We start from the raw sequence: 72089 nt of genomic DNA on the forward strand, positions 1-72089 counted from the left end.
ATGTTCACAAACAATATTCGCACTCTAGGTACATAGTCGCACTGACGATACAATTGCATTGATTCCTTGGCTCAAAACCTTTGGGTTTATCATAGCCTCATCTAATAATATCGCGAGAGGCGTTTACGCAAGGGAAGATAAAGAAAACGAAGTATAAAAGTAAAACTCATGGAGCGTTAGACAAATGTAAAGCGCTGAAATGTAAATAAGACTGGGATTTACGTGGTTCAGCACTAAGGCCTACATCCACGGGGTTGTTGTTTCACTATGTACTTGATGATTACAGAGATAGTCGAGTGACTTTGGAGTTTACATAGGTCTGTGTATTGTAAAGGAAAAACATACACTCACGATCCTTCTCTCTCTCCTTCTCTCCCTGGTTTTTCCGATCCCCCCACTCTTGGTGGAGAGGGGGTATTTATAGGGTTAGAGTGTGGGACCCATTTCTGAGGGCCGTTGGAACCTTATCTTCTTGTGTTTTGTGTCCATCACGCGGAGATCTTCGCTCATTACTTGATCACGTAGAGTCATCCTCGTTCGTTCCACGGGTTGATCGACATGTATACTGCTCATAGTGTTTAATGCGGGTAGTTGAGACGCATGCTCGTGTCAGACAAGTGTCTTCTGCCCCCTGTCACATCCATGTCAGTTAACCTTCTCTTCACCGTTGATCTTAGCTTCTTTTGGGGATGAGATAAAGTAACTCTTCGGGAGTTATTTTGTGCTCCACGGTACATCGTGTTTTCGATACATCTTTTAACTTCTGCCCTTAGATTTGTTCGGGCAAAGATCCGACATCGATGGGATGGGATTCTTGGTTGTTGGCGTGTGTCATCATGTTTTGATGAATTTGTCCGCATGCTCTCCACGTATCTTCATGTATACACGTGTTGGATGATGAAATATGTACACACAATTTGCCCCCTTTCTTCGGGCTTGAGTGTTTAGTGGGAGCATTGAAGAAAACAGACGTTACATATTCTTCCTCTCTCCTAATAACTTCTCCTAGATACTTGGGCATGTTTCTTACTTGTGCATTAACTTCTCATTTAATGGGCACGTTTCCCATTCCTCCTTTAACTTCCTTCTCTTTCTTTCGAGTATATTAAGGAGAGGAGAAAAATTAATTTCATTCAACGTTCCACAAAATTAATTTTATTCTCCCTGTTAGTCTTCATTCTTTGTTCTTCAACCATTAAATTCTTTCTTCCCTAGCATTAATCACGCTCGTTTCTTCTTTGTTTCTGGTTTGTTGTCTTCTTTCGGGATTTTGTTTGTGGTGGTAAGGTTTCTTTTCTTCGTTTCTGTTGTTTTAAGTTTTGTGTTGATTGTAAATTTTCTGCTGCTGTCGTCCCTTGTTTGTGATGAAGAACATCTTTTGATACATGTATGCTAGTTTGCCCCTGTTCTTCTTCTCAAGTCGAGGAGGGCATTGTTTTGTTTTGATTGGATTTTTAAGTTTAGGGTTTTAGGGTTTTGGGGAATTCAAGCATGTATGCTAGTTTTAGGGTTTCTGGGATATATTGAGATGAACTGCTAATTTTGTGGTTTTTTTGATCTTTGGTGATGTCCTCGTGTTTGGTTCTAACTTGTTTATGTTGTACACCTTCGCAACCATGTCTGATCGTCCGCGACTTCCTTATCCAACTCCGGCATCCAGTCTACCGAGATCCCCTCCTCGTAGAGAGTCTGATACATATCCACCTGGGGGAGATCTCTCTAGATTATCTCAAATGGATCCCCGCGGTAGTAAAGTTTCGTCTTCTTCTGGGACGAAGGCCTCTCCTCCTAAGAAAGGGGATCCATCGAAGAGTCCTTCCGGGTCTCGATATGCTACCGGTCGTGTTGCTTCTCGTCCTCGTGATGACTCTAGGTGTACGCAGACACCTCCTCGTGGTGGCTCCTTCGATATTCCTCCTCTTCGTTCTGTAGCGCCCGTGCAGCACCCTCTGCCGCCGCCTCCAGTACTTTCTTTCAAAGGGAAGAACTCCAAAGGTGGTGTGCCGAGAACTTAATCGTCTAAGAATCCTCCTTTGAAAAGAAGAGCTTCCGAAGCTTTTGTTGGTTCGTACGATCCCTCGGAAGAGGATGATGCTGCCCCGGTGATACGCAGCGTTTCGGTCAGCAAGAAGAAAGTCACGTTCAAGCACATTGACCTTGAAGTTTTCAAGGAAAAGCATGAGCTTCAATCCTTCGAGGTTCATTTCTATGCCCCTGAGGATGATATTACTTACGAGTTCATCTCGAAGTATCAGTTTGATGAGTTTCACCTGTTGACTATGGTTGGAGCCTTCGAGGCGGGTCTTATGCTGCCGTTGTACAAGTCTGGTGATTCCTTTTATTACGATGTGCTGGCTGGTCGTGAAGGATCTTCCACCAATACTCACAGTCGTTCCGTGTCGCAATTATCGGGGAATTATCTTCGTGCACTGAGGGAATGTTATCTACGGAGTAAGGGGGAGACGACGATGACATGTTACGTTCCAAATCCCGCTGAGAGGGAATGGTATACTCCTGAAAACTTCAACAACTCCTTTGGAGATTATGTAAATAGTAGGAACCGTAAACCGTGGAGTGTTATCCTTCGGAACCTCGCTGCTCCTCGGGGCGAAATTCGTCTGTTAAGCGAGGTGAGCGATGCCAAAATGAAATATGTTCCAGGCATCGGGGGGTCGAGTCAGCGGAAACTTTTTCCCGCGCGCGAAAGAATCAAGCGTGACCATGATTATGAGTGGCACGCCACTGTTATTGAAATTGTTGGTCCTTGGGTGTATGGTTGGATTCCCGGTCCGAGCGGTTGGCGTCCTTCTGAGAGCAGCAGGCCTCGTGAATCTCCTCTTGCTCGTTATGGAGATTTCTGTCCTTGGCGTTTAAATTTCGAAGGCATGAACTTTCCTTATGCTCTCGACGTCGTTGAAGGAGACGAGGAGGAAGGTTCTGGTGCTATACTTCCATCGAAGAGTGCCACTACTGCCAAGGTATGGTTATTGTAGATTCTGGCCGCGTCCCTCCTTTTTTGAAAATCAAACTTTGTATGAAGAAATAACTCTTTTTGTGGAACGTGTGTTGGTTTGCAGGTGTCGAAGAAGAAAAAGATTGGGCCGAAGCAGTCTTCTACCATTGTGACGGGTGAGGCTGAGGTTCATGAAGAAGTTACCAGTCCGGTGAACGAAGAGTTTGTCGTGGATGAGAAAATGTCTGATGGGGAAGAACGCACTGATACTTCCCCTCCTAATGTCGAGGAAAATATTGGTGCGGATTTTGATGGTGTTGAAGGGATAAATAATACCGCGGTGGCTGACGGCAGTGTTATCGCGGACATGTCCGCTCCTGCTGGTGAGGCTGCGGAAACTCTCCCCACCATTTCTCAAGAGTTCTCCTTTGACAGAATTTATTCCGCAGGGGAACTCTTTGACGATACCCTCGATTTTCCCGAAGACTTTTCTTTGCTTTCCCCCAATGATGATTGGGATGTGCTCGGGGGTTCTGTTAAGGAAGACGCTACTGTTCAGAATGAGGGCGCAGATGATCACAATGCGCATGTTGATGCCGATACTTGTGACGATGGGGCAATATCAGCAAAGGGGAAGTCTGTGGTTGACTCTCCTTCCGAGGATTTACCTCATTCGCTGACGTTTGAGGGTGAGGATGCCATAATGGATTGGCTCAAGAAAAAGAGTCTGTTGTTTGTCCCCCATCCTGCCCCGGTGGTTGATGGTGAGAAAGATTCCGATGCTTATACTCGTCGGATGATGGAACTATCTTCCGAGGCACGTGTTGCTGAGATGTGGGGGAAAAGCTTGAGTGTTCCCGAAGCTACCCTCGTATCGGAGCCTCCCACTTCTGTTGCTGATATGATGGCCATAGCCGATGGGTACCAATATGGTTTTCCCCAGCAGCGTGTCTTGGAGGTAAGTCTTCGTACATATCTCTTCGTGACAATTGAATCCTTCGGTTTAATAATGTTTGTCGTTTTGATGTGTAGATGATGAGGAGTGAGCATTGTAACCATGTGCTGTATCAATTCTTTAAGGCAAAATCTTTGAAGCTGGAGGCTAAGCTCCGTCACAGAGAAAAGGCATTATCTGCGGCTGAGGTGGAAATAGAAGAACTGAAGAAAATCCTTAAAGAGAAAGAAAGGCTGGGTGAGGCGGAGGCTGGTCTTCGTTCAGAGCTTGCCGTCGTTCCCGCTGAGTTAGAGCAAACTCGCGGACAAGTTTCAGCTTTCACAGGTTTGGTTCTTTTTCATTTTTTACCCTCGTAATTCCTTGTAATTCTTCTATACTACTTAGTTGTTCCGTATGATTCTCCCCACCCTATCTCTAGTGGGTGGCGTCCCCGAGCTGATATGGCTTCGAAACGAAAGGGCACGGCAAAAATCTCGTATCAAAGAGTTGGTCGAGAAAATTAAGAGCGAAGCCAAAAAGTGGGACGCTCGATCCGAGGGATGGCGCGCAAGGCATGTTCAAATGGTTGATATGCAGAATCTGTATAACCATGACCGTACTTTGTTTAATGGTACGCTGCTGTGGACACGTGAGAATCTGCGGGAATCCCGTGAGCGTACCTCGTTGTTGGAGTCTAGAATATGTCTTCTGGAAGAGGAATTACAAAAGGCTCGCTCCCTTCCATTTCCGGGAATTAAGGAGAGTATGCTATGTCTTACTAGAGAAAGGGACGATGCCAGAGCCGAAGTTGGGGCTCTTAGCAAAGCCCTTGCTGCGTCTCGCGCTGAAATAGCCCGCCAGGCTGAGTCTGAGAGGAATCTCGAAGTATGTCTGTACAGACTTAGCAAAGGGGTAACAGAGATAAACAACGAAGTCAACCACTTTCGTCACATGGATTCGATGAAGCAGGTAGAATTAGATGCCAGTCAATTTACTCTCACCAACCTTCAACTAGATTATAAGAAACTATCCGAGGAATATGACTATCTTGATGAAGCGAGAGATGCGGTTGTTAACGAGTATGAAGAGGCTTCGGCTTGTGTCGAAGGTATAACCTTATTTCGTCGAGTGTGATTGTGTCTTTTCTGTGCTAACTCCCTTGTGTTGTCTTTTTCAGAGCTCGAGGGACAACTCCGCGCTGCAAATGAAAATTTTGAAAAGGCTCAATCTTCCTTAGCGCAGCAGGAAGAACAGACTAATCATTTAAGCGTTTGGAGGCATCCCGTGAGGAGGCCGTTGGTGCTGCTTCTAAAGAAGTGAATCGTCTATCGTCGTTGTTATCTCAAGCCCACCAGCGGACGACAGTTATTATGCATAAGGCTCGGTGTCAATTGGCTGAGGAGACAAACAAGATGCTGGAGAAGATTGATCTTGGTCTCAAGACCAAGCATGGCCTCGTCAAGAGCTATCAGCGTCGTTCTGTACCTGCCTCCTTGCCTGGATCCTCGGGACCCTCATCTGGTAGGAGCGTCCCTTCAACTCTTCGGAACAACCCTGCTGATGGGGCGGCATCATCTAAGTAGAGACCGCGGCATTAGCCTTCCGTTAGATTTTGCTAGTATTTTGTAAAAAGAATATTTTTGATGTGTTTTCCTTGAATTGGCCTTGCCGCTTTTTGTAAACAACCTTTATGAAATGGATCATTCTTTTGATATACCTGGAATATCAGTTTGTTGTTTATTTTAAGCATTGTGAGGAAAGACACTAAAAACAAAAGAAGAGTGTTTTAAGTGTTTGGGCGCCATACCGAAGGGAGGTACCTTCGTGATCGTCTTGAGACCTGTCACCCCGCTGGCGAACCCTTGGCCAGAGGATTCCCAGACGGTGGGGGACGAGGAAACGTTCTAGGATATGGGGTTAAAATATTTACATACACCCATTACGTCGACCCGTTGCCTTAAGATTGGTTGGGTATCTCTTTCTGCTGGGTGCCTTCCCCCCGGTCTTACACTTATGGACACTGATGGGGGATCCCTGAGAGATTGTAAATTAACTACTTTCCCCAATATTGTTGATAACTTCTGTTTACTTGAATTTCAGAAAGCTTATTTGATTGATAGGTTGAGGCCTGCTACTCCTCGTCCAGAGATAGAAACATGTAGAGCGGTTACGCTGCCTTCTTCTTCTGGTAGTCTTCACGCAGATGCAAAGTTGCGTTGCTCCTATGGGTAGTACGGTTTGAGCCACTTAGCATTCCAAGGATGCCGGAGAACCTCGCCTTTCAGATTGCGAAGATAGTAGAAACCGTTTCCCGCAATGTCGTGTATTATAAAAGGTCATCCCCATGTGGGTGCTAGCTTTCCCCATTTCTTCTCTCGTTGATACTGTGGGATTGTTCTTAGCACATATTGCCCCTCTACAAAATTCCGAAGTTTTACCTTTTTGTTATACTCCCTTGCTAGCCTTCGTTGATAATTTTCCATCTTCTGTAATGTTGCTTCCCTTCTTCCTTCCAGGTCGTCCAATCTCTCTAAAATCATGTCCGTTGTGAGATTTTTCTCCCATGCTTCGATCTTTGTGGTTGGCATGAGGATCTCTGTTGGGATGACCGCTTCGGATCCATAAGTGAGGAGAAACGGGGAATCCCCAGTGGCAGATCTTCGTGTAGTCCTGTATGCCCATAGAACATTGTGCAATTGTTCACACCATCGCCCCTTATGTTCGTCTAATTGCTTTTTGAGGATAAGGGCGAGAGTCTTGTTAGTGGCTTCCGCTTGTCCGTTGCTTTGAGGGTATATGGGGGTGGATTTGTTCTTCCTTTTTTTGAAAGTATCAAAGAGCATGTCTATATTTTTCCCTTGTAACTTCTTACCATTATCGGACACGATTTCTGCTGGTATGCCAAATCTGCAAATGATGTTTTGGAATATGAAGGTAAACACATCCACGTCTCTGATCCTGGCTAAGGCTTTAGCTTCCAACCATTTACTGAAGTAGTCCATGGCTACTATCAAAAATCATCTTTTCCCTGATCCTTCGATGAAGGGGCCGACGATATCTATGCCCCATTTTGCAAATGGCCACGGGCTATCTACTGAATTTAACATTGTTGCTGGCGCGTGTATCTTTTTGGCGAAACGCTGACATTCTTCACATCGTCGGGACATTCTTGCGGCATCCTGCATCATTGTGGGCCAGTAATATCCTTGTATTTTTGCTTTGTCGTCTAGTGATCTCATGCCGCTATGATTCCCTGCGTCACCATAATGGATGTCGTTTAGAATTCGATGCCCCTCTTTTCTGGACAAGCAGCGTAGCAACGGTCCGAGGAAGGATTTCTTGTACAGGATTCCATCCCAAAGGTCATATCTTACTACTTTGGAGAGTATTTTCCTGGCTTGTTTATGGTCCGCGGGTAAGGTTCCTTCTTTAAGAAACGCATGGATCACCATTCTCCAATCATCTTCGTTGCTGAAATCTTCGTCTTGATTTGCTCTCGACAGGATATCTTCTTCGTCAAAATCGTTATGGATGTATTCTCCTACCTGGTCTTCGATATTTTCTTCCACTGTATCTTGATTGGTAGCGAAGGAGAATTGTGATGCAATCAAAGGCTCGTATACCCTTGTTATTTTAATAGCTTCGACGCTTTTGTCCTTCAGCATGGAGGATATATATGCTAGGGCATACGCGTGCCTAAGATCCCTTCTGCATAAGTGCCGGAACTTGATGTTCGGAATTTGTGATGCCAATGTTTGGACAAAGGCCATGTAAGCTGAGACTGTGTCGTCGTACACATTGTACTCGATCCCTATTTGTCGTATGACAAGCTGCGAATCACTTGTCAGTCTTACATCGGTTACCCCCATCTCTATTATTAAACGGAGGGCATGTACGACTGCCTCGTATTCGACAATGTTGTTAGTATGCTCTTTGAATTCTAACCTGAGTGCCTGTACGATCCTTTCTCCGGTTGGGGTGGTGATGACGATGCCTATTCCTACTCCTTCCTTATTCTTGGAACCATCGACGAAGACTTCCCATTGTCTTTGACTCGCGGGTTCGAGGATATCCATTGGATCCTTACTTTCTTCCTCGGCTTCTGGCATTCCCATAATCTCTTCGTCGTTGTCCAGGGGGGGTCTGCTAAGAAATCCGCCAAAACTTGGGATTTTCGGGAATGTTGAATTTCATGAATGATGTTGAATTGGTCCATGTGGGTGTTCCAGTTGGCTATTCTGCCCAATTTTCCTGCGCTTTTAAGGACTGCTTCCAGTGGTGCTTTGCATGGGACCCGGATGACGTGAGTTAGGAAGTAGGTTCTCAGCTTTTGAGTAGCCCATACCAATGCTAGGATAAGTTGTTCGATCTTCGTGTAGTTCCTTTCCGCAGAATTTAGGGTCTTACTGACATAATAAATAGGTTGTTCTACCTTCGTATTGGTTTTGACCAACACTGCGCTAACTGCGTCTTCCGTCGCTGCTATGTATAATGCCAAAACCTCAGCAGGATCAGGCTTCTGCAGGATTGGAATTGAAGCCAGGTGTTCTTTGATTTTCTGGAAGGCTTCTTCGCATTCTGCGGTCCATTCAAACTTACTTCCTTTTTTGAGAGTATTGAAAAAATGTTTGCATTTGTCCGAGGATCGGGCAATAAATCTGCCCAAGGCTGCTATGGACCCATTGATCTTCTGCACCTCTTTTAAATTCTTCGGGGATGGCATTTCTACTATAACTTGGATCTTCGCTTGGTCTACCTCAATGCCCCTTTTTGTTACCAGATATCCGAGGAATTTACCTGAAGTGACACCGAAGGTGCATTTCTCTGGGTTTACTTTCATGTGATGCTTCCTCATTGCTTCGAAGATATCTCTCAGATCCTGATGGTGATCTTTGCGCAGCTTACTTTTGACGAGCATGTCATCAACGTAGACTTCTAAGGTACTACCGATCCATGGCCTGAAAATAGCTTCAACCATTCTTTGGTATGTTTCCCCTGCGTTTCGAAGTCCAAAGGGCATTCTGGTGTAGCAATAAAAGCCATGTGGGGTGTAGAATGTTGTGTGCAGTTGATCTTCTTCTGCCAGGGATACTTGGTTGTAACCAGAATATCCATCCATGAAAGATAGCTCTTTGTATCCTTCTAGCGCTTCAACCAGCTGATCTATGCTTGGTAGGGGATAGCTGTCCTTTGGACATGCCTTGTTGAGGTTAGTAAAATCGATGCATATCCTGACCCCTCCATTTTTCTTAGGAACGACGACCATGTTGGAGATCCATGTAGGGTACTTGACTTCTTTGATGAACCCCGCTTCTAGTAGTTTCCGAAGTTCTTGTTCCACTGCCTTGTGGTATTCCGGTGCAACTTTTCTTATTTTCTGCCTGAAAGGTGGCGTGCCTGGTTTGATGCGCAGCTCGTGTTGGATTATTTTCGGGTCAATCCCCGGCATATCTCCTAGCTTCCAGGCGAATACATCCGCGTATTCTTTTAGTAATTTGGTTAAGGAATCCTCTCTTTTTTCGTCCATTATGGTCCCTACTTTGATCATCTTCGGGTTTTCTTCCGTTCCTATGTTGATTTCTTTCACGGGCTCTACTGGTGTGAACACCGGCTTCGGATCCCCGAGGACTGGGACGTTCTTTGATTGCTATTTGGTATGGTTCTGTCCTTCGTTGGCTGCTGAAGTACCTGTTTCTGTGTTTAGGACTTTATCACCCTTTGTCAATGCCCTTCCTGTAGTTTCCTTGAGGAACAGGTCTATGGCCTTTTCTTTCGGGGCTTCTTTATTTTTACTTCTTCGGGTTTTTCGCTGCTCTTCTTGTTCGTTGTTGATACGATCCTGAGTGGCTTGGCACTCTCTTGCAGAGACTCGGTCTCCCTTGATTTCCATCACTCCCTCAGGTGTAGGGAATCTGAGATATTGGTAGTAAGTTGCCGTCACTCCTTTGAGTTTATGTAACCACTTTCGTCCAATAATGGCGTTGTAGGGGGATGGGGCGTCAACTACGCTGAATCGTGTTTCTACTTTCATGGGTCCGGCGTTAACCTGTAACACGATGTCTCCCAATGGCTTCGTGGGTGTTCCATTGAATCCGTAGATGGTGTAATAAGAGGTCATTAGTTGTTCTTCATGGATCTTCATTCGTTTGAATGCGTCGTAGAATAGAACGTTTACTAAGCTTCCCCCGTCTATGAGGATCTTTTTGAGGTTACATCCAGCCACTGGTAGTGTTAGTACCAGGGGGTCGTTATGGTCTTCCATATCTTCTTCGATATCTTCAGCATCGAAGATAATAGGCGAGTCCATCCACTCTTCGTGCTCATCCACCTCTGCACCATCAATCTTATACAATTCGCAGCGGTCCTCGAACTGCTTCCGTAGCCTCTTTCTTATCTGCGCTGTAAGTGAGGGCCCTGCGGCTTAGGAACACGAGATGGTGTTGATTGTGCGGTTCCCCTCTGGAAGTTGGACTGGCTTGGTCCGTTTGGATCTATCTTCTGCGACATCCTTTCGTATGTAATGGTGGAGTTCGCCAGCATCAATCAGTTTTTGGATCATTATTTTGAGGTTTTTATATTTCTCGGTCTGGTGTCCGTTGAAGCAGTGATATTCACAGTAATCTTTAGACTTCTCGGTTCTTGGGGGCTGTTTTCCCTTAGACCATAGCCAATCCAAATTTTCCATTCCTTTGATCTCTCGCAGGATCCGAGCATAGCTAGCATTGAGTTTCGTGTAAACTTGATCTTCGAATTTTCGATCGTCTTTTCGTCGTTCACCCCTTCGTTCCTTCCTATCTTCGTGAGGCCGTTCCACTGAGCTATTCCTTTTGGCCCCATTGGTTTGTTCTGCGGAATTGGTACGGTGAGACCTCTGCGGATACGCCCTCGGGTTTTCACGCTGGATTTCTTCAAGACGAGCGTGCTTTTCAATAATTATTCGAAGATCTCCCTCTGTCTTAGGCACGCTTCCATGAATCTCAACAAATAGTGGACTCATTCGGTCTAATCCCCACTTGTAGCAGTTGATACTTACCACTCGGTCCACACTTCCTATGGCTTGGAAGATCTTGTGCCATCTGTTAGTATATTCCCTCGTGGTTTCCTTGTAGCCAATTGCTAGCGAAAAGAGCTTATCCATTCCGGTGTTAACGCTTTGTTGTACATGTAAGTTCTTAAGAACTTTCCTGCAAGTTGGTCGTAGGAGTGGATGGAGTCCGGCGGCAAATTATCAAACCAAGACAATGATGATCCCTTCAGGCTTGATGGGAAGTATCTACAGAGTACGGCGTCGTTCTGACTCCATCTGGCTAAAACACGGTTATAATACCGGATATGTGCAGAGGGATCACTGGATCCGTCATAGCATTCGAAGGTCGGGACAGGGCACTTCAGCGGAATAGGGGTGTTGGCCAGGCGATGAGTTAGGGGCGTGGGATTAGCCTCTCTCATGACCTCTTCTAATCTTCCCCCGCCTTGTCTACTCTTTAACTGCCTGATCTCGGCCATAATTTCATCACGCAGCTCTTCCATCGCGCGGTGGTGCCCTACGCTCTTCTGATCGTGATAGACTGACTCTCCTTCATTATAATCCGGGTCGGATGCGCTACTTCCCCTAGTCGCGTCTCCATTAGCTGCTACGATGACTCTTCGGTCTCGATTTGGTTCTGGTGCCTTTGAATTTGCTTCATCAAGTTGTTGGCTGGTCTTCGTGCTTAGGGCAATCAGGTCTTTTAAATCTTGGTTTTCTCTGGCCAGCAGAGCTACAACATCTGCGTAAACCTGCTGGCTCTTCTTCAATTCTTCAAGCTCAGCCATCAATCGATGTGATTGGTTTGACCCCTGATTGGGAGTCCCAGCTCGTGCTACTACGGCCATGGTGCCGCCTTCTTCTATGGTTTGCACTAAAGGTGGTGGAGGTTCAGCTTCGATTGTTGGCATTTCCAAATCGGGCGGAGTGCCCATCTACGGTGTTAGAGCCGCCGACACATTTTGATTCTGATCGTTTGTTGATGGCATTCTGAAGGTTTGCGGGTGCGCGGGTTGATGTGTTCTGGATTCATCCACCCTTTCTTTTGGTTGGTGAAATCGATTCGTAGCAAGAGTTTTGCTGGCTTCCGCAGCCTTTGGGGCTGCCGCTGCCGTACTGTACTTTGTCGCCGCTGCTCTGAGAGCCGCGGCTGCAACGGAGTTAGCGTTCATAGGCGAAGTGATTTCCGCAGTATCCTGCCTCTGACTAGTCATTTTGGCTTTGTCTCCTTTCTGCTTGCTCCGGGTGATGACCGGGGTTGTCCTTGGTGCTTCATTCGACGAGGCTTTGGATTTTCCTGGTTCTTGCATATTTTCCATCGTGGGTCCTTTTGTCGTTTTCTTTCAACGCAAGGGAATTTCAAACAGCGAGAAACAGAAATGTCTGTGTGGATCGGGTCAGTTTTGCGAAATACCTTACTCCAAGGCAGGGAAAAACTCATTTGGTTAAAACGTATGAGTGAAAATACATGGGTTAAAGTCTTATTAAAAGTGCGGGTCCAGTGAAAGTACGTGGAAACGCCAAAAGATCCCTTTGAAAATGCACGTGGATCTTTTGAAAATTTCCGAAAACCCACCGGAAAGAAAGGTCCGTACGAGATCTAAAAAAAATACAAATCCATGGACCTAAGCGATAAATCTTTTAACCAGTTTAAATTGCTTCGACAGATACTGCCAGGACTATCGAAGATAACGGGCGCGTTTTTGAATATGGTAAAGTTAACAAGAGGTAAATACTGCTAGAGCTAATGAAGCAGAGCAATCATATGCTAATTTAAGATGAAATCACAGGATAAGATAAATCTTTTACCGGGACGCAGTCCCTGTTTCTAGCGCCAAATTGTGAACACGTAAATCACGAAGGCATCTATATGTTCACAAATAATGTTCGCACTCTAGGTACATAGTCGCACTGATGGTACAATTGCATTGATTCCTTGGCTCAAAACCTTCGGGTTTATCATAGCCTCATCTAATAATATCGCGAGAGGCGTTTACGCAAGGGAAGATAAAGAAAGCGAAGTATAAAAGTAAAACTCATGGAGCGTTAGACGAATATAAAGTGCTGAAATGTAAATAAGACTGGGATTTACGTGGTTCAGCACTAAGGCCTACATCCACGGGGTTGTTATTTCACTATGTACTTGATAATTACAGAGATACTCGAGTGACTTTGGAGTTTACATAGGTCTGTGTATTGTAAAGGACAAACTTACACTCACAATCCTTCTCTCTCTCCTTCTCTCCCTGGTTTTTCCGATCCCCCCACTCTTGGTGGAGAGGGGGTATTTATAGGGTTAGAGTGTGGGACCCATTTCTGAGGGCCGTTGGAACCTTATCTTCTTGTGTTTTGTGTCCATCACGCGGAGATCTTCGCTCATTACTTGATCACGCAGAGTCATCCTCGTTCGTTCCACGGGTTGATCGACACGTATACTGCTCATAGTGTTTAATGCGGGTAGTTGAGACGCATGCTCGTGTCAGACAAGTGTCTTCTGCCCCTGACACATCCATGTCAGTTAACCTTCTCTTCACCGTTGATCTTAGCTTCTTTTGGGGATGAGATAAAGTAACTCTTCGGGAGTTATTTGGTGCTCCGCGGTACATCGTGTTTTCGATACATCTTTTAACTTATGCCCTTAGATTTGTTCGGGCAAAGATCCGACATCGACGGGATGGGCTTCTTGGCTGTGGGCGTGTGTCATCATGTTTTGATGACTTTGTCCGCATGCTCTCCACGTGTCTTCCTGTATACACGTGTTTGATGATGAAATATGTACACAAAAAACTAAAATTAATTAAATTTTTCCGCATCCATTTTAACCTCCCACATCTCCCATTAACACCACTCGCTCTAAATGCTCACTTGAATTGAGCATTCTGGTGTCTAGACCATAAAAGAGTGCTATAACAGAAAAGATAATTGAGAACATAGAAAGATTGGACAGAGTTTTTCTATAGTTGAAGAATACATCTCTCCATAACATGGAGAATGAGCCATACGCATTTCATAGAAAATTACCGTCTATTGTGAAAGAAATCAAACAGAATTGAAAATGAACTTCGGTACTTGCTCGCGTACCACTTTTTAATTCACCAGTCACAAAGACGACAGCCACACGAGTAATTGGAAAACATCAAAATATCATAGTCATGCACCAGTCATCACCATTATGTTAACTCTGTTAAGAAACCATACTTCTATGGTGGCAAAATCTGTCGGCATGAACACCTAAATAAGCATCTGTAGCCTCTGTAGATTATTGAGAAAGATGAACTAAACACCTTGATATAATCCTTTTCTTCCATATATAATCAAATTAAAAAAAGGCCATCAAACACATTCAGAGCGCAAGTATACGACTAATCATTTGGTTTTGCGTTATACATTTTGATGCAAACAAAAATTTCTTTCGACATTCCAATGCAAAAAGTTAAAACAACCAAAACTCAGTAGATTGTTAATTAAGATGCAGGTATATCCGATGTTCTTAGGAATCTACCTTCTCTACTATTGAATACATGTTGTTCGTCATCAATCATTTTCTTATTGCATTACCTGGAGTCATTTTATCAGTTGGTTCCTTGTCTCGGCCTGACATATCGTTTTTTTGTCATCGACATCGCCTTAGCTATGAACAAGTGTTATTGTAGTTTTGAACATTTTGGATTGTTAAAATCAATAATGGGGAAATTTTACTTTTAAATGCACCCAAAGTCAAACAAACTAGACTAAAGTTAGCTTTCCTTTTAGTAAAAGTGGATTTCCTGCTAACAATTATCCTTATTATTGTTTACTTACGTTATTGGTTTACTTAGCTATCTGTTAAACTTAGTTATCCGTTTTACTGAGTTATATCTGTTTACTTAGATATCTTCTTTGTGTATATACCATTGTGCACAGAAGAACCTTTTATCACTTGCATACCAACTATACTGAGGCATCTGTACTACTTAGTATATGATTCTTTTAGCTGTTTACATTACATAGATTACCTGAAAGTTAGTAATCACACTTATGATTTAGGTGATTATCTTCCTTCGATCAGGAACAAAGATATCCAATTAGAACAATACGAGGTTTTGATAGTGTAGGTGTAAATAATCCACAGGGCTAGATGGCGAGATCCCAGGCTAAGTTGCACCAAGAAACGAAGGAAGTGAAGCACTGAATAACTCAAGCGGGCACAAACAAAGAGAAATCACGAGGGCCGAGCGTGACAACCATTTAGATGTAGGATGTGACAAGTCTCCCATCACCTGACAAAGCCGACAGAAGATCAGAAGACACTCGGTCAAACTAAGAAAGAAGGTCAAGACGAAGCGGCGAGAAGGGAGAAGGCAACCTCGGACTAAATAACATTGGAGGATCGGCCTCGGATGCAAAACTGTCGGGAGCCCCTACTGTATCGGCCCAGTCGATAGATCGGAGGAACATCAAGGTAGGCCCGAGGAGGAACACCGAGATAGATGCACCATGATTTACACTGTAACTTCGTCGTATCCCTGCCTTGCCCTATAAATATAAGGGCATCTAGAGAGTGAGGGGAAAGTGGTAAAGGGTAGAAAGTTCATACTTAGAGAGAAAAGAAGTCATTATTGTAAAAGTTCATCACTCGTAACCAAACTTGAAGTAATATTAATCACTTCTTTCACCCGTGGACGTAGGTAATCATGCCGAACCATGTATATCTTTGTGTTCGTGTTCGTTCATGCATCTTCACTTTGGTTTAGTTTAGTAGTTTCACTGTTGGATGTAGTGTGCGATTTTATGCTACTACAGATGGAATCAACTCCTTAATGGTTTTCTACGGTATGAGTCTCTTTTGCAATAAACAGTACTTTGCCGAGGTTTTAATTCCATCCCCTCTCTTGTAATTTTGTACTATGAGTCTCTTTTGCAATAAACAGTTGGATTTCAAACAAGGCATAATGTGTATGCAAGCGCAGTGTAATAGAATGTCAGATGTAACAGTCTCTGCTACCATTGTAATTCTGATTCTCATGAATATGTCAAAGTCAAGGCTCGACTAGTCGTCGTCGTGGTTACCGGTTGCATAGATATAAGCATTTCTATCATAGCTGCAAGATATTACTTTATTTCCTCCTTAAAATCTCCAAATTCCAATACACTATTGTGTCAGGTTATTGAACAAGGGAAGCCCATGGGTAAACTTTTGACACCTATATGCTTGAAGTGTAATTTATTGTTGTCAGATTGAAGGGAAATATACCCCTGACTACTTCAACGATGATGACACCGTAAAAATTTAATAGGCCTCATGACCCTAGTTAGCAATTCGGGATTCGGTAAACGTACGGAACGGCAAATGTACGAGTATTATACGATTTTGTAAAATCCAGATTCGGTCCAAAATCCGGTCAACGGGACGTGATTCGCTAGTAATTCGGAACGGCATACGTACGTGTATAATTCGATTTATAAATGTGAGTTCGGCTCTGAAAATTCGGTATCTATATATAACAAATAATTTGTATTTATAAGGTCATAGACCAATTTTTATGCATATGTGTGAGTTATTTAAAGAAAAAATAAACTTAATATGATGATATTAATAATATATGCAACATTAGTTATCCAAGAGGACGTCGTATGGTGGTTTAGATGCTTGGTTAGTGAGTTTGAGATCTCTCTCACCTTCACCTTCAAATCTCTTCAGTCGTTTTTCTTTCATAAAAATTACAACACGTCTAATATTCGGTCGTGTATGCTCGGAAGGCAGTAAAGCCCAAAAAATGGGGTCTTTGAAAAGTAAAAGCTAAAGAATTTATAGCGAATTAAGCGGACGTATCATTCGGGATACGTAAAATTCGTGAACGATTCGCGAATAATCTGGAAATGCCACATAATACGCGACTTGGGTTCGGAGTTGCAAACGTACGCGAATAAGACGGTAAAATTCGTGATAGAAAAAATTCGCGAATAATTCGCGAATCATTCGCGAACTTACTAACTAGGCTCATGACTCTCATTAGAAAAAAAAAATTTTAAGAATGATAGTTTATTTATGTATTTGCATCATAAATAATTTAACACTTACTAAATAGCTAAGTACCCCGTGTAATCTCTTACTTCAATCACCATTCATTTATGGTTGATCCTGAACATATTTCAGTATCCTAAAATAGGCCAACTAATAAGGAATTCTCAATTAGTCTCGTGCTTTCAATAAGAATATTAACAACTAGTCTCGTGCTTTCACAATCCTATATCCTAAAATAGGCTAACTAACGAGGAAATACACAATTAGTCTTCATATATGCTTTTTTCAATTACCAATTTTAAAGTTGAACACAGTAGTGTTTGTCTGGCTTTGTGAATAGCTTAAACGACAGCACTCATTACAACCTCTCACACCACTGTGGATGGTCTTAGTTCATCAAACTAAAAACTAATAAGGGTAAGAGCTTCTCCAATGGAATGTATGTGAAAGATAAATGTCTAAGTCTACATAGGATAGATATTCAATTTTCCTAAAATTCTTCTCCAACCCCAACTTCTTAAATCAATATGAAGATGATGTGGCTTATTTTTTTTAGACATTGTCAAGGTGAATGTCAAGTTTTAGATCTATCTTACTTACCTAAATTAATTTTAATACATTAAATAACCATTTTTAGCTTTAATAAAATTTAAAATTACTAAAAATAAAATCTACAATTAATTCATAAAGAATCACAAACAACACCTATGGAGATGAACTAATTTTCCTCCCAAAATTTAAGGAAAAATTGGTATGAGGATGTCTTATTTGTGTTGCCACCCAGGAAACACACACAACCACCATTGGAGAAGCTCTAAGTCCTATGGGCTAAATTAAGTTGCAAGATTGGCAGTTAAGTGTTGTAATTCAAAAAAAATTGTGGCCTAAAAGTTAACACTAGTTCTCTCTCCTAGCATGTACTCGCCATTTAACTAGATTGAAACGTTGAATCGTTCGACGCTCAAAAAGTGGCTTTAACGCTGAATTGTTCAGCGCTGCATACATTTTAACTAAATGTTTCTATGGGAGAGAGAACGAGATCGAGAGAGGAAGGAAAAGATGGAAAAGAAAAATTACGTGGAAGAAGAGTTCGATGGAGAGAGGAAGGTGGTGTGATTGGAGAGAGAGGAAAAGATGGAAAGAGAGAGGGAAAAGATGAGTAGAGAAATGGTAATGATTAGTTGTTTGAGAAATAAAATTATGTAGTGATGTTTGGTTCAGCGTTCAATGATGTTCTATTCAACGACTAGTTGCTAGATTAGCAATACCATAGTACTTAGAAGGTTATCCTAGCTGACGTAGACTGCTGGTTGCTAGATTAGAAGGCTATATGACTTAGCCTAACTATACATATTTCCAAAATATCAATTGGATGTAGGATACCCTTAGGCATGCCATTAGATAATGATAATATTGGAACTGAGGGACTGGATTTTCTCATGACTAGTGTCACAGGCTTCCTACTTACAACCTCTAATATTATTGTGTCAGGTTTATTCTCATTGGTAAACTATAACATGAACGGCATTATGTATGATCTTCATACTATGAGTTGAAGGGAAACATGCCCCTGACTACGTCAATGATGCCTGGACATGATGAAAGTTTTCAATAGACCAGACCTTACGAACTGATTTGGTGATGTTGCATTAGGGATGCGGATTCAGCTTCTGAAAAGGGAAATGTGGTTTCCACTGTAATTTGGGTACCATGTTCTTCTAAGTATGGTAAAAAATGATAAAGTACAACACGCCCGTCTAGCTCAGTTGGTAGAGCGCAAGGCTCTTAACCTTGGGGTCTTGGGTTCGAGCCCCACGGTGGGCGTATTTCGGGGACCCTAGTTACAAGTTAATTAATTGTTAATTAGTTTAATTAGATTAAAATCAGATTTAGGGATAAAATTTTGATAAAAGAAAAATTGTGTTTTTGTGTTGTGGAGAAGTTGAGTTTTGGGGGGATTCCAGTAGAGGAATCATACTGCTCAAAATGAAGGAACCAATCCTCAAAATGAAAAACCCGAAGCTCAAAACAATCAGGTAAACTTCCTATACTCTTCAAATTGTATGAATGATGCCCCAAGTGGTCGATTCATGTACACTATGCAACTACTCTGAGTGAGGGTCGTTAAGTCGAGAGGGTAATAAACGAACGACTCTAAGGAGTCGTCAATTACTTGACACAACCTTTGACGACTCAAACCTGCAATTTTTGCAGGTTATGAAAAATCGTCAACCAAGTGTGATATAATTGACGACTCCAGCTAGTTAGGTCATATAGAGTCGTTAATTTAATATGTTTAGAACCCAACGACTCTAAAACTTTTTACTCTCTGAAGATGTTACTCTTAGGGTCGTTAATTAGGCATTCCTATATACTGATGACCCTAGCGAGCCATTTCATAGATCAAGGGTCGGCAAGCAAAATTTATAAAACCAAACGACCCTTCAACATAGTTAACGACTACAACCATTTGACATGACGACCCTTCCTATTTTTTGAACAGGGAACAAATTTTGTATCATATAGAGTCGTTAGCGATTTAGAAATCCCTAGACGACACTATTCTGGGACAGAAAACCAGGTTTAGGGTCGTTATCTACTGCACCCTAATGGTTAAGGATTTTTTATCAATTCAACATGCATATCAAAAATCGTTAAGCAAAAAAAAATCGTGGTTAACGACCCTGTACCTGTAACTGTAACTGCAATTTTGCAGTTGAAAACCTAATTTTTTTTAGTTCACTTACGACGATGAATCGGTGAGAATTTTTTTTTCTCAAAAGTCGTTAATGGAATGGGAAACAGTGGGAGAGAAGGAGCGGAGGAGAAGAGGAATGGAAGGAGAAGAAGTTATTAGAGAAGAGTAAAATAGTTATTTCACCATCATTTTGGAAGCCCCATATATCTTTTGGTGTGGGTATAAAATGTCTCCTGACCCCAATTAATTTCCATGGCCCCCAATTCAGCCTTGATATTTTGTTCTCATTTATTACATGTGATTCCTTGACTGACGCAATGCTTTGGATGTAGATATTTTTATTCTTCATCTCTGTTTTATATTCAATTTCCTAAACCATCTCAAGTTTTCTACCTTCCAAGTCGAATACCAAGAAAATATCAAGATGGTGGCGCTCAAAGTTTTGCAGCTCATTTCAATTTCAAATGCAATCAATGCCAAGCAAACAACTAGCTAATTTATAGAAAACAGATCATGTAACACAAATGTTCACGAACACGCATTTCAGACGGCGTTGAAATCGCGTGACATTCTAATGGAAGAGCTAGATTATTTTTCATTTTTATAGGCGCTAAAATTTACTTGTTGGGTATTTGGAGCTTGGTCAGCTGTTGCTGCTGGGTTATTTGTGGGATCAGAGATGTCACAAGAGCATAAAAATGACTAAGTCATTGTAGAGGGCTAGATGCAGAGTCTGTCTGAGTTTTTGCTCTTCATCCACTTGACAGACTTTAGCACAGCAAGGCACTTTGCGCAACTTTGGGGTAACAATTTTGCAACCTCTGAATTTACCTGGTATCATTCTTATTGGTTTAGCCTCAGACACGCTAAAAGTGGATTTATTAAGAGATATATACATTTATTGTATATAATGTATATATGGTTACATATTTGATTAGTTAGGAAAGAGATTAATCACACATAGATTTGTTTTCTATCTCTCCCTATTTAGTCACAGGAAAACCATTTTGTAATCCAAACTTTTCAATAAGAAAACTTCGATTAATATTCTCAACCTTGTCGTTTCATGGCGTCTGAGCCAGAATCGAAATAAATTTCAATTACTTATATTCTTCGAATCATATGGGTATGATGATTTTCCCAGTGAAATTGATTGGTGATAATTGTCAACAAGATGAAAACGTTGTTGTTAATACCGCGTTTATGAATACTGATGCAAATTCAGTTGGAAGATATCTTTCATCACAAGATCGAGTACCACTCGCTAATACTCTCAATGATGCACAGTGGTAAGCTACTGTGAATATGCTTAATTCTTCTAATAAGAAGGGTTTGAAGGAATACCTTTATAGTAAATGGATACTTGATACAGGGGCTTCAAGGCATATGACAGGAAGTAAAGAATTTTTGTACGAAACATATCAAATAAGTTTTTCTTCCGTAGAACTTCTGAACAGTACATATACAATTGCTCCATGTGAAAGCACTGTGGCGTTTGGAGATAATATGAGATTATATCGTGTTTTATACGTTCCTGATCTTGAATGCAATTTGATTCCCTTAACATGCTTAATTAAAGATCTTAAATGTATTGTCACTTTAACTGATAAGTTGTGTGTGATACAGGACCGCACTACGAGGACGCTGATTGGTGTGGGTGAGGAACGATATGGGGTCTATATCTTCCACAGTGGAGCAAAGATTACTGCAAATCGAGTATCCGTTGGAGAAGATTATTGTTTTTGACATAGACGTTTAGGTCACGCGTCTAATAAGGTTGTTTCTTTACTTCAGGGTATGAATAAAGTTGATTGCCGGAAATTTATTAACTAACCATGTGATATTTGCTTTAAAGCTAAACAAACTCGGACTACTTTTCTGGTCAGTGAGAATAAAGCGGATGACTTCTTAAATTTAGTTCATTGTGATGTATGGGGTCCTTATCGTACTCCATCTTCTTGGGGTGCACATTATTTTCTTACCATTGTAGACGACTACTCTCGTTGTGTTTGGGTTTATTTGATGGCACATAAAACTGAGGTGGTGCAAAATTTTCGAAACTTTTGTGTTACGGAGAAGACACAATTTGATAGACAAGTTAAGAAGGTGCACAGTGATAATGGTACAAAATTTCTTCCATTAATTCCTTTCTTTATTGAACAGCGTATAGAATTTCAAACTTCATGTGTGGAAACACCACATCAAAATGGGAGAGTTGAACGCAAACATCGTCATATATTGAACGTGGCGCGTGCTTTACGATTTCAACCCAAATTACCTCTTCGGTTTTGGGGTGGGTGTATTTTAAGAGCTGCTCATATTATTAATTGCACGCCTACTCCCTTACTCAATGGGAGAACTCCATATGAATTGTTACATAAGAAGCCTCCTATTTATACTTATATTAGAGTATTTGGATGTTTGTGCTATGCTATTTTTGTCCCTCGTGATCGTAATAAGTTTAATTCACGAAGTTGAAGATGTATTTTTGTTGGTTATCCTTGTGAAAAAAAGGGTTGGCGGTTGTTTGATTTGGAAACGAAAAAATTCTTTATATCATGTGATGCGGTTTTTTTTGAAAATAAATTTCTTTATGCTGATGTTTCTTCGGATGATGTTTCTTCGAATGCTAATAATGATGAAGAATGCCGAGTTGAGCTGGAGATCCCTATGAAACAGTCAGATATTGTAGATAGGGGGAGTAACATATTACATACGGATTTGCAGATAGTGTCAGATAGTATTCCTATGCCTGCAGTTAATTTAAAGAAACGGACAGATGGTACTCTTGTAATCAGTACACAGGAAATGTCAAACAGTTTTGTCTCATCAGATGTTAACAGTCAGAGTGTTCCAGGAGAGATAACCATAACTGGTGTTGGACAGGAAGTCAGCAGATGTCCAGTGCAGTGTGTTCCAGACACTGCTGTGCAGATCTTGTCCGGTATTGATAGTAGTACTGCTCCAGGCAGTGATGTAGGTGATTCTAGTAGTGACAGAAGTCAAGTGAGCAATGATGTACAGATTTTGTCCAGTAGTGGCAAGACTACTGCTCCAGGCAGTAATTCACGTGATATGTTTCAGCGATAGAAGTCGAACAGTCCCAGGAAGTGACAGAAGTCGAACAGTCACTGGATCATCTTTAGTTTTAAGAGAAAGTGATGATTTTGTCTCCTGTAGGCTCCAACAGAATACGACATCCGTTAGGGAAAGAATTGGTTATACTTCTGATGCAGCCTTATCACCTGCTAAGGAAAGTGATGCTACCGTTGATAGTTCTGAGAAGGCAGTTCGACGAAGTGTTCAGACTCGGGTACCTAATACTAAGTTAAAAGATTATATATGTAACACTATCAAAGAAATAGACCCCGCCTCCTCCACTCCTCACTCGTCAACGTCCTCAGGTACGCCTTATCTCATAAATAATTATGTGTCTTATGTAAATTTTTCTGCTAATCATACTTATTTTTTGGCGGCGAGTACTATTCTTAAAGAACTTACGAGTTATGCTGAAGTTGTTCGTCTTCCCGTTCGGCGTGTAGCTATGTATAAGGACATTAGTGCTCTTGATAAGAATGGTACGTTATCTATTACGGATCTCCCCCAGGAAAGAAGGCTATTGGTTGTAAATGGGTTTACAAAATTAAATATAATTGATGGTACTGTCAAGCGATATAAAGCTCTCTTGGTTATCCTTGGTAATAGACAAGTGGAAGGTGTGGATTATCATGAAATGTTTGCTCCCGTAGCTAAAATGGTTTCAGTTAGAACATTTTTAACAGTCGCAGTTGCTCGTGATTGGGAGTTACATCAAATGGATGTTCACAATGCTTTTCTACATGGGGGTCTTGAAGAGGAAGTATATATGCAACTTCCTCCAGGATATTCGACTAATTCTCCTGATAAAGTGTGTCGCCTCCATAAATCTCTGTATGGTCTTCGTCAAGCTCCTCGTAATTGGTTTGCTAAGCTTGCAGGTGCTCTTAAGACTTTTGGATTTGTACAATCTTATGCTGATATTCTTTATTTACCCTGCGACGAGGTGAGAATTCTATTAACGTACTTGTCTCTGTGGATGATTTAATTATTGTTGGGAACAATTCCGTTGCTATTACTGCTTTTAAACCATACTTATGTCGTTGCTTTCATATGAAAGATCTGGGTCATCTCAAGTATTTTCTTGGTATTGAAATGTCTCGAGGAACTGATGGTCTGTTTTTATCTCAACAGAAATACACCTTCGGTATTTTGTCTGAGACTGGACTTCTTGGAGCCAAACCAGCTTCTTCACCCATTGATCAACATCATCGTTTAGCTCTAGATGATGGACCTTTGTATTCTGATTCATCCCAGTATCGTCGGCTTATTGGACGTTTGATATATTTGACCATAACTCGTCCTGAATTGTGTTACTCGATGCATGTTTTGGCTCAATTTATGCAGTCTCCTTGGGTGTCTCACTGGGAAGCTGCTATTCGAGTTCTTCGTTACCTAAAGGGTCATCCGGGTCAAGGAATTGTTTTACGCAAGGATAGTGCTCTTCAACTTACTGCTTATTGTGACTCTGATTGGGCCTCATGCCCTCTTACTCGTCGTTCGCTTACTAGTTACTTTATTTTTTTGGGAGGCTCACCTATATCTTGGAAGACAAAGAAACAACATACCGTATCTCGTTCTTCTGCTGAGGCCGAGTACCGTTCCATGGCTCATACTTGTGGTGAACTCACATGGATAAAGGCATTGTTGAAATCTCTAGGTGTGTCTCATTCTCAGCCTATGCGTCTGTATTGTGATAGTCAATCAGCGCTTCATATTGCTGCTAATCCTATTTTTCATGAGCGCACCAAGCATATTGAGATTGGTTGTCATTATGTACGCGATCAAGTTCAGTCCAGCGCTGTTAGTAGTTTTCATGTTCGCTCAACCGCCCAGATTGCAGACATTTTCACCAAAGCTCTTGGAAGTCCTCAGTTTGAGCTACTTCTTCGCAACTTGGGCATTCATGATCTCCATGCTCCAACTTGAGGGGGAGTATTAGGAGATATATACATTTATTGTGTATAATGTATATATGGTTACATATTTGATTAGTTAGGAAAGAGATTAATTACGCATAGATTTGTTTTGTATCTCTCCCTGTTTAGTCACATCAAAACCATTTTGTAATCCAAGCTTTTCAATAAAAAAAACTTCCATTAATATTCTTAACCTTGTCGTTTCAGGACTACATCTACCATGGGGATACCTCATTGACCCAGTCAAGAAAAGGTAAGAACACTTTTTCTAATTAGTATTAATAAAATCTATGCAATTGCCGGTTCTTATACTCTCTGGACTTTTTCATGCATTATTCTAAGTCTCTATTCTATCAAAGACCATTTCTCTTAGATTTTTTAAAAACAGTTCTTGACCATAATTCAAAGCCCACCTCAATTAGTTTCCTCTATATGTTTCTTTCGTTAACAACCATCATCTAGGTCTCTTCTATGCCTACCAAACCAATATCTCCCCTAGTAAGATTGAATATCACTATGGATAGCGAAGAAGAAGGACTCCAATTCTTAGGATTCTTTGGAATCTATAGAGAAGCTTACAATATTATAACTTCACGTAGGAAAATCTTTTCACAGATCACTTTAGCTTTTGTTCTTCCTCTTTCTTTCATTTATTTAGCTCAAACCAAAATTTCCGACTTGTTCTTCCCAAAGATGATGCATAACCAAGAGAAGGAACTGCTTACATTCTTCGCCTATTTTCGTTTATCATCGGAATTCACTGCTTTTTTGATATTCAAGGTCATGTACCTTATCTTCCTTCTTGTTCTTTCGCTTTTCTCTACTTCTGCCATTGTTTATACCGTTGCGTGTGCCTATACTACGAAAGAAATCACTTTTGTCAAAGTTGCGAGTGTTGTTCCCACGGTTTGGAAGAGACTTATGATTACTTTCTTATGGACATCTATCGTCATGTTTCTATACAACTTCTTTACAATGATAATACTATTTTTTCTAGTTGTTCCAGTTAGTCTATCCCATGGTGGCCGTACCCCTGCTGCCATCGATATTCTTTCTAATATAGTGGTCATCATTTGGGCAATCGGGTTCGTTTACGTTAGCGTAATATGGCACTTGGCTAGTGTAGTATCGGTACTCGAAGAGAGCTATGGCTATAAAGCATTTTTAAAGAGCAAAGCTTTGATAAAGGGTAAGATGTGGATTACTTTGGTTATCTTTATTAAGCTAGAATTTTCTTTTATGGTTGCATTATACGCCTTCCATAATTTAGTTGATAATGGAAGAACAGGTCTGATGGGCAAAGTCATTTTGGGACTTTTCTGTTTCTCGTTGCTGTCTATTTTGATTAGCTTTGCTCTTGTGATCCAAACTGTTGTGTACTTCGTATGCAAATCATACCATCATGAGAACATCGATAAATCTTGCTTAGACGAACATTTGGATGCGTATAATCTAGGAGATTATGTTCCATTGATTAAAGACAAGGATATTCAATTAGAACAGTCGTCTGAGGTTTGATTTAATCACCTCCCTAATGGTTTTATACTTGTTGGACAGTGTTCCTACGCCATTCTCTCTTGTAACTTTTACACACATTATTACGAGGCTCTTTTGCAATAAACAGTTGTATTTTGAGTAAGGCATGTGAATGTATGCAGTAAGGCCAATGCAATAGAATTTCATACAGACTTCTTTTACTGTTGCATTTCTGATACTCCTGAATGTGTCAAAGTCAAGCTTGACCAGATGTATTTGAAGATACAATCATCAAAAACAAAAAAAAACAAAAAAGTGTTCTTTGTCTCGTTGCATTTACAATGTAAGTAGTTACGTACTAAATGACTCTGTCAATCTCCTATGCACAAATGAAATGATTTACATTCGTTTACTCTTTCTCCCCTCTTTACTATGAATAAAAAATGAAGTAAAGAAAAGCCAAAAACACTTTTGTTTAAACTAATACTAATTAATTGCTAGTTCTTATACTCTTTGTGGACTTTCGTTTTTCCATAACTCCCCTCCACAAACTATGATGACAATGAAAATAAAACAACCAAATCCCATTACAAAATTTTCATTCTTTGAAGTCTCTATGAAGACCTTTTCTTGACAAGAATTCAAAGTCCCCTCCAGTGATTTTGAATATTTTAGGTTCAAGCACTCAAGAATAAGCTAGTTTCAAGAATTCAAGAATAAGTTTTCCTCCATATATATCTTTCTCTTATAAACAACCATCATCTTGATATCTTCTATCCTTACCAAACCAATATCTCCTCTAGTGATTACGAAAATTCAATCATTATGGATAGAGAACTAGAAAAACTCCAATTCTTAGGATTCTTTGAAATCTATAGAGAAGCTTACCATATTACAACTTCAAGTAAGAAAATCTTTTCACAAATCGCTCTAGCTTTTATTCTTCCTCTTTCTTTCATTTATTTAGCTCAATTCGAAATTTCTGACTTATTGTTCCCAAAGATCATGCATAACCTAAGGAACCTAAAACATGGAGTGCTTGAATTGTTCTGGTATCATTCAATATCGGAATTGGCTAATTTTTTGATATTCAAGGTCATGTACCATATCTCCCTTCTTGTTCTTTCGCTTCTGTCAACTTCGGCCGTCGCTTATACCATTGCTTGTGCTTATACTAACAAAGAAATCAGTTTCAAGAAAGTTACAAGTGTAGTTCCCACTATTTGGAAGAGACTTATGATCACTTTCTTATGGGCATTTCTCATCTTGATTCTATACAACTTCTTTGCAATTCTCTATGAAATTCTAATACTAGTTTTGGTAGGAGTCGCACTCGGTCGACAATCAGATGGTGACGGTTTTCATATTCTTTTCCATATTAATATTGTCATTTACACGTCCGGGCTTGCTTACATCGGCGTAATATGGCACTTGGTTAGTGTAGTATCGGTACTGAAACAGGGCAATTCGTAGCTCTGAGATGCGGAATGTCAGCCGAACCTTTGATGCTGGGGAACAAAACCAATAGCATGAAGGGCCAAGAAGTAAAGAGGATTAGGTTTGAAAGTCGAACCCTTGATACTCATTCATCCAAGCCACCTTCATGACCATTATCCGCATTCTTAACCTAAGAGATTAGTCCAACAGTCAGATAGAGGAGGCCAATTGTAAGGATCATGAGCCGGGGATATACCACCTTAAACCCGAGGAAAGGAAGAAAGAGAGTGACATGGTATGGTATTGTCATTGGTTAAGAACAGATTCTATTAGCGAACATTGGCCTTTCAGAAAGATGTTCCCCATTAAATGCCATTGATTCTGGTGTTCTTGGTTCCTCACATTGGACTGATCTTGCCTTCTCCTCTGGGATCTTTGGCCAAGACTCATACATCATGTTCATCGGGATGGACTTTGGTCTCTCATACGCGGTTAATGAAGCCACTTTCTTCTCTATACCTCTGTGTTTTCTTAGCTTCTTGGTATTCCCGGTCTTATTTTGTTAGTGGCCAAGGTTCATGCTGATGATGTTCACTGTTGTAAGGAGCGGCGTGTTGTGTATGCTTCTTGTAGTTGATTTGTTAGGTGCTCCTTCTAGTGGTCTAACTGAGAGGGATAGTCTACTTCTCCTTTCTCATGCTCTTCTTTGGTTTTCATGCCTTCGTAACTATTGAGTATTGGTATCAAGGCATGTAAGGTTCTTCCCAAGATCTCTCATTCACCGCGGCATGCTGATCTCGCCATCTTAGTTCGGATGTTCCTCTTCCTGAGCCTGGGTCTTCGCCTTCTATCTTCTAATGACATTTTCATATCCTTTCATTCATCCCTATTGTGGTCGAAGCCGTTCCTATTGAGTTCAGAAGGACCACAGCTATTTGAGAAACCAATTCTAGTCATCCGTTTAGGCGAAATATATGTCTATGTAGACCCAAGAGAACCATTTTCCGAAGTAAGGAACCATGGCATATATGTTTGTAACAGATTCCATTTTGAGAGATTTGAAAAAGCACTATCTCGTTGAAGGGTTCTATACATCTGTCATTTCTCAACGCATTTCTTTAGACAGACTCTGTTTTTTCTGATTGTAATCTATTCTTGTCAACGAAGTAAGTAAACTAAACAATTTAGGAAGGAAAGCAAGACAACGAAGACTCGGCTTTCAAGTCGTTCGGCCCGACCTTGAGACTCTATCTTCCCGATCTATATGGACTCCTGCATTAGTTGGCGCTATCGAATTCACATACGAAAGAAAGATACGAACTTGGTAAATGGAAATTGAAGAAAGATTTTTCCATTTCATCAAAATGAGAAGCTTTTTCTACATCCACATGATCTACTAAATTTGAGCGGTATTTCCCACATAATGAAAGCATATCTTGGTCCATGGAGTCAGAAGAAGGTAGGAACTCTAACATGTTTGAAACTTCTTCAGCCAAAAACAAAACACAAGTGGGGCCTACACTATGAGCAAGTTTTTCTACCTTCCCGCTTGGGCTAAATGGAGTTCTACCGGGAAACCATAGATTTTTGAGTTTTCGCCATTGATTACTGGTCGAGCCGCTGGAATGGAATGAGATAAGAATTTATGGATATCTTTCCTCTCTCACTTTCATTCGTAAGAAGCTTTCCCTTTGTAGAAGACTTCTTCGGAATGACATAATTTATTTTTTTCCTATGATTCCCCCTAGACAGACAGATGTAGGAGTTGCGAAGAAGAAAACTCTCTTTTTTTGTTGGTTGTTGACCAACGGAAAGCATGGGAGTTTCCTGACTTCTTGCTCACGAAAGAAGATACGTATTCTACGATATTAGTTGTGATATCTATTTATTATATGCAATTAGTTATATGAAAATGTAAGTATACTAGCTAGCGATATTACTGAGTGGCAAACTCCTTTAGTTTTTATTTTATTTAAGGAATGCAAGATTAATTCATAGGAGAGGGTCCATCTTCTCCAAGAATCTAAGACTCAAAAGAAGCGAAAAATAAAAGACGCTAGTTAATGACCTCACTGATCACGGACGCTATCTCTTAAAATTCTCTCGCTACTCCCAGAAATTAGTCTTGCATAGTAAGACCGGGGGTTAGAATCCTCTTGGGAGCATAGCTTCAACCTTGATACCTTCTTTTAGAACAGACATTACATAAGTCAATTCTCTTTTTGATTAACTAAGGAAATGAGAGAAATCAAACAGAAACTCATGATCTGAAGCCCGAAAGAGATGTCTCTTCTTTCCCACACCCTTGAATACCTAGCTACAACAACAAGAGACCCCCTTTAGCTACTAGCGGTTGGGGTGCCACCTAGTTCAAACCCAATAGGCACAGTATTCCCAGGCTTCTCTAGATCTAAACTTTCTCGACATTCATCAGCTCTTGCCCAACCAATCAGTCCAGAACTCTTTCTCCTTTAACCAAGACCACTTCCACAACTCCTTGCCAAGAATATTCTCTACAAACACTTGGACCTGATGCCCCTGACCTACCGGATAGACCAGATTCTACCTACTTTTCCTAAGCGTAGATCCAGCTGAAGACAAACCAAATGCAGTAGTTTCGTATTATAGGCCAGAATAAAACAAGAATACAGAACGAACTAAGCCAGCAGCCACTTTTCACTTGCGTCTAGGCGTTCTTCTGGAGCAACTAAGTCAGCAAAACTAAGACTACCAAACAGCCGACCTTATGCACCTAAGAAACCTGACTGAACCTTTTCGGAATCATCGGCTATCTTAGGAACCAGATAACGCATCATCCGCAAGATCTGCACATTATCCATATCCTGACCCACCTAACGTAGTAGCTCTTTTTTAACTTCACGATAACGGACCAGATAGAACTGACAGATCTGAGGGGTCAGACCATGAATTTAATCACTTCAACCACGAGATCTACCAAAGAATTATCATAACCAAGGTCACCAGACCAATTCCTAGCATTAGTCAACAGTTCCTAGAGCTAGTCCAATTCAAAGTATCGAAAGAATTTCATGACTTATACGTTCAGTTCCTTGATCTTTAGGTGGAGCATATCTTGGGATAGAAGCATATGAAAAGGGTACTCCAGAAGGTATCATTTACTAAAGAGCTCGCAGGTATCGTACCCCATGGAGAACTTTGATTTTAGAGCCATATTTGAGAAAGAAATATTGATGCTTAAGTGTTATCCCAGAAATCCCAGAGAATAAAGGGGAAAGGGGCGAGTCTAGGGGGAAACTACTCCGTTCTATAGCGAGTAGAGGAAGCGGTTGCAGAGGAGAAAGAATTGCTTTGCCCATCGAACCGGGCCAAAAAAGGGCAAGAAAGTTCTCCGCCGACCAAAAAGCAAGTTCACATGGAGATCTAGATCAGTTCACAAGCGAGAGCCCTGTAAGTATGCATGTCTCAGTCAACAACCATAGACGCCATGCCAATAAACGTTCCATTCCCTCGTATTGCGTCAGCCATTTAAGAATCACCCATGGTCAAGGCGGGGGATCACCATCACAACAGCACGGTTACTGCTACACCACTGGCCCAGCGTACCAACAAAATGTATTGCATCATGGATAGCTAAAGGCTAACAAATGGGATCATACATGACTCTGCACGACTTTTGGCCCTTTATCAAGGGGAGCACGAACGGCGGAATGATCTAATGGCAGCAGGAAGGACGACATGAGTTGTAGCTTCACAAAAAGGCACGATCTCAAAAAAGCAGGATCGGAGAGGCATCCCTGCGGCGGCAGGACCTCCGAGAAAATAGAGTCTACTCGAAAAGTTTCGGGACTTAAGAGCCTTTCCCAGCTTTTGTATCTTAGCTATTTCTGGGTCATCCGCTTGGCGGGGCAGTGCATCTCGGTGGTCCACCTCATCCCGACGGTAGTAGAAGGTAATCTGGTAACCACCCTCCTGCAGGCAGAGCCGATAGCATACGCAGAACAGTCCATCTCGAGAGCCCACTTCCGTCATTTTTGGCCACTAGATCGTTTCAAAGCAGTTCAGCTAGGAGATGGTGTATACTAAATTAAAAACAGTAACTTTCAAAGCATGAGCCTTTAATAGTGTATTTCATGCCCCTTTTACTCATGATACTAGATACCTATAACCAAGACTAAAGATTAGGACATTTAGCCTTCGATTGCATCTCTTGCCGCAAATTATGGTTCAATAGGACTCCAAATCCCATCCCAGTTAATACGAGTATGCTAAATAGCTCCTTATCTCAGACCGAGCTTACCCCATAGAAGACTCTCTTTAAGCAGCAAGAAATTCTCTTTTTCAAAAGGCATCCCGTTGTTGTATGGATTACTAAAACTCTGTAATATTAGGACTTACTATCTTGAAACCTCTACCTTTTTTTAACTCTAGATGCTCAGGACTAGATCCCTATGCTGCCCAAGATATCCACTAGTGGAAGGCGTAATCCTTATACAATTGACTGTCAAAACCTCCTCACGTACCTATCAATTCTGACTGACTTAAGTACCTAGATTGCTTGTTCCCATTTAAATTCAAAGCTCCACTCCCTTTACTTAGTATAGTAGTTCAATTGTGAACCGATTTAAGAGGCATTTGTACAGCGATTCTCGCCTTAGCTATCAACACTGGGTGAGGAATATCCTTTCTTAAAGGATACGCTTTGATAGTCTCTTTCTTTATCGAGGAAAGAAAGAACTCCCGCGAAAGGCTACCCCTTAGTTTCAGCTAGTCAGCTTGGGGCAAGAAGACACTAATATAAGGATTCCGAAATAGAAGAGTTCAATCTAGAAGCCACTACACTGACTTCAAGTTCTGACAATCTGACTTGACCTTTCACCTTCTTTGTCCCCAACAACGAAGAAAAAGAAAGCTATGAATGGGGAATTTTCGGGGAGTAGCCCAGCCTCTTTCTTATGACACTGACTGGCTAAGGAAGCCATTGAAAGGTGACTAAAACACCAGGAACATAGACTACCAGAGCTAATGATAGAAGCAATAAAACTTTACGACCAGGTCTCATTAATTGATCATAAAGATATCGTGGAAATGCTGCACGGACCCTTATATATAGGAATGGAAAGAGAATCACCTTGATACTAAACCAGATAGAGCCCGGGATCTTATTTGAAATGGGAAGATCTAGGATAGGCGGCCAACCTCCAGGGAAGAGCGATGTGCATAGACCAGGTGAGTTGGGATACAGCTCCGTGGACCACTCGTCGGGCCTGATAGGTGGTGGTATCACACCCTTCTCAAAGGAACCGTACGTGACACTCTCATGTCATACGGCTCCGTCCCGGAATCAGGACCTACTTTACTTTGACCAAGCGGTCCTCGAACCAACCTGTCCTTGCATGAAAAGGAATTTTCATGGAATTGATAGAAGACAAGGCCTATTCCACGAAGAAGTCTGCAATTAATAGAAAAAACTACTACATCGACACTAGTAGTTGAGTGTCGGGTCGTGACCGGGTCCGATCTTCCCAAGCTCTATGTTGTTGGGGAACTCTACTAAGGTCTTACCACCTTCTTGACTGACTATACTTGAGTCTTTGGAGTACTTTAGGATTATATTCCGCGTCGAGGTTTTGTGCTTGTGGGCTGGGGTGAATATAGCAGACCAGCGAATCTGGTGGTCGACAATCGTTCAGACTTTAAAAAGTCGCGGCACCTGTAGTAGGACAGAGGACTGATAGCGATGTCCGTGGACCGATTTACGATGTCTCCTATCGCTGACGTTCGTCAAGCAAACCACGTGGATTGGCCAGGGTCTTCTTCAACTAATGAGACCTCGATCCCGAAGCCTTCGGAGTATCTTTTTGATAGGGGCCTCTATCTGTATGGGGAATTCGCTGCTGAAAGATCCCGCCCAGTATTCCCTTTTTTCTCCCGCCGCCTTCCGAGTATACAATGACAACTTCTGGATCGTTACACTCATGCCCGATCGTGAGACTGCGTCTGATGGCACCTTTCTCGGATCTGAGTTATGCAAGAAGAAGATCTCCCTTGGTTCTTGCCGGATGTGCTTGATGATCCCCCATAATACGCTTACTTGGGGACTTCTGACTCCTGCTGTTCCAAGAGTCTCTGCTAGTTGAACCGCGTCCAGTAGACTCCTTCTTTCGTTCATCCCCCTCGTCAGCTCTTTGATCGGGAGACTCTTACCTAAGTTCCTAAACTGAGAATGGATGGTGGAGCGTAGGTGGTAAGCAGTTATATATATACGGTGCTTTACCTGTAGACGCTTCTCCTGCTCTCGCAAGAATTGTATGGGAATCACTTGCTTAGAGTGAGGGACTTCCCGAATGACCGTACCGGGGAATTCTACCGTACTCCGTGCAGCTATTGATGTTGATCCTGCCGACCAAAGGTTCAAGCCAGATTATAGTAAGTGGGTGAGAAGTTTTTGTATTTTTACGAGAAGCTCTAGAGAACCTACGACTCCCAGTAGTAAGTCGCCGGCATATCGCATGTAACAAATCCTTATTAAGTCATGGTATTTTAAGGGCTTACGTGTCGGGCGTCTCTCTGACCTGATAACTGGTCTCTCCTCTCCACCCAAATCTATCAGCAGGCCCCTTCTACTGATCTTGCGGTCTCTCATGGCCGAATTCTTGCGTTCTATACCATAGAATTCGGCCTTCGGAACGGCGGCGCAAAGGAAGAGAGTGGGCTCATAGGGTACTCGACCAGAGGGAGTTTTCTTACTTTCTTGTCCTACAAGGAAGGGAGAGGGCTTGTTAAGGAAGACGGCAAGGACCGAAGCTCCCCCTGTTCTCTAGTCCCCCGGTGAAGGGGGGTGCTTATGGGCGGTGTGTACCACGACGAAACAAGGAAATTAAAGGTCGTTTTGCGTTGGATGCTCTTGACCACCTCAAAAAGATGGCTTTGTTGTCTTGGGGAGAATTGAAGCTTGTTTCTTCTACAGCTTGGTCATCAATACGACCTGAGAACTATGAGAGAATCGATCTGATTCTCATCGGAATTTCGTACTTATGTCGGATCCTACCTATCTCCTGATCGAGCTTGTGTAGGTAGATGTTGCCTGGTAGGGCCGATAGTAGTACACTGTGTGGGACGGAGTCAGGGTCGTTCATTTTTCGGCGTTCGGTTCCTAAAAGTGTTTGGGTGTGATAAAAGAACTTGGGATCGTCGATCTCTTCCTTCAAGATTGGGATAAGTCGATGTCGGTCGATGATGTGCTTCCTGATGTCGAATTCTAAAAACCAACGAGAGGTTCCCCACTCTTCTTTGATCCGTCATAGGGCCGAGTGGCAGCCTCGACCCTAGCGGAAGTGCGATGTGTCTGGAAACTCGGAATCGTAAATGGATTCGTGTACCATTATGATCACCTCTTTCATGATCTTTTCTATAGGTATAACTACTGTGAGCGGTCTAAACTTCGACCCTGATTTCTTTCTTCATATTGTAAAAGGGATGATGCTATCTCTATTGATAGATCAGCTCCTGTCGTCGTTTCAGTGACTCATACAGCTCAGACTGGTGTCGCCACCTCTTCCAGGACCGGAATAATTATCCATGTTCGATGGGTGTACATCCTTCCCTGAATATCGTCGGGTACTCTTCACTTCCCCGTCATTCTTGTAACCGTCACCTGTCATCCGCACAGGTGTGTCTGCGCCCCCTGAGTAGACTAGAAAGAAAGCTCGGATTTCCCATATGAGCATTCGGTACTTGTATCAGTGAGGTTTCGTGGAAGAATGATAGGGTCGCCAACTATTGAGGATCTCTCCATAATATTAGATAGGTCGTCTGGGGGTTCGCCTCGGTTTATTGTTGTGCTTACACACTAGGCTACCTGATGAGTGCCAAATATTGTATATATTTATCCCTTTTTGTTGGCATTTAACTCATCTTTTATGCATTAATTCTACATTTTATCCCATATTCTGTATTTTCATTGTTTTCAGGAATAAATATTTTTATTAATTAATTTTGTATTTTTAGGTAATAAATAAAGTTCGGATGAGTCGCGGAGCGAAAAGAGCAGAAAAGTAGTGAAAAGCCGGGAGAAATTATGCAAGGAAGCCGCGAAGAATGGTGCGCACAACCTCATTTTCTACACACAAAAACGCCTCCGTTCTCAGCCATCAGATCAGTTCTCAGAAGCATCCGACGGTCGCTCCTTCATAGAGCATCAAAATCTGAAGTCTCTGCCAAGCACCACAGCGCTGAAATTCCAAGCCTTCAGATTAGATGGTAGTTGAATCCAACGGTCGCTCCCTTGTTGTTCATCAACGTTTGATATCTTCTCCTTACACTACAACACCTAACCCCATCTAGAGCCGTTAACTTCGTTGTATAAAAAAATCTGACGGTCGCTACCAACCTCATCAGGAGGAACCATCTGATCCACCTACCAGCTTCGCATCTCGCAGCTCAGAGTCACAGAACATCAAGACTCGATGGATTCGCTCAACACTCTAGCAACCGAACCTATACCAGCTAACCAAACACCCCCCTTCTCCCAAACAGTCGAGCCCCTCTTCCATCCCCTCCCTCTGCAGAGACACCATGTCGCCACCACCTTCTCCACCTCTGCCACCAACTCACTGCCACCACCACACCTCCACCATCATCACCCTATCACCCAACAACCAAAACCCATCTCCCCCCTAGCCCTCTAGTTCCCTATTTTCTCACTTTTTCACGCTTCTCTGCCTGAAACCCTAGGCGTGAAAGACTGATAAATTAGGCAACCTAGAGTTGCAATTGGCGCATGAGAAGAGGTCAGGGAGCAATTACAAAGCATGGGTCGACGATTTCAAGGATCAATTTCAAAGAAATTAGGTAAACCTAATTCAACTGATTTTTGGGGAAGAACCCTAATTTTGTAATTTAGGGAAATTGTGTCTGTGAACTATAAATAGAGAATGGGTGTGGTGTGAGAAGCTATGCTTGGATTAGCCGGCATCCAGGACTTTCATGTCCTGTTAATGTTAATGTTTTTTTCTCTTTAATGTGTTTCAGTTCAGTTTCGTGTTCATGTTTCAGTTAAATTTCAGTTATGTTCATTGTTAATTGTTCATTGTTAATTTCAGTTATGTTCATGTTAGTTGTGTTAGTCTCCTGTTAGTTCAATTTTGTTAAAGTTCTGTTAGACTCTAGAATATCTTGTTAATGTTCCTAATGTTTGTGCAATATCCTTTTAATTTCCTGTTAATGTTGTTCACTGTCAGTTAAATGTTCCTGTTATGTTTAAACTTGCTGTTAGTTTGATGGAATGCTAGGCTAGATACCTTTGAAGCATTGAACTGATTGTGCAATGGAAGAAATCAGTGCTCATAGCAAGCTGATTATCTTGCCATTCTATTTGTGTATGCTTAGGTTGCATTGAGCTGATTGAGTAGTGGGGAGAAACTAGTGCTCACTAGTGACAATGAGCAAGCTAGTTCTCTTCCCACTCTAGAAGAATGCCTTAGTTTTGCTCCATTTCAGTTTCACTATCATCCCTGCCCTTGGCTTAGGCCTTGGTTCATCTTGCATTGTTCTTTACTTTTGCCCTGTGTTGCCCTGTGTTGCTTCCATGTTCATGTTGTTTGCCTTTTTCTTCCTTGCTTATGCTACTGCTGCTGTTGCTTCCCTACCCTGCTACTCAGTGTTTGTGCAGCTGCTTTCTTTGCACTGCTGCTGCTGTTGCTGCTGTTTTCTCCAGCTTTGCTGCTGCAGTACTGCTGCTTTCTTTCTTCCCTGCCTTGCAAACTGCTAGTGCTGCTGTGCACTTGCCTCTGCCCTGCAGTACTGCTGCTGCTGCTTTCCTCCTCTGCCAAGCGTTGCTTTCTGTTGCTGCTGCTGCTGTCTGCTCTGCTGCTGCTTTTTTTGCTGCCAAGCCTGCTGCCAAGCAAAAGCCCATCAGTCCAGTTCAAGGCCTAGTTCTCAGTTCTAAGCCCACTGTCCATTGTTTGTATAAACTGAAGCCTAAGTTTAAGACCAAAGCCCAAGTTCATTATTAAGGCCCAATCCAATTCAGGCTTAACCCAAAAGCCTAATTCAGAGACCAAAGCCCAAGTTCTTAGTTCATCATTCAAAGGCCCAAATCCTAGTGCACTTCAAGACTAACTGAGCCCAAGCTCAGTTCATTTTATTGTTATCAAACCCATTAGTACTCAAAGCCCAATTTAAGCCAAAAGGCTTCATAGCCCAATAGCAACTAGAACCCAAAATAGTTAGAAAACTCCAAAACACACCCGATCTCTGTGGATCGACCCGTACTTGCACGAGCTACAACTGACGACCGTGCACTTGCGGTTATAATTTGTAGGACCTTTTAGAAGCCTACCACTACCCTTCTCCGAAAGCTCCGCGGGACCACCTACCACATTGTCATATCCGGGCGGAGGGATTTATTGCAGGCTCCCGGCCCTACGAATGTCAGATGCAAAGCCTCGTACCTCATTAAGATCATATTGGCATACTCTCCCAAAAAAAAAGAGCAGACCCCATTGAGATGGGGGTGAGGTACAACAAGGACATTTCTGTACACCTCCCTTCTCACAGAGACGTACTTGGACGTTACCGCGCATACATCTCCCAGCCGGCAAGCTAAAGCGACCTCTACAAAGAATGGAAGTCTGGGTGAATCGACATTAAATACAGTAAATTTGAAGTAATGGAAGTCTGGATGAATCGACATCAAATAGAGGAAATTTATGTTGCTTGCACTGTCGATCCAAGGTCCTTTAGGAACTCGACTGCGAAAGAGAGGAAGTGAAGAATGAACTTGATACATGAATGAATCATTCAAGATGCCATTCTACTATGGATAGAACCTGGTGAACCGGGCTTACAAAAGAATCTTTCTTCTTTATACGATGAAAGAGAGACAAGGATAGCTCAAAGGGTAGTACATGCGATAGTCCACATCATCCTCTGGGTGGTAATTCTCGTACCCAATTCCCAGCTGACTTCTATCTCTCAGACTAACGGACACAATCTAATCCCTTCCAGCTAGAGATGGGGAGGGGCCTCTCTGTTGGTAAGCGCAACGACCCAGAGCTGGTAAAAAATAATGCTGCTTGTTACAGATAATCCTTCGAAGGGAGAGCATCAGTTGAAGTAAATGGGGAAAGGGGGATCCGTAGGCAAATTCTATATCATATAGAGAGCTCCTCTGGTTTTGAGGGACCAAACTCCTTGTCCTCATATGATTCAACGGCGAAACAGAAGATTGTTTGTAATGCACCAGATCGGATATTTTGCTAAAGTAGATGTTGTGGCGGTTTGCTTTCTCTTTGGTAGAATAGAAGCGAATGGCATCTTTCTCAGGGCTGAGGTATAGCTATATAATGGATTATGCTCGATAAGGTTGAATATGATTTAGAGCGCCCGTTGGTCCCTGTTCTTATCGCATCCATTTCTATTCCCATGGAGCCCCGATATTGCTAGGGATAGCCTTTCTTTGTCAATCTAAGGAAGGCGATGACGCAAAGCGCTTATGGATGCAGGATCAACTTGTTAGTGAAGGCGTGGTTGGAGGCTCGATTTCGTTGATCTGGTTTTGAAAGGCTTGGGCCCAGGGAATAAATCACTTCTTGTATAAGGAACCCACCTACTCTTACTCCCACTGCAAAGCCTGCCTTCTCTTCCTCTTCATTGACCGAAAAAAAAAGATAAGTTAAGGATCAAAATGAATCATTCGAAGCAAAGCATAGTGAAGAGCTGGGATCGTTTCCTCGTCTCAAAGATTCAGGAATGAAAAATACATCCTTATTAAATAAAGAAAGTGGGCTAACAGCCGAGAAGATTCTTCTGGATCTCAGCCCTACGCCTTTCAAATAAGAAAAGCAGTCCCGGTTCGTACTTCACGGATGGTCTCATTGATGCACTTATACTCCGTCCCCCGGATTACAGGATGAGACAAACCCAAGATAGTAAAATACTACTTCCCATCTCTACTTTAAGAGGCTTTCTTGCTGGATCCTGGTAACCTACGAACTGTCTGCTGACATGGTTGCACAAGTGACGCAGTCTTCTCTTTTCCTGAAACCGGTAACTAGGAAAGGGGAGATTTTTTTATTATATAATTTTAGGAAGATTAATAAAATAGATTGGGTACGCTCATCGCAAAACGAAAGTTTAAGTTCCTTCTTTTCTCGAAGTGTCTAGTGGAACATCGTATATAATAGTAAGTATGGTCCCCTGGCCTCGGTTGAGAGGTAGAATCAGTATTTGCATTCTTGCTAGATATACGAGGTTAGAAAGCTTTGATCCCCTTCCTAGGTTCAGTTAACGGCTGTGGGTTGTTGTTCTTGTGGGGCCTTGGTTTCGCCTTCTTGGTGCTTCAAGTTGAACAATTGAGACTGTGTGTTGACTGTGCATTGTGTTATTGCTCTACGAGTTCGCCTTAGAGAGATGCCTCTGTCAAACTATATGAACGGATGTCACACATCCTTTTTGGTTACAGTACTTGATCGGTCGAATAATGCCAACCACTATAGAATAGCGCTTTCTTACTTGACAAATAGGTTCTTCCTCTTTGTATCAGTGAGGTGATGCGCTTAGCTTGAAAGAAGAACGAGGTGGGCCATTGACCTGGTTTGGTGTGTCACAAGCTGAAACTTGAGTTGAGGCGAGAGCATCCTAGATTTACCGGCATGGACTTCAATCTGGCTCTTGAACGGGATCTTAATGAAAGAAAAGGACTAGATAAGTTAGATCGGGACAGGAAGAAATACAGAAATAGGAAAGCTTGCGTCGGCCTCTCCGATTTCAGGTTCTTGAATCTCACATCATTCAAGCATAGAAATTCATCTCCGAAGAAGAGAAGATCTCAATGGAAGAAATCAACTTTTATCATAATATAATAATCTTTCTTTGTTCGAATGAACCCGTTCTTAAACAGAACTCGACTCAATATAAGAACGCGAATAAACTCGTATAGAAAGAGAGATCGGCTAGAGAATAAGAGGAAGGAAAGCTCAAAGTCTTCTTCTCAATCTCGCAAGCAAATTCTTTCTGAATGAGGTAGAAATGACCGTTGAAAGTTAATTTAAGAATAAAGTTCATCTGATTGTTCAGTTCCACCAGCCACCCGCGGCCAACCTACAGATAAGCGAGTGGATCAAGAAGCGATCAAATTTAATAAACGGATGACTTTCAAAATCCTCGAAGATGAGCACGTCCCCTATAGACGTAAATAAAGGACTTAGATAAAGTCAAATCGTCTCACGCATCAATGAGATGCATTCGCCATATCTCCAGCATTACGGCAAACTTGTGTCAAGAAAGGACCCAGTTGGATGATAGACATCCTCAAAAAGCGTTATTGTTCGCGGTGCCTATAGTTCTTTGTCTTGGACTTAGTAGAGTAGCAGGGCCAAAAAAAAGCGCAAGCTTTAGGTCTAATTCAGGCCCGAGGCGAATTTGTGTAGGATTGAATCTCAGAGCTTCTCGCACATCCGGAGTTTTTCGAGAAAAGGTCCCTTCCGTCAATATCAAGATTGGGTCGAAGAGGCCAGATTTTGAATGAAATATCATGATTGGGTCAACCAGATCAGGCCCGATCAGAAGTGAATAGGAAATTAAAAAGGTACATAGCTGCGGAAATCATTGGAATCATTTTACCACTTCTACTAGGAGTCGCCTTTTTAGTGCTAGCTGAACGGAAAGTCATGGCTTTTGTTCAACCTCGAAAGGGTCCTGATGTATTGGGTTCATTCGGATTGTTACAACCTATAGCAGATGGTTCGAAATTGAATCTAAAGGAACCTATTTCACCAAGTAGTGCTAATTTATCCCTTTTTAGAATGGCTCCAGTGGCTACATTCATGTTAAATCTGGTCGCTCAAGCCATTGTACCTTTTGATTATGGTATGGTATTGTCAGATCCAAACATAGGGATACTTTATTTGTTTGCCATATCTTCACTAGGTGTTTATGGAATTATTACAGCAGGTCGGTCTAGTAATTATGGGGGCGGACGTTCCGTTTCCTATGATACTAGGGCCCATGAGTCAAAAATGTGTGCCGGAGGTGTTGAACGATCTACTCTACACAGGTGTGGGCTTACAGGGATAGAGGGCTCAGAAACCTACTTTTGACGGCCCACAAGCAAATCTGTCCCTGTCTTTAAACAAGCCACTGACTTCACCCCTAAAGGCTCTTTAGAGACTCATATGTCCTACCTGTGAGGGAGGAACTGACTTTCTTGTCCTACAAGGGAGGGCCTTCCTTTTTAAAAAGAAAGTGTCTTCGTCCCTCTCCTTGGCAGTCGAGTCTCTTTGAGCCTCTCGCATACGCTCGAGTCACTAAAAAGTCCCTGGTTGGTCACCGGGCCGGGATCGAGAAGTGGAAGTCATAAAAAGAAGTAGGGTCTGAGGCCCCCTGCGAATCCGTAAATCTGAGGATCATGCCGCAAAAAAGGATGGTCCCAAAAGAAGTACACCCCATCATGGTGAACCTCTTCTTGTGATCGGGATGAGGTAGATGCCTCCCAGCTGGGGGGGCGATCGAATCGGAGTTTCCTTAGGTAGACACCGACCTACAGTTATCCTTAAACTTCCGTGCTTGGTGGAGAAGAAGCGAAGAAAGGTAAGCTCGCTTACTGTTTTGTTCTCTGCCGTGAACTGGGATCGCTCGCCAGCTAGGTCAGATTGGAGCAAGATTGTATGAGAACATATTACCCATCTTCGGGGACAAGGGGCGGAACAACCTCTCGATCTACTTACTGCAGCCCAGGACGGGCGTCGTCGTCTAGGCATTCCCTGACAAGCTTGACGCCTAGAACGTTGTCTAGGCCAAGAGCCATAGTGAGTTGTTGTTTCCATTTGCTTCTTTTTTCTCGTTGTTGATACCGGCAAGACCCAGCCAGATGATGTCTGTTGGTTGGTAGTGAGAGGACTCTTAGTACCCGCCAATGCGCTGGTTAAAGAATTTTCTTTTGTTTCTTGCTCTGCCTTAGCAGCGGGAAATGAGTCTATCTATCTGCCTAGCTTCGGTAGATTTCCCTTAACGCAATCCACAAAGATAAATTCCACGAATCCTCTGTCCAAGTCCCTTTTGGCCTAGTGGACAAGTCCGACGACTCAGCAGCAGTGCGGAATTGAGTTTCTCGTCTGGTGGATCTGATCTAAAGTTAGGGGTCACTACATACCAAAAGGTTCTACGAAGGAAGGCGCATTAGAGTTTATAAGCAACCCAGCCAAGAGAAGGGAGTTTCAATATAAGGATTGGGGCAGCTAGGAGGGTACGTTAAATAAAAGAAATTCGTTTCTTAATTAAAAAGAGAGCCTTTCCGAGACTTTGACTCTAATGGATGGGGAAAAGTAGGGGATTATTACAATAACTGGGTATGTTGCTTCTTCCCTCACTTGATTTAAAAGGCTGGGGATTGTAAAGACCTTTCTCTTCGTCTCATAGTCGATGGATCTTCTCAATTGAAAGATCTCCTATTAAAGTGAGAGCTCCGATTTCTCCTTAGCTTTGGGCCTTGAGTCCGTCTTCTCGTATATTAAATTATCCCGGATCTCGAGCACGATGAGTCATGTGGAATTGACTCTATTTACTGAGGTCCTTCCCCGCGTACCCTTTCGACTACTACAAGCGGCTCTGCCCTTGAGCGGGATTTTGTTCGCTCTTATTCAGTGAAATAAGATGGGTTTTTAACTACCACCAATAACAGTACTTGATTTCCCAAATATTGAAGATTACAAATCCCCCGGACCTATAGATACCCACATCGAGTCATTTTTTCATTATTTCCTTACTAGAAAGACGATCCTGAGCAGTAGAATCAGATACGACAAGGGTAGAAAAGGAAGAAGCGAGATTACGCCTTCAAAGGGAACGGATGCTGTTCTAGAGAACATAGTTAGTCTGTCAAGGCAATGTTCTTATTTGCACTACAGCCAAGGGGATGTTATCGCACAATCCTAGTTTGAATCTTGAGAGCCCCGATAGAAAAAGGAATGCCCAAATACGTAGATATGTGAAAGTGCCCAAGTCAGTGTAATCGGTGATTTCAGTACCTCTGTGAAAGACTCTAATCATATACCTGACCAATAAAACTAAAGCAATGCCTTAGCTTAAAAAAGTATTCTGAGGTCTCATCTTATAGAAGAAAGAAATCCCACATCTGCTTTATGTCCCATGAATGTTGAATCAAAATCGTAAGTTTCTTGTTGACGAAACCTTTCTACGCTTCCGTTATTACTGCTGAACATAGGACTTTCAAAGGTGCCATAGATCGGTTATTCCAATGCCCTGTAAGAGCACTTAAATCTACCAGATGTGTAAAGGTTCAAGTAACCTGGCTACGATCCTCCTCAACTGAGAGTCTCGAACTTGCGGGATAAACCAATAACCCTGACTTTTGTCTGTCAATGCTCGCTCGAAGCTCTTTGATCACTTCAACGGGGACGCTTAATCAATTAGAAGAGTAAGGCCAGTGGCTAGATCAGCTAGGTAAGTTAGCTCTTTAAAAAAATTTATATCCCCTCAAAGGTCGGCTAGGCAGGAAGTTTACAAGTCAAATCATTTCAATAGAATATCCTCTTTCACTTCTCATCGGCCTACATCTAGAGAAAGGGACTATTGAAAGCAAGACAGATTATTTGGGGATGTTGGTGCCAAATTCTTCTAGGTAAAGAATGTGACCTGGCATATGTGGTGGGCCCGGGAAAGCGTATAAAATTGAAGCGAAATGAAAACGCGGGCCTACAATAATACCGCAAGTGCACGGTCGTCAGTTGTAGCTCGTGCAAGTACGGGTCGATCCACAGAGACTGGGGGTGTTTGGAGTTTCTAGCTATTTGGGATCTAAATTGCTATTGGGCTTCTAATTGTGCTTTGGGCTTAGTGGGTTTTTGTAACAATGAAATGGTTTTGGGCTCAGTGTACAAGTGAGCTTTGGGCTCAGTTGGCTTGTATGAAGATCTGGGCTTGACAGTGACAGGCCTTAGCTTGGAAAGTGAACTGTGAGCTGGGCTTTAGGTTTTCACCTGGGCTTAGCTTTTGACCTGAGAGTAACTAGGCCTTTGGAGTTAACTGTGGACTGAACTAGGCTTGTGCTGTGAGCCAAGCTCAGTTGCAGCAGCAGCAGTGGAAACCAGGTTGCAGCAGCAGTGGTGGCTGGCACAGCAGGAGCAACAGCAAAAGCAAGTAGTAGCAGCAGCAGTGCAAAGGGCAGGTGCTCAGCAGGGAAAGGGAGAGAAAGCAGCAATGGTGACAGTGCAAGCCAAGTAATAACAAAACAGAGATAGTTGCAAACCAAGGCTACAAGCCAAGGGCAGGAGTGTGGAGATAAGCTGACAATGAAGTAAGAAAAAGGAAAAAAAGCAAAGCCAAGGCAATGGCTTTAGGCATTCATCTAGAGTGGGAAGAGAACCAGCTTGCTCACAGTCACTAGTGAGCACTAGTTTCTCCCCACTGCTCAATCAACTCAATGCTCTAAGGCTCTAACCTAGCATTGACACACAACAGTAAACTAATCCTAACATTTGAGAAGCTAACAGTTGACAAAACAAGAGATTCAAAACAGTGACAAAACAGGAAACAAAACCAAAGAAACCAAGGCTGTGAGCCAAGGGCAGGGAGGAGAAGAAGTAACAAAACAGTTAAGTTGCAAGTGACTGTGAAAACAAAATGTGGGTTAAGCTAAGGCTTTGAATCCACCTTGTGTCCTAGCTAAACAATGCAATTCTAGATTTGAAAACTTAGGCATCCAACTAGAATGGGAAGAAAATCAGCTTGCTCACTGATTTGCCCCCACAGGCATATCAGAGCACCAACTACTTCCCATTACTCAAGCAAAACAGGCCTTCCTAGCAATTCATCATTCATTAGTGCACTAAGGTTTCATCTGAGCCTCAGCTAGTGAGACTTAGCTCATGACTAACATGCTAACACTAACATACATCATACAAGATAATTGAAACATGAATTCAAAAATTTAACATAAACAGAACATGAACAGAAATTGAAGAACCCTAAATATTAAATTGAAAATTAAAACTAAAATTAAACAGTGATTAACCCAAATTTGGGGGTATCTCGGCTAACCAAGAACAACCTTTAACATCCTACATCACTTCCCTTTTATAGCTTACAACAAAATACCTAATTTCACCAAAACCCTAAATTTGCAAACCCTAACTTTTGGGGAAAATCAAATTCGACATACCCATGTGTAAATTGGCTTCGACCCATGCTTCTTGATGTCCCTCTGATGCTCTTCCTGCTCCAATTGATGTACTGCAACCCTAGCTCGAGTTGTTTCATCAACTCCACACCTAGGTCAGAGAGATGTGGGTTTGAAAAAGCAACTAGGCTAGAGGGTTGGGGTGTCGTGGTGTTGTCGGGTGGTTGTGGTGGTGGAGTGGTTCGAGAAGAAGGTGTAGCTGGTGGAGGTGATGGAGTTGCAGAGCTGTGGAGCAGCTCTCTGCAGACGGAGTGGAGGAGAAGAACTCGATGTTTTTCGGAGAAGGGTGTGTTTGGCGATGGGTATAGGGTGTTCGATACTTGGGTGTTAGGAGGGTTCGGCGAGGTTTGATGATCTGCGACAAGGAGCGATGGATGGGAAGATGGTAGGTGGATCCAACGGCGATACGGAGGTAAGCGTGGAGCGACCGTCGGATGAAGGGATGTAGCAAAACGGACGACCCAAGATGGAGATGGGCGTTGCGATGTAAAGCGGGGGCTTCGGAGTTTGATGTGCGATGATGGAGCGACCGTAGGATGCTGAAATGCTTCGATCTGACGGCTGAAATCCGAGACGGGCTTGGATAGTGGAAATGTGTTTGAGTAAGGGTTTTGGGCCTTGGGTATGCCAAGCCCATATCTTCTTTAAGGACAATTCTTCTTCTTCAAGCCCACTTCTAGCCTTTTGGTCTTGTGCACAACATTCTTCGCGGCTTCCTTGCGTAATTTCTTCCGGTTTTTCATCACTCTTCAGCTCTTTTCCGCTCCGCAAGTCATCCAGACTTTATTTATTACCTAAAAATGCAAAATTAAGTAAGAAAAATATTTATTCTTGAAAACAATGAAAATACAGAATATGGGATAAAATGTAGAATTAATGCACAAAAGATGAGTTAAATGCCAAGAAAAATATATAGAAATATGCACTTTTTAGCACTCATCAAATACCCCCAAACCTGAATTTTACTTGTCCTCAAGTAAAACAAAACTAAGGAAATCCTACCTATACCACTGTCGCTGGTCTCTCGAATGCATTTAGCGTATGCACTAAGCCTTTTAAACCACTAAGTGTCCCTAGTGGACGAGTTGAAGTCTCGTGAAGGTTTGCTTAGAACGTACCTACAAAGTTCTAGGTCAAAATATAAGCTCAGATTCCATCAAATGTGACATGTGCAAGTCAGTTAAGCTCACAGCAAAATGGAGATGTCAATCTAGCTATCGAAGGCACAATCCTAGCACTGATAACAAATAAAGACATGTGATAAGAGTGTAAAGTGTATCTACACATGTGTAAAGAAAGATCGGATGTTATGACTACTAATCACCAAGAGATAGTTTCTCAGGCTAAGAACCAAGGTCGAAATCTAGCTAGCTGTCCGGACTTTACGAGAATTGTGAATGAGTTGGAGGTGTTTCACAATTACTCGCGTTGTACATCAATGGCATACACCCTCCTTGCTTATTACAATGAAACAACAAAATGACTATTTACATGACTCTTATTTACATTGACTATTCTCTTTTTATTTTTGGAACAAGAGATGATGGAATTGATAAATACTTGATTTTTTGTATTTTTCTGATTTTTTTTTTGATATATACATCGTGTTTTTTTTTTTTTTTGAACAAGGAAACACTTTTGATACTTATACAAAAGGAAACAAAAGAAATTACATGACACTTTGCAAGAGGTAGCCCTTTTTGATGCACCCAGTTAAATTCGATGGTTGTCTTTCTTAATGTAACCTCCACCTTCTATCCCAACCAACCAAAGAACAAGCTAGTCAAGTTTCGTTCAGTATTCTAAAGTGATTGGCAATCGTGACTTCCTATCAAACACCTTGAAGATCGAGGCTATACATGTATTGGTAGATCGTGCGCGTGCAAATTTCTTATCACTATGTGGATTGTGCTAGAATCAGGGTGCCTAAATATCTAGACTAAGACTCCTAATAATTGCACAAGAGTCAACATTTCAAGGTAAATGAGCTCCATTTTTTATGTTTTTTTTTTTCAATTTTTTTTTTTCAATTTTTTTTTTTTCAATTTTTAATTTTTATTTTGATTTTTCATTTTTTTTTTTTTTTCAAAAAGAAGGAGTTCTTGTTTTCAATTATGGCATATTATCAAAGTATCTACTTTTCACCCCCAAACCTAAATTAAACATTGTCCTCAATGTTTCAAAATATGAACAAAATTATAATACAACATATGAAGAGGATCATGTTGAGTAGAGAAAAAGGAAAGAGAATACCCCATTTCGGCGAAAGCAATATTAGAACTCCGTTATTCAAGGCAAGAATCCAACATATGTCAGCCGAGATCATATTGGATTAGCAAAATTTATACAAAAGGAACAAAAAGGTTTTTAAGAAATTTTATCTACTGGATTATATACAAAAATTCACCATACACTAACAATCTAAAGAGTTGAGGATCAACCCAAAAGACAAAGTGTAGAGGTTTCAACAGCTTCACACAATAATAATATGATAGGCATGCAAGTGAAGCTGTGAAACAAAATGAGCTACCCCCAAACCTGGATTTTACAGAAGATATAATTTTGAAAACAAAATCGCGCAGTTTCGGGGGTTCATCATGCACAAGGTCTAGCTCGAAATGAACTGTGCTAGGGACGGGCAAACATGCTAATTCCAACTGTGGTTCCTCAAATGTATTATACTTAGAAGCAAAATAGTCCAAGAGGACTTGGGAAGCACACAGTTCCAAACCTAGATTAGGGACTCTCAGAAAAGTCGGTTTGACAATATGGGTACAAACCAAATCTAGGTTGGGTGGAAGGCCATCAGATTGTGACTTATGTAGGACGATAGGCACATCATTACTAATCACATCAACATCTCCTAAGTCTTATACAAGTGTCATAACATGCTCACAATCATCAAACAAATTGGCAAGATCACAATCAGAGTCATCAACATCATCAACAAATTTATTCTCATGCATCGGCAAATCAGGAGAAATATCACAATGTGACCTAGGTAGAGAATCAGACACATCAAATATATTTTCATGCATATTAGTGTCTACAGAAGATTCAACTATTCCTATGTCATGCTCATCTTCACAGAATAATTGTACGAATCCCATGTCAATATCAAAATCATATGAATTACAATGAGTATTAGAAAGAACAACATGCATGAAGGTCGAGGGCGAGAAGCCATATGTTTTTGAACCAACAGGTTCCACAATATTTTCATGTTCTTCTAACATATCATCATAATCATCATAATCATCATCATGGTAGCATGCATATTGGTCCTCATTAACAGTGGTGGTGTCATTAGTCGATTCATGTTCCTCTAAATTAGGTTCATATTCAACATTATTTACATGAATGGGACTAGACACTTCATTAGGGACAACATACATTTCCTCATGAATTTCCTCCTTTTGTAGGTGAAGAAAAATCTGATCTAAATATGCATGAATTCGTGATGTAGATCTATCATAGTCTTGCTTGCAGAGTCTTAAAGCTTCTGTGGTGGAGTCTAAATTCATGGGAGTACAAAATTCTTCATGTTCAAATTGTGGTGAATGGTACATGTGTGCATGGTCATTAGGGTTTACAAAATATTGATCGCAACCCTCAAAGGATTGATTATGGTCCCAATGACTACCATTCTCACAATTTATGGGCATTTCATACCTTGGATTTTCTCTAGATTGCCTAAAATTATGCAAAATATGACAATTCTCAACAGGGTGGTCTAAACTACCACATGCGGGACATGCATAGATTTCAGGTTGCCTAAGAAAATTAGATGTGACAGATTCCTCATGTGATTGCATTTCTAAAGCTGTGATTCGAGCTTCTATTTGATCCATAAGTGATGATTGTGTGAGTGAGGCTCTAGCAGAATGTTCATTTTCACGTTGTGATGAATGATGCATGTATGAATAGTCATTAGGGTTCATGTATTGAGGCTCGGGACTTTGAAAATGTCCATTATAATTCCTATAACTATTGACATCATGGAATGGGGGAGGATCACAATGTGAATTTGGCCCGTAAGCAAGTTCTCTAAGTGTTTTGTTTCCACTCCCCGAAGCAGGCCAAAATCTAGACATGATTGGCTCAAAAGCTAAGTAACTATGTACAAAGCTCAGAATTTGGTTTTTAAAGGGTTTGGATTTTTGGGAAAAATTTGGTTTTGGTGGGAGACATTTTTTTGGTTTTTTAAAATTTTGGGAGCAAGTTTGGTTTTAATGGGTTAAAGAAGAAAAAATTTGGTTGTTAAAATGGGAGCAAGTAAAATTTGGTTTTTTGAATGGGAGAAAAGTTTTGGTTTTTGGAATTAGGAGCAATTTTTTTTTTTATTTTTTTTTTTTTAAAGAAAATAAAATTTGGTTTTTGAATGGGAGCAAGCCCACTGTTGGTTTTGTGTTTGCTTTGGCTCAGCTGGTTTGAAAACGTTTGGTGAAACTGAGTCCAAAATCTCGGCCTAGAATTTGGGTACTCGGCCCACTAACGAGTTAACCTAGCGTGATCGGTTACAAGCTCAGCTGGGTTTAAAAACCCAGAATACAAAATACCAGTCCAAATTAAACAAGCTCACAAAAATTAAATACAAGCCCAAAAATTAAACAAACAAGCCCACAGAAATTAATTACAAACCCAACAGAAAATAAAAAGCCCAAAAATTGGCTTTAATATTACAAGCCCACAATTAAAAATTGGAAGCCCACAATTCGGGTTCTCTTAAATGGGTTACCTTTTAAGCACAGCCCAGCTGCTCTGATATTGTTGCAAAAACCCAGTTGGGCTTTGGTTCTTTTCCTTGGTGGCGTCCCAGCAGAGGAAAAACTGGTTCAGAACAGCAGGTCCAACAGCAAATGAAGTGAAGCAGATGCAGATGCAAATGCTATGCAGCGGCGCCAAAAACTTGGTGGGCCCGGGAAAGCGTATAAAATTGAAGCGAAATGAAAACGCGGGCCTACAATAATACCGCAAGTGCACGGTCGTCAGTTGTAGCTCGTGCAAGTATGGGTCGATCCACAGAGACTGGGGGTGTTTGGAGTTTCTAGCTATTTGGGCTCTAAATTGCTATTGGGCTTCTAATTGTGCTTTGGGCTTAGTGGGTTTTTGTAACAATGAAATGGTTTTGGGCTCAGTGTAGAAGTGAGCTTTGGGCTCAGTTGGCTTGTATGAAGATCTGGGCTTGACAGTGACAGGCCTTAGCTTGGAAAGTGAACTGTGAGCTGGGCTTTAGGTTTTCACCTGGGCTTAGCTTTTGACCTGAGAGTAACTAGGCCTTTGGAGTTAACTGTGGACTGAACTGGGCTTGTGCTGTGAGCCAAGCTCAGTTGCAGCAGCAGCAGTGGAAACCAGGTTGCAGCAGCAGTGGTGGCTGGCACAGCAGGAGCAACAGCAACAGCAAGTAGTAGCAGCAGCAGTGCAAAGGGCAGGTGCTCAGCAGGGAAAGGGAGAGAAAGCAGCAATGGTGACAGTGCAAGCCAAGTAATAACAAAACAGAGATAGTTGCAAACCAAGGCTACAAGCCAAGGGCAGGAGTGTGGAGATAAGCTGACAATGAAGTAAGAAAAAGGAAAAAAAGCAAAGCCAAGGCAATGGCTTTAGGCATTCATCTAGAGTGGGAAGAGAACCAGCTTGCTCACAGTCACTAGTGAGCACTAGTTTCTCCCCACTGCTCAATCAACTCAATGCTCTAAGGCTCTAACCTAGCATTGACACACAACAGTAAACTAATCCTAACATTTGAGAAGCTAACAGTTGACAAAACAAGAGATTCAAAACAGTGACAAAACAGGAAACAAAACCAAAGAAACCAAGGCTGTGAGCCAAGGGCAGGGAGGAGAAGAAGTAACAAAACAGTTAAGTTGCAAGTGACTGTGAAAACAAAATGTGGGTTAAGCTAAGGCTTTGAATCCACCCTTGTGTCCTAGCCAAACAATGTGATCCTAGGTTGAGTTGAAAATCCTATGCATACATCTAGAATGGGAGGAAAACTAATTTGCTCACTAGTTTGCCCCTAGCATTGACTGTCTTTTGACAGAACAATCAATCACAGGCACTATGAGCATCAATATCTTCCCATTGCTCAATCAACACACTGCACTAAGGCTCTAACCTAGCATTCCACTATCTAACAGTGCACTACAGCTTCATCTGAGCCTCAGCAGTGAACTCAGAACATAATTAACATTACAATGGAACTAAACATGATCAAGTTTTAAACAGGAAATTAAACTAACTAACATGTGAGAAACAAAAATTTAAAGATGGAATTAAACAGCAAAGAACAAACATGAACAGAAATTGAAGAACCCTAAATATTAAATTGAAAATTAAAACTAAAATTAAACAGTGATTAACCCAAATTTGGGGGTATCTCGGCTAACCAAGAACAACCTTTAACATCCTATATCAGTTCCTATTTATAGTTTACAACAAAATACCTAATTTCACCAAAACCCTAAATTTGCAAACCCTAACTTTTGGGGAAAATCAAATTCTCTCACCAATTTCCTGAATTGAGCTCGACCCATGCTTTGGGTATGTCCCCTCTGCTCTTCTGAAGCTTTTCCTGCCTTCAATTTTGTACTGCAACCCTAGATCGAGTTGTTTCATCAACTCCACACCTAGGTCAGAGAGATGTGGGTTTGAAAAAGCAACTAGGCTAGAGGGTTGGGGTGTCGTGGTGTTGTCGGGTGGTTGTGGTGGTGGAGTGGTTCGAGAAGAAGGTGTAGCTGGTGGAGGTGATGGAGTTGCAGAGCTGTGGAGCAGCTCTCTGCAGACGGAGTGGAGGAGAAGAACTCGATGTTTTTGGGAGAAGGGTGTGTTTGGCGATGGGTATAGGGTTCGGTCGCTATGGTGTGTAGCGGGATCATCGAGTTCGATGTTTGGCGAATCGCGACCGTGGGATATGGAGATGAAAGATCAATCTGACGGTGAGATGAAGTGGATCCTGCAGAGACCGTTGGATTATACAATACAACAAAATTAACGACACCAGATGGAGTTAGGTGTTGTAGTGTTAAGCGTAAGTATCGAGGTTTGATGTGCAGGCAAAGAAGCGACCGTAGGATGCAGAAAAGCTTCGATCTGACGGTTGAAATCCGAGACGGGCTTGGATAGTGGAAATGTGTTTGAGTAAGGGTTTTGGGCCTTGGGTATGCCAAGCCCATATCTTCTTTAAGGACAATTCTTCTTCTTCAAGCCCACTTCTAGCCTTTTGGTCTTGTGCACAACATTCTTCGCGGCTTCCTTGCGTAATTTCTTCCGGTTTTTCATCACTCTTCAGCTCTTTTCCGCTCCGCAAGTCATCCAGACTTTATTTATTACCTAAAAATGCAAAATTAAGTAAGAAAAATATTTATTCTTGAAAACAATGAAAATACAGAATATGGGATAAAATGTAGAATTAATGCACAAAAGATGAGTTAAATGCCAAGAAAAATATATAGAAATATGCACTTTTTAGCACTCATCAATATGCCATCATAAAGGGTACCCGGGTACATCAATATTACTTAGTACCTAGCCCAAAGTTGCTTTCCCAGATCACTGCACTACGTATCATCCTAAAGTTTTAGAGCATGGGATGGCTCAATCAGTACTTAGACCTCCCTGAATTGACTAGTATACTTTCACGCAGCCCCGCTTTGAGGGAGAGGAAGAAATTAGGATAGCCTTCAGGGACATGATTTGGCTAGGACGTACGTGTTAGAGCACCAGCATGTACTCCTTTGAGATAGCATTTGGTCTTAGGATTGGTACTGACCAAGTGATCATAGGGAAAAAGGGTGCAAGCGTGACGAGAGGGAAGAGTTCCTTTGGGAAGACAGACACTTGTCTACGAAATCGGCTTCTTCCATTGGGAAGTCTCATCCATTGAATAAGTATACCTAGTAGCATAGTTCTTTCATCCATCCATCGGGTGGAAAATCATATAGGAAGGGAAATCCAGGGTAAGGCAAAGGGAGGAATCTAGTCTAGAGATCACATCGGGTCTTTAGAGGCCCCATGCCCGCAACCAAAAACTTTAGTGACCAGCTTCTAAAATAAAAATGCATTAGAAGGCGAGGAGTATCGATGAGGCCAGTCAATGTGGTTGTAATCATTTTGCGCGTAATACACGGCACGTATAAGTCTAAATCCGAGACTTTGCTTTCTTTGCTTTTGCAATATGGAAAAAACAAACGCACAATAGAGCTCTTTTCGGCTTGTCGGGACAGACATGCATGGGAAAGGCTCTAAGCTAAGCTTCCTAATAATGGTTATCATCAATAGCTTGCCCCTTCTTTTTAACCTATACCTCGCACTGCAAAACATGATCGTCTTTTCTTGGTCCATCAGTTATAGGTTCGATTCCGGTCAATGGGCTAGTCAACCTATCAGACATGAGAAAGCCGCGATCATAGATATAAGCCGATTAAGTCTACGGCTGAGATCATTTCATATATATATTGACACTCTCTACCTGGGCACGCGCGCGTTATGCGACGAAAGAAGGGAATCTAACTGCATGGTCTTTCTCCCTGTCGACCTCAATCCGACCCCATGCTTTTAAGATGGTGTACACAGCTAAACGCTTAAGTAGTTCCGTGCTCTGTCTTTGAGTGCGCTCTACTTTTCATCTCTTTATCGGGCTCTAAGCTAAGTCTGCCTCTAACGCTTTGCGGGTCGCATTCGTCTGATCCACCAGTTTCACACGGATATAGATCTCCTCATCCAACCTATACTGGCGCAAGGGCTAGACTCGAATGGGTAAGAAAAGAGTGTTTTTATTGCGTATTTTAAGAAGGCATGGGTGGGCCCGTATGAGGACTCTAATGAGGGAACCGGTGCGAAGCCGATGGGCGCCCACTTCATCTTTGTCACTGGATATGTGCCGCAGCCTATTGGTTACAAAGAAACGAATCAATTGCTTTCGCCACAAGGAGATCGGCTGATGGCAGCTGCTTCAACGGCACTACCAGGCTCAGAACAAGAAGAGCAAAGCATGAGTGAAAGGTACAAAATTTCTTCTATCTTCCCTTAGCGTTGCTTCCCTACCTCTCTTTCAAAAGACGATTCTCGTTCCTCCCATGTCATGTCAACTATGCAAACTCTTAACTAAGCGCGGCGTAGTTCCCTAGTAGACGTGTGAACAGCTAGGAGTTGGCTTCTTTTGCTCTCTGCAACTCGAAATACACGAACGTGTTGGGAAAAAAAGAGTGACTACTCGGTCCACTTTGTTATAGATTTTTTGGAGTATTCTAGGCTCGCCTGCCTCTATAATGAATGGTTTTGTACTCTGGGAACGTGAGCTTCTGCATTATGAATCGTTTGGATAGAAGGTTCCGTTCCTTCGAACACTTCTGACTAAACCTATGCCTTCTCTGTTCTGGACCATGAGAAGCTAGTGCAAGTTGAGTTTCATCTTGCCCTGGGCCCTTACCCCACGATAGATGAAACGCGAAAGACAAACCAAAGACTGGTCAGTCAACAGGAGATTAGCACGAGCTAAGATAGATAGAAAGAAACGAAGGGATTAGCTCTAGTTGTTTCGCTATATCTAATATATTTCATAAAGTAGGAGTCCGCAGAAGCGGCGTAAGCACCTGTGTTCCACTGTCAAAGGACATACCAGATATGGCTGGCCAAAGAAAGACAAGATGTAAGCAAAAACTCCCCTCCTTAGTCGTGCATAGGTTCCGGCCCTGAATTGTTCGTGGTTTAATTACGTGAGTGGGTCTTCATCAGGAAATTGAACTCACGAAGTATGGGGGACTGATTAGTAACTTCTGTAGAGATTAGGCCTCCTTCACATCTAATGTTGAGAAAGAACATCTTCTATTAGTGGGGTCTATTCAGGAGAGTTTGGTTCCACAAAATGAGAATAGATTGAAAGATAAAAAGGATGGCCATAGCACGCAGTGCCCATGTCCCAATTGGTAGAGGTTGCCTTAGCTAAAGCTAGATCCGGGATCCCCTAAGAAATTTGAGTTGAAAAGCCCCATAATGAAGTGACTTCTTCATTTGTCCCACCTTCGTCTAAAAGTAGGAGATTCACGCCTTTCTTTGATGTTGAAACACATCCGAGCATCGAATTGTCTTATGTAATCAAAATTAGAATTGACTTATGTAATGTAGTTTTCTTTCTTTCGGCGAATAATAGGTACCCATAACCCAGGAAGAGTTAGTGAGCCGTGTAATAGGCGACCATTTCGCGCGGTTCGGGAGGCACTTGAGTCATCCGACGGCGCCCGGCTGCGTCTTGACCCCTATCCAATTTTTGGGCCAATTCCCCCTTCGTACTACCAAAAACTGAGATTCTTATCGAATCTGAGTTTGTTGTTCCAACCATTACCAAACTAATACCTATTGTGTTTAGTACTTCAGGGGATTCTGTAGCGTATAATGTCAATCCCGTAGCGGATCAATTCCAACGAGCATTTCAACAAGTACTTTTTGTAATCGACTCTATTGCTTCTTCAATAAACATTGGTTCTTCGATCAAGTTTTGAATGACTTTCTAGTCAGATCCTTCCTGCGTTGCGGATATGAAGTCTCATTCGAAGTTTTAGACAAAGGTGATATTTGAGATCTTGGGCCCTTATGGTATCTCGTACACATTCCGACGATTGGCCGAGCGAATCAGTCAACTTCAAAGTAGATTTGTTTATCATTATTCCTTTGCAATGTTACTTGGTTCAACTTCATTTGTGACCTTTTCTCGTATGTGGGACTCTCTCTCTTCTTGGGTAGATAATCGATCTTCTTTCATTTTGATAGTGAGTTTTTTTTATACTAATAAGTAAAGTAAAGAATCTAACTGACGGAGCTTTCCAGGATGTCTTGGTTAGCAAGCAAGCGTAGGCGCTAACTCCCAGTGAACTCTCTTTCTCTTCTTTTTTTTTTGATTGAATATACATGAATGTATTTCCACTAGATATATCAAAGGTAGAACATGTCCCTTTCGTTATTACAACCTTCCTTCTTTATGTCAAAGACCAGAAGCTACGCATACATTCTCATTGGATTTCAATTATTGTTAACTGCGATGGCTATTCATTTAAGTCTTCTGGTTGCACCTCCGGATCTTCAACAAGGTGGAAATTTTCGTATTCTATATGTACATGTTCATGCGGCTTGGATGAGTATACTCGTTTATCTCGTGACGGCTATAAACAGTTCCTTCTTTCTATTAACAAAGCATCCCCTCTTTCTTCGATCTTCTGGAACCGGTACAGAAATAGGTGTTTTTTCTACGTTCTTTACCTTAGTGACTGGAACTTTCTGGGGAAGACCTGTGTGGAGCACCTTTTGGGTCTGGGATGCTTGTTTAACTTCTGTACTCATCTTGTTCCTTATTTACCTGGGTACATTGCGTTTTCAAAAGCTTTCTATTGAACTGGCTTCCATTTCAATCTGTGTTAGACCGATCGATATACCAATAATCAAGTTTTCAGTCTAACTGGTGTAATACATTGCATCAACCTGGTAGCATTAGCCGATCTGGTACATCGATCCATGTATCTATGCTCATTTCAATCTTGTCCAACTTTGCTAACTCCCCCTTCTTCACTCTATTCTTCTTCGTTCTGGAAACACGTCTTCTGATTCTCTCTTTTCTGGAATCCTCTTTAACTGAAGAAATCGAAGCTCGAGAATGCATGCATAAATAGAAGCTCTAGAAGCTTCACCTAGTTCACTCGCCAAGTCTCTTTGCATCCATGTCTGAAACAGGGAAATTCGTAGGTTCGATTCCCGCAGGATGTAAGTTCATCCAATAGCTCGAGATGCTCAGTTGGTAGAGCGCAAGGCTCTTAACCTTGTGGTCGTGGGTGCGAGCCCCACGTCCGTTCCTAGGCTAAAATCTTTGGCTTTCGTTTGTCATAGTTGAAAGAGCAAAAAGAGCAAAAAGAAAAAAGTGTGTCAGATGTGGGATTTGAACCCACACCCTCTCTCGAAGACCGGAACTTGAGTCTAGCGCGTTAGACCACTCGGCCAACCTGACATGTTTGGTTCGTTGACAACTTCTAAATTTATCTCAAGCTGTTAGTGCAATAGGAACAGTCCAGTTGATAAATACTATGGCATCAATGACTGATATTTAGTAAACAAAGCCTATGCAGACAAAACAACAAGAATGGGTGGATTCTTTTAGTTCTGATTTTTTTTTGCATATATCATATATGCAATTTTCCATGCCCGAGTAGTGAGTAGTGGAATGAAGGGACTCGGGAACAGAAAGTCTTGATACGACCTTCCTACGCTAAAATCTTCTCTTGGGTCCTAGCTAGACGCAGGAGCGGTTCTTATGGCTTTGGACTTTTGTTTGCACAAACCCCACCAGTCAATTATGACTTTTGACTACAAATTTGCACTATTTCAAGTCTCTATTTCTTACAGTTCAAACTTTCCTCCATATAATTCTTTCTTATGCTTCAAAACAAAAACAAAAAAGTCTTTCATCTCATCTCTTCTACCAAACCAACATCTCTCCTCTAGTGAAATCTGAAGATTTGATTACTATGGATAGAAAACCAGAAGAACTCCAATTCTTAGGAATCTTTGGAGTTTTTAATGAAGCGTACAGTATAACAGTTTCATGGAGGAAAATCTTTTCACAGATCGCTTTAGCTTTTATTCTTCCACTCTCTGTCGTTTGTTTAGCTCAAATCGAACTTTCCGACTTATTATTCAGGTGGAGATCATGTATCACCAACAGGATGATGGACTGTTTTCATTCTTCCTCCCTCGTTTAACATCAGAATGGGCTGGTTTTTGGATATTCATGGTCATTTACCATTTATTCCTTCATGTTCTTTCACTTCTGTCAACTTCGGCCGTTGTTTATACCATTGCTTGTGCTTATACTAAGAAAGAAATCATTTTTATTGAAGTTGCAAGTGTAGTTCCCACGGTTTGGAAGAGACTTATGATCACTTTATTTTGGGCCTTTATCATCATGTTTCTATGCTACTTCTTTACACCTCAAATAGTATTTGTAGTTCGTATAACCGGAGCAACTTCAGAAGAAACGGCCGTCGTATTTTTAGTTCACGATCATGTCGTAAGTAAGATCGTCACCTTGGTCATAAAACTTAACATCAAAGGCCTCGAGACTATGCTTTGCCTTGAATTCTTCAAGATCAGTATGCTTAAAAGTAACCTTCTTCTTGGAAATTGAGACACTTCGTATAACCTGGGCAACTTCAGAAGAAACGGCCTTGCCCGACGACTGCTTCTTCGGAGGACTCATATCTGAAGCTTTTCTCTTGGTCGGCGGATTCCTTGATAAATCCACCTTCGACATAGCACCTTTAGAACAAGAATCTTTCACTAAAGCGACGGACTGTGAAGCTTTAGATTTCTGGGGAGGCATCGCAGAGGCATGAGCTATAGAACGAAGAGGTTGAACATTCATCGGTTTAGCATGCTGGAGAGAAGGATTGGCCAAAGGACGGTTAACTGCATATCGAGAACCCTTCGGCAGATCCCCCTTCTTTTGAGACGAAACTTTGGGGCCTGACGAAGTATTATGAGTACGAGGGTCCGGTTGGGAAGGTCTAGATAAACCACCCTTCGGCGGAGATAAATCAAGACTTCTAGATGAAGGAGATCTGTAAGGACTCGACGGTGGGGTTTTATAAGGAACTTTACGATCGCCAATATCTGCAAGGGGTAGAGAAAGGAACGAAGGTCAGAAGATGGAGGTAACGAAGATCATAAAATGAAATCTATGATTATCACAGTTCATAAGGATCATTTTCAAAAAAACATGAGAAGAATCCACATAAATAATCAGTTTTGATAAACCCCACGAAATCTAAAAACCCTGGTTCAACCATAATCATAAGAACATGAAAGAACCTTGTTCTAGCGATCGATAGAGAAGTTCTAGGTTTTGTGATAAAGAACAGGGGCAAGTATATATACTTTCATATATCATGTTCTTCATCACAAAACCCAGAAATAGCAGCAGAGAAGAAATCAATCAAAAATGAAATAACGGTAAGAAAAACATCATACCTGAAGCAAGAGTATTATCAGCAGATGAGGATGATCGATAAAACAATCGACGAATAACGACAGCAACAAGTTTTTGAAGATCTTGTCAGAACGAGTTCAGAGAAGAATCAGTAGAAGTTAAGAGAAAAGGAACAAGAAAGAGGAACAGTTAAGAAGAAGAGAATAAAGATATTGAACTGACAAGAGAATGAAAGAGGGAATAAAAATTATTTCACTAGCAACTCCTCCCGTATTTATAACAAAAAGTGATAAATCAGTCCCGCGATTCAAGAAGAAGTTATTACTAGAGGTGAGAAACGTGCCCTAAAACCTAGGGGAGTTATTGCGAGAAGATTGAAGAGACTGTGAAGACATTTTTCTTCATACTTTGACCATTTACAAACTAAGAAGAAAAGGGGCAAATTGTATACACATAATCTGTGATCGTACACGTGTCAGGGAGAAGACACGTATTCTACATCAACATGAGGGGACATCAAGGCAATGATGCCACGTCGCAACACTCGAAGTACAGGTGCTGCCATCCTTTGCCACGTATCCACCATTATGCAGATCCAGCAACGACTAATCCAGGACCACCTAACGAAAGGATCAATGCGAAGCACCCTATAAAGCCTTGGGACATTACTTTTTACCATCCCAAGGAAGATCTAGATCCGACGGACAAGAGGAACAACAGCTGACACACGCGTCAACAGCTGTTTGAAACGTGCAGACTGACTCAACCACCCACATTAAATGTTGCGAACATAGGATACGTGTCAAACACCCTATGGAGAAGAAATAGGCGACTCGGCGTCACAGAATAATACCGTTGGAGGCATCGATATAATACGAAGGTACCGTCGGACCAGCACAGAGACCGAGACGATAAGGATACAACTGTCACTGAAAGAAGACCCCGCACTCGACCTCTATAAATACCCAGCTTGATGGAGAGAGAGGGGGTCGACCAATTTTAGGAAGAGTGAGAGATAGTCCAGGAGAGAGAAATTGTAAGAGTAAGTATGAGTTTATTTCCCTTCCAGCTTTGTTCCCCACTCCAAGTCATTTGATTATCTTTGTAACTTTTGAATACATAGTGAAACACCAATCCCCGTGGACATAACCTTAGTGCTGAACCACGTAAATCTGCATCTCATTTCTATTCTGCACTTATGATCTTCATACTTTAACATTATGCATCTTTTAAATTATCATAAGAATCCCTATGATGTGAAACAAGGATGAGCCCGAAGGCTCGGAGTTTCCCCTTTTACTGTTTTATGTTACTTTACCCATATTATTATCACTCCGTCAGTTTTATTATGATTGCGAACTTTGTTTGTGGATATGAAGATACCTTCGTAATTTCCGTGTTCACAATGTTGTTGCGCACGGAAGAACGGGCGTGATTGGTGTAGTATGTTTGGGAATTTTTTGTGTCTCGTTGTTGTCTATTTTGATTCACTTTGCTCTTGCGATCCAAACGGTGTTGTATTTCTTCTGCAAATCGTATCATAAGGAGAACATTGATAAATCCTGCTTAGCCGAACATTTGGAAGCATACAGTGTAGGTGATTCTGTGCCTTCAGACAAGGATATTCAATTAGATCAACAACATGAAGCTTGATTTTTGGTTTGTATTTGATGTCCATTATTTTTATACTATTTCACTTGTATTATGAACAGCATATCAATCGAGTAAGGCCTGTGTATGTTTGTCTGCACAATGTAATAGAGTTTCAGATGTAATTAGCAACTTAAGCTCAGGTGAAAAACATATCAAAGCTTCATTATAGATGTTCACCATATGATTGCAAAACAAGAAACAAAAGGCAATACATTTTGCATTGTCCACCTTCAACTAGGCTTTTCTACACTTTTTCCCCATACATTTGCTCACTTTCCGGATTCCATCCTTTGATGCCCACCACAAGAATTTCTTGGTTGTTCTGGACAAAGACACTTGAGTTTTAGGTACATTTGTAGTGTCCCTCCTATAGGAAAGTTCACCAAAACATCAATTGAGGAAGCAACCTGAGCACTAGGTACTAGTTTTGTGCCAATGTTAACAGATAATTCTTCAAGAACAATTCATGCACTCTTTATTTCATGAATGTTTTTTATGCACTAGAGTCCTAGACACATCAAAGTATCATGATATATGTGGCCTAATAAACACAGCTCATAGTCATGTGCTCTTACGAAAAAAGGTACTGAATTTTGAATTCGATGATTTGGTAAAAAAAATAACCACCACCAGGAAAGTGGCTAGTTCTTTTATTAACAGATGTAAGCAGCACAAACTCGTCCAACTATATTTATCAATGTTCTATAAATTATAACATCACATGTTAAAAGTCTACCTAATATATCTCTGAATGGTCAATTGATTGCTAAGTAAACTCATTCTAAGAAAATTACCTCTTCAAATTCCTTCAAGCCGTCTCTTTCCATTTGGAATTGGGCGCAACAGTACTACTTTACTTCGGAGAAGTTGTTCTCACTTCTCAGTGCTAGCGAATCTCCTCTCTTCTCCATACTAGGGAGTTCATTAACTACAGCCTTGAGAAACAGAAACTTCTGTCCATGTTTCACCCTTTCTCAAGGTACCTGCCAACTGCAATAGACAAATACGAAATCAGAACAAGTCATTTAAATCCATAATTATTTTTTATTCTGCTCTTAACTACTAAGTCTAGCTCATGAAAGCTTTTTCCTACCCTTGAGGAAGTAGTTACTAAGATTAAAAAAAAAATATCCAGACATGTCAAATGGAATCCTGCATCTGCACATTATATATGCTGAGTTAAACATAAACAGTGGCGCATCTAGTGGTTTGTCTCACCGGAAAGGACTAGTAAGTGAGGGTAACTCTATACCCCTCAACAGCACCCATAAAGATAACTTGTGTGGCACAAATAGCTAAGATGCTTTGTGCATGGACCAAGCTGGGGTTTCCGAAGTAGTCAAGTCCACCTTCACTGAAAATCGGAGAACCAGCTTTGAACCAGACTGCTTCTGCAAATTTAACTCCAATTCTAGAAGAGAAGTTCAGGGAAAACACATCCCAAAGAGGCGAGCATGGCCCACCTGGAATGAATCACTTCCGGTTCCCAGTTCTTGGCAAAGGCCTCTGGGTCTGCAGATAGTCCAGCAGTATCCCATCCATAGTCAACAGGGAATGAGGTATGCTGGAGCACCACAGAGGGTTTAAGGTAGTTGACACGATCTGGACCGTACCATGGATTTCCTGAAGAAGCAGCAGGCTTCTTTGCTGATGAGTGATGTCCTCCTCACCATGATCATTCCATTGCTACTAGATCTAACATTGGGTGCAACACTTTCGTTGGGTTTGGACAATTAGAACACTAATGCAACAGTAATAGCGGGGATTAAAAGTTTTTGAAAACGGCACCACTACAAACTTGAGATTTAAAAACAACCAAATGAAAAGCAATTGAGTTTTTACTCTCTTCTCCTGTTATAAAACAAGAGTCCAAACTAACCCATTTCTTCCTAGAAGTATTAACAGGATTAACATCATAAATTCACTTAACATACAGCCTCTATCGATGTAAGTCAAAGTCACCAAAAGATAAAAGCTATCAGCGTAAACAACAAATCCTGGTGCGATTCTGTTATCGTTCATCCTGCAGTCTGAGCTACATCTGTGTTACTAAGTTTGGGAAATATTTTCAACTCAAAAAGAGACCATATGCTTTAATGCTTAATACGAATTAAGGATGCATGATATAGCAGGGCAACAGAATTATTGAAGAATTTGAGTTATATTTCTGCTCAACAGATTAGTGTGGCTTGGGGTGTAAAAGACAAGCAAGAAAAACTTGAAGGACACTTCGCAGATGGATGAGGTGCTGAACAAAAAGCATGTGTAAGACAATTTTTCCAAGGTCTGGGTATGACTGCTCATTGACATTATCTATGTTATTCACAATGTTCTGAATGAGTACTATAAATCCATACATTAATGTAATATGGACAGGAAAAGAAGTATGGTTTTGTGAGATTCTAGATGAAAATGTGAAGGACAAGGTTATGTTTCAGTAGGAAAATACTAATTCATCTAGTGGGTGCTCGAGGCATATTGCAAACTTCTGATTTTGGTTCAGACAGTTTAGTGTTCTAGGAAAAGGAATGATTATGTGCAAATGAGCTTGAAAGCAATCTAAGATTTCAACAAATTTGGCTAATGTATGAAAACCAAAGAAGTACTCAATGAAAATGAAAACTTTGAAACTTACTGATATGAATTTCTTTTCACTTTATTAGGTTCAATCCCTTCCTGAGATCCATCACGTCTTCCCAAGCTGAACCCTGAATTAGATTAAACTTGTAAATTTCAAAACCTCAGAAATCCAACCAACTGATTCGAATTGCAAAGCTAGGAAAACAGAACTGATAAATTCAATCACAATATAACTAATTGAAAGAAACATGAAATCGGCTTGAATCTGTAACAAAAATTAACATTCAAATGGAACAGAGATGATGAATTATCAGACATTCCATTAAATTCTAGATCTCAATTACATCATCAATTAAAAACTACTTCTATTAAAAACCCTAATTTCATCCTTTACAATAAAAACCCTAACCCCCAAAACCGTAGAGAGTTCTTCCCTGTCGCTTCAAAGCATAGACAACATCCATGGCAGTGACAGTCTTCCTCCTAGCATGTTCAGTGTAGGTAACAGCATCACGAATCACATTCTCAAGAAAGATCTTAAGAACACCACGAGTTTCCTCATAGATCAATCCACTGATACGTTTGACTCCACCTCTTCTAGCTAATCTTCTGATAGCTGGCTTGGTAATACCCTGGATGTTATCTCTGAGAACTTTTCTATGCCTCTTTGCTCCTCCCTTTCCCAAACCCTTTCCTCCTTTTCCTCTTCCCGACATTTTTTCTCACTCTGAAATTGGAATTTCTTTCTCTCTGGACCTTTTTCTTTGTTTTTGATTTGTGAGAGATATGGCGAGTGGTGGTGGTTATTTATAGATCTGATTTGGACTTGGTCAAACTTCTGAAATGGTGTTTGTACCGTTAGATAGAACGGTGATCCGTATGAATGATTTTCTTCGTAAATTCACCGTTAGATTAGATACACTAATTTCCTATTAGCTGAATAAGATCCACTCGGATTCATGTTTCTTATTTTCCTTGTGTGTTTTTCAACTTCGAGAAAGAAATGATGTTATGGACCGTTGGATGGGGTACGGATCCGTATGACTGTTTGTGTTCTGTGTTACAACCGTTGGATTAGAAGTTTCTATTGGCTGGATAAGAAGTAACCGGATCGCAATCTCTTTACTTGGTGCATTTTGTATTTTCTCTCGAGATATAGTTTACGACACTACTCTGATTTAGAGTCCGTTTGGCACCACCATAATTCAACTACCAAGGTAGTTCCAATTACCTAGAAATTAATTTTCAGGTGGTTCCAATTATTTCCACTCAAAGTTGGGTGTTTGGCATGTCATGAAATTCCAACCATCTCTTCATCAGTTCATGTGAAAAAAAAAAAAGGAAAGATAAACTCGATGGAATTCAGAAAAAATCAGAGGCAGAAATCAGTCATCGTTAAAGGAACAAAGAAAGAAAGAGAAGGAAATTATTAACGGGGTTCCTTATGAATTTCGAAATTGTAGAACAATCACGATCATAGCCAATAACAGTCGTTTGAATAACTAGGGTTCATCAGGAATTAAATAAAATTAAAATTCGTTAATGGTCGACACTATAAATCATTCTCCCGTAAACCAACAACCAGATTCTCTGTTAATCCATTCAACCCAATCTAGCATTCCAATATTTGACTCTCTACTTAACAAAACGATGTAGAATCTAATTTTCCCCAATTCATATTTTCCCTTCTCTGGCACTCCAAAATTAAATTTACAAATCACAAAATCTTGATCTAAATAGCTTTATCATCTTCACCAACAGCTTTAACAGATCAATTAACGAGGAGATAAAGAATTTTAACAAGTTCTAGAGGACTTGGATACAAATCATCATAAGATATGATTTAGGGTTTGATGAATCAATCAAATAATGATTTTTGCAGACATATGAGAGCAAGAATCAACCGTATTTGATCGTGGTTTATGATGCAAACATGATAGAAATACTGAGAGTTTGGAAGTTTCTGGTCTGAAATTTTCAGAAGATTCAAAACTAAAAAGGAAAGGGAAAGGGAAAAGGACGGAGAATATGGATTGAATTAGAATTCGCAGGGTATAGGTGTCGACTTCTTTCCCGCTCATTACGGGAAAATAAGTTGACTAGAAAATAAAATCCATCCTAAAAATACTATGCCGAACACGTGTAAAATGAACCACCTCCCCCAACTACACTCCACCCTCAATTCCATCGGCGGCAAACGCACCCTTAGTTTTCTCTGAAAGGCGCAGTAGATTTCTGCCTGCAAATTCTCCTTTCATATTCAGAGAATTCTTATAATTCAACACTCATAAAGATTTATAATTTCACTTCGCTCACATCTTTTACACCCACCTTATGATTTCACTTCATCATTTGTAAAACAAATTCTCAGAGAAAATGGTAAGTTAAGCAGCAAGTTAAGTAGATACTCAAAATGTTGAAGATAAAAGAGTTTGTGGTCTGAAGTTCAGTTTGAAGGAAAATAAAGCTATTTGCAGATATTATGTTGCATTTACACTAGATCCAATCAATAGTATACAACAACCGCATCATGCGCGGGGAAATATTCTTACATAATTCTGTCAGGAAACCGGGAATCCAAAAGATCGAGATGCTTCCGGGATGTCAAATCGTTTTAATGCAATCAGCAATGACATGAACTATTGGGTTGCTTTGATGATGCAGACGAACGAAAAATACCAAGTGGTGAGGCTGATGTCGACGTGGTAAGTTGCACTTACATACTGTTTAATTTATTTTTAAATCTTTTAACAATTTTTTAATTTATATATTGTTGAAACTGCACCAACAAAATATAAAGAAATGAATGGCAAAAAAACATAACTTCAGGTTTGAAGCATGAAACATGCTTCCGCATCCTTAGAAAGCTCAACCGGTACAACCCTGATCTGTTGGATGGATATGTTGTACCAGAGGAATCCCCTTACGAAACCGGTGCATCCCAATATGGTAGTCAATCCCGGCAAGGTGGATCTCAACAGGGTTCTCTAGGTTCTCCTTATTCTTCACCAGAAACAAACTCATACCCTCGACCCAACAATGGTGTATCATTACATGGTAACTTTAATCTGAATGTTAATAGAAATGATAATGTATGGGATGGAGTGGGTGTGAAAAAAAAACAATAAAAAACTCAGAAAAGATGCTGCACAATCATCAATTTCTGTTGATTTCAACCTTCCAGATTATTTTGAAAGATAAGGAAAAAAATTATATGGTCAAGTTAGTTCAAGTTAAAAGAATGGCTTCAGAACTGAAGAAAGGTCGTAAGGCAGTTGAAAAGAATATTTTTGATACACACATGTGAGGAATATTATAATTTGATGCAATCAGACACAGTTGTTGTACTGGAAATATGAATCTGATGCAATCAGTAACGGCCACCAGTTGACTGTGATTCTTCTGGGGAAGAAGACGTCTTAGAAGATGATATGAATAATGTCATTACACTTGCTTAGTTTAAATTATTGACTTAGTTAATTTAAATTATCGATGTAACCCTTTGTATTATTAATGTAATCCTTTTAGTTTTAAATTAAAGCTTGTTGGAGCATTGCTTGGTTGAACCTACCAAGCGTTGGTATGTCAAGTTTGGTTGTCATATTTTAGTATAAAAACTCAATTTTGTCGCTTGATTAAATATACTAGAGTCAACTTCGTTTAAATTTGACTAGAAAGTCTAGGGATGTTGAGACATACCTTGAAGACCTAAGAACGTGACGACGTATCAACTACAATGAAGACATCATCCTTACACTTGATGTTAGTGATTTAGTGATACTGGCTTGACCTTTTTCCCATTCTATCGTTGCTTTCACGTCGTTTAAGATTGAAAACATAAACATGCGAGGTTATATTTAATACTCTAGACTTGATCATTTTATTATGATCAAATCATCAAGGAAGAATATTTGATTACGAAGTATAACGTTTATATTTTGAGCTTCATAAATGCGACATCGACATAATCTATGTAACTTGTTACTTGATTTTGTATTGGATATAGGTGCGATTTCATCCTATGAAACCATGTTTAACTATGTATGTTTAAAGGAAGTACATATACAAAACTTGTTTCGTAATCGAAAGGAAATCAATAGGCTTTTTGGTCCGATTTTCATTGAAAATCTATTGGATGACCAATTCGAACCTAGGTAAGAACTTTAGTAGAACCAATCTTGACTGATCTTGAGAGTTATAGTAGAACTGATCTTTACCTAGTTTGGGATATACAGTAGAACCGACCCTTACCTGTATTGGGATATATGGTAGAACCAATCCTAGCTTTTGTTGGTAGAATCCAACGTTACCTAATTTTGGAATCATAGTATAACTGATTCTAACTATTGTTGGGAGTCTTGGAAGAACCGATCCTTACATATATCTGGAGACTTGGTAGAATCGGTCTTAAGAGCAAAAACGATCCTCTACATTCACATATTACTTTACGGTTTTGTGTGAGTTTAATATTAGGATTTTCTAAATAGGAAAGTTCTAGATGTCGATATAATTTGAACATGAATATAATTCTTATCTTTTATTGTTCAAAGATATTTCTTGATACTGAAGGTGATCCGAAACCAAAATATTGATAATCTTTTATTTAAGGTTTTCGATTATATGTTTTTGATTTTTTTAGCAATCAAAACATATCTCTTGGAAGTTACATTAATTAAGTGTTAAACTAGTAGTAGATATTTTATTAATGAGAAATGTTGGAATTACAGGTTGGATATTAGTTGGAAATATGAAAACCGAAGTTAGGTACTTATTGCATATCCTGAGAATATTTTCGGTTTTGGAATTTCCTTGTTGTCCAAACAACCTTGGTATATAAATATTTGAGTTTTAGTTTATTGCAAACTATCCTAAGAGCCAGGAAAACTCATTTGTGTTGTTTCTGGTGGAGCCATCTATAAGGTGAAATCTATTACAACCGCTCGTTTAAAGACTTTTGTGGGATCAAGAAGCTCTACGAGTATCGTTGGTTGGAAATTTGATAATTGCATTGTTATTTTAGTTTTCGATTATTGATTTGATTGACTAATAGTTGTTAAAACTTTGACTGCACTTAGTTTGATTATTCTTGAGATCCTTCTCTACTGACATAATGGTCACTCAAACCAGATCAAAGTATTGATGGGATATTTAGAATTTTTTTTAGATTTAAAGAGAAATTGTGATCATCCATTTTTAACAAACTCTGTTTTGTGCGTGACCGATCATAATGCGAATCAAGTTTGTGTTGTGCAGGGACAAAAAAAAGGAAATTGAAAATTTAAAGATAAGAATATTATTTTCTCACTGGCTTTCGTAGTCTCGTGGTTTGTGAACATATCTTGATCGTCTGGGATCTGAATCAGATCTAATTTATATTTGATAAATTTGGTCATATAGTCGTTTTGATCGGCAACTATCATTTGGTGGTATTCTTCAATATCTGAATCTGGTAGTTGTGAGTCTAAATCTAAGTTACTGATTTGGATTGATCTTACTCCACAAAGGAGTTTATTAGTTTAAATGGAAGAGCCTTTGTCGAATCTCAACGAATCCTTTTCTAAAATATTACTGGAGTAGTTACCAAACTGCTTTGTTTCTTTATTGTTTGGAAGACAACCAAAAGGAGTTGAGTGCTTAAGACTTTACATCGGTCAAGCAATTCAAGATAATGATTTATTCCTTGGGATTCATGTGCGTGACTAAAGGGTCGTAGACTCAGGCGCGGTTTGTACTTCCTTCCTTAAATCAGACTCTTTTCTATGCCTTAATGCGCGACTTCTAGTCTTTCGTTTTCGAGGTTAAGCGGCTGGTCGGATAATTGGTCCCCTAAAGCGTACGTGTTGGTATATATTGGGTGTGTCATGATGTAACAAAGACGAGTCTCCGAGTGTGGTCGCCAAATATTGAGAGGTAAAGATGATATTGATCCTACATGTCCTAGCCGCAACAATGACTACACCTTTTCCTATAACAGTAAGAGATAGAACTCCCTTTCTGTTGTACTATATTCCTCTTTTTATAAGCTTTTCCCAAAATTCCCCCTTATCGTAACATTATGCCACATGTCATTAGGATCCTTTTATTTACTACAAATGCAGTTTCTTTTAACATGACCCTTAATTTCCTATTAATCCCTTCTTTGTCCTAGACATACCCTATTATATCCGGGCCTTAGTCTCCAAGTCTCTATTCTCCTAATGGTCTTATCCTCTCCTTTGAGGACTCCCTAGACCTACTAAATGGGTAACTATTTTCATGTATCAACATCTATGACTTTCGAAGTCTTTATTAAAGGACATGTGAAGCCGGGTCTTTAGCCTGATAATTCTTAATATTTGATTTCTTGATCAGCGCAATTCTTGTCTACTATAAGGTGTGTCTCTCATGTTATACATCCATTCAAGAACTATCATTTAATGAATAAGACTGATATAAATTACAAAGTGCTCTATGTCCCAGATTTTACAATATAAAAAAGTTAAATCTAAACTAGATTTAGATTGTTCTTGTGAGGTAAAATTTAATTAGGAATTTCTATAACCTTTTAAAGAGATCGTAAATTATCTTAATTGTTGAGGTTTACTTGATATCTTTTTTCTCTTGAATATCCCGCAAAGGAAACAAATTTTCATTACCTTGATTAAAAGATATTCTGAGAAAATGAATTGGATATTATCTCTCAATATTTTTCTATATCCTTTTGCATCTTTCATTCCCATTCACTTTTATCATTTCCCTCTTCCTGACATTTATGCTCTATAAACTTTTTGTATTTTGAAACGAAATTATTTGTGATTTTCAATTGAAAAGAGAGATTGGGATTGCTTCTTTTGTTTGATTATCAACTCTGTGACCACATGCATTGATATATATGTTAGATGTGATATTGATCCATATGAAGACTATTATTTGTGCTTGAAACGTTAAATTAAAATATCTCGAATGTGGTTGGATAAAATAAAGGTATCCGGATAAAAAAAATAGTTTTGAGTAATGAAATCATTTTTCCTCTTCCTAATAAAGATGTAAAATGTTGGATTTGATTTCAATCCGTAACTTGGGATTTCCATGGACTTTTATCGTAAGATTAATCGTTAACTTTTGATTGGTGCTGCAATGGATCAACAACTGTTCAGGATTTTAAAATATGGTCATTTTGTTTTCCAGGGTTGAGAGTGGGAAAAAAGTAAAGAGATTTTTGAATAATACAATGTGTTGACATGTCTTTGTTCTAGTTAACTAGCATTTCTGTTGCGTTCATATCATCCTCGACGCTAGATGCTGCCATATAAGCTCTCTGAACCACAAAGATAGATTCTGACTTATTTTCATCCTAACCAAACAAGTTTTCTTTGTGAAGCTTGGGCCAAAGAAGATTATGATCATAGCTGTCTTCAGTGGCGGAACTCGAAAATAATATCGAGGAGGGAAAAATCTTATAGAGATATATAAACTTTGGTGGACTAAAATGTTAAATATTTTTGGGATAAACATAAAATAAAGGAAATAATAAAGAGTTTGTATGCAATTATGAAGATTTTAGGGGGGCTAGAGCCATGATTTTTCAACCTTTGGTTCTTCCCCTGCCGTCTTGATTGGATTTCCATCAACCAGTATCCTTTCACCACATCATATTCTTGTCTATTGGACAAGTCTGCATTGGAGTATACGAAACTTGGCGCCTCAAAAGACGTAAGGTATTCTTATGATCCTATAAATAGTTTCGTAAGCACACAATTATTTAAACCAAATTATGGAAAATAATTTTGAAAACACTGGGGTACCAAAATACACCACCAACTTTTTCGTAGGCAAATTATGAACAAACTCAATACAACTCCGAGAGTTAAAACTCAATCAAACAAAGTGTCTAGAGTTATATCTCTATCTCTCTTGAAAGTAGAGCGTTTACATAATTGAACCTGTGAACCTAATCACCACAAGAGTTCTTGGACGGTACCAAAAGACCAATGTCCATGGATCAATCAAGTCGTATCTAACAAAACTAGGTCGGACGTATCTACTTAGATTGATCAATGCACAACAAATGATATTTCAGTTATAAAGATAAATTATATAATGAAGAAAAATAAATAACACAAACACCATAAATTTTGTTAACGAGGAAACCGAAAATGCATAAAAAACTCGGGAGCTAGTTCACATTG

General features: G+C 40.7%; 3 protein-coding genes, 1 non-coding gene and 2 pseudogenes across 4 annotated transcripts; 3 read left to right on the forward strand and 3 right to left on the reverse strand.

The window, feature by feature from the left end:
* The first annotated feature begins 18669 nt into the window (after positions 1-18669).
* TRNAK-CUU lies at positions 18670-18742 on the forward strand. The gene has a single exon. It is a non-coding gene; the product is annotated as a tRNA-Lys (tRNA).
* Positions 18743-25118: 6376 nt separating this feature from the next.
* LOC113285868 lies at positions 25119-26240 on the forward strand. Its single transcript, XM_026534610.1, has 2 exons — positions 25119-25820; positions 25920-26240. The coding sequence occupies exons 1-2, from the start codon at positions 25148-25150 to the stop codon at positions 26147-26149; spliced, it is 903 nt and encodes a 300-aa protein (XP_026390395.1). The 5' UTR covers positions 25119-25147; the 3' UTR covers positions 26150-26240.
* Positions 26241-33008: 6768 nt separating this feature from the next.
* Positions 33009-34908, reverse strand: LOC113291059 (annotated as a pseudogene).
* A 6208-nt stretch (positions 34909-41116) lies between these two features.
* On the forward strand, positions 41117-41625 carry LOC113291060 (NADH-ubiquinone oxidoreductase chain 1-like). The gene has a single exon (XM_026540638.1). The coding sequence runs from the start codon at positions 41197-41199 to the stop codon at positions 41623-41625; it is 429 nt and encodes a 142-aa protein (XP_026396423.1). The 5' UTR covers positions 41117-41196.
* A 144-nt stretch (positions 41626-41769) lies between these two features.
* On the reverse strand, positions 41770-42941 carry LOC113291061 (annotated as a pseudogene).
* A 21176-nt stretch (positions 42942-64117) lies between these two features.
* Positions 64118-64709, reverse strand: LOC113288382 (histone H4). Its single transcript, XM_026537404.1, has one exon. The coding sequence runs from the start codon at positions 64635-64637 to the stop codon at positions 64326-64328; it is 312 nt and encodes a 103-aa protein (XP_026393189.1). The 5' UTR covers positions 64638-64709; the 3' UTR covers positions 64118-64325.
* Between the last annotated feature and the right edge of the window lie 7380 nt (positions 64710-72089).

Source organism: Papaver somniferum, chromosome 6 (genome assembly GCF_003573695.1).
Source record: "Papaver somniferum cultivar HN1 chromosome 6, ASM357369v1, whole genome shotgun sequence".
NCBI lineage: Eukaryota > Viridiplantae > Streptophyta > Magnoliopsida > Ranunculales > Papaveraceae > Papaver > Papaver somniferum.

Excerpts from the sequence above, each read along its gene's own strand:
- LOC113285868 (XM_026534610.1), top strand. The coding sequence starts at position 25,148 with ATGGATAGCGAAGAAGAAGGACTCCAATTCTTAGGATTCTTTGGAATC. Across the intron at positions 25,821-25,919 it reads GAGCAAAGCTTTGATAAAGG|GTCTGATGGGCAAAGTCATT; the intron begins GTAAGATGTGGA and ends ATGGAAGAACAG.
- LOC113291060 (XM_026540638.1), top strand. The coding sequence starts at position 41,197 with ATGGCTTTTGTTCAACCTCGAAAGGGTCCTGATGTATTGGGTTCATTC.
- LOC113288382 (XM_026537404.1), bottom strand. The coding sequence starts at position 64,637 with ATGTCGGGAAGAGGAAAAGGAGGAAAGGGTTTGGGAAAGGGAGGAGCA.